Here is a 72089-nt window from a genome sequence, read left to right on the forward strand (position 1 = left end):
AAAATTGATTGAATAGATAGTGTATGATGCTAGATAGGGGAACGAAGCTGCCCCAAGTGTTGAGATGCCTTGAGCAGTCAGGACATTATGTTTAGATTTGAAATCACACTTGAGATATTCGATAAAGATTCAATGATGATATCACGAGTGATGTTATAATCATACTACCACCTATTGGGAGCAAAGTTGAAAGATGACACCTCAACAAGAAGGTGATTTATATTGATTTGGAGGTCATGACTGACCACCATTGACCATAGTTGACTATTTTAAAAAAATTAGGAAAAAGTTGAAGCAATGGTGTTTTGATGATATGTCAAGATTCACATGGTATCAGGAAATTGGATTGCGCAAGCATGCAACTGCATCAATCCCAAAATTTTAAAGTGTGGTTTTGAGAAATTTATGTACATCGGATTTCAATTTTTCTCCCGAAAAGTATGATTAGAGAAAGTTCACCAAGATTAACTAAAGAAGAGTGCTCTTGCAATGTGAAGATGGACTCTACCATATTTGAAGATATTAAGACTCACTTGAGTTGAGAGATAGAAGTGAAGTTGTATTCCATGCTATATCAAAATGCAAAGCTAAAATGAAATGCAACCAAAGAAAAATGCAAGCCCTAGGACTAGTTATTGGATATATAATAATAATTTTTTTATCATCTCAGAGCTTTGAGTCAGACCCATGCATGTCCTTCAACTTACACTGACATTGCAATAATGCAGAGATGTATATGACATGTGTCTAGTTTATCGAGATTAAATATAAGCATTCGAGGCACAAGAAGCTAGAATGACTAGAATCCCTTTTAATGTAGCAAGTCAACATAAGCATCAAAGCATAAACACTAGGATGAATAGAATGTTTCTTGCATGGAAAACATGCCACATAGGAGATCCATCTCATGCTAAGTAATTAGTAGTGTTCTATCCGCAATGACCTTGTTGTTCGTGACCTAAGACAGAGGTATGGTAAGCATGGTCACAGTGACCCATACATTCACTTAATAGGATGAGCATCATGATTTTATCGTAGCACATAGAATTCACTCCAACAAGAAAGGAGAAGAACCAACCTTATCAAAAGAATTCATATAAAGTGAGTTGACATATACATGGCCATCCAAAATGAGATAGAGGCTCTTACAGTAGACACCCATTTCATATTATCCTTTAGATCATTGGGACTAAATCAACAAGAAAAAAACAAGGAAAAATCATGCCCCCAATTCTTGCTACTCTAGTCCAAAAGAGACATTATCGAGTCGCTTAGGGGGGAATGACAAAGCAAAAACCCACACACAGAGAAAAGCTTAGCATTGCTCAAACAATGTTATGTTTTCAGTTCAAGGTTTTAGTAGATTGATATGATATGATGAAATCTCTTCAAGAAAAGGAAAACAATAGGCAGACACAGTTATAGAACAACTGGTGATTGAAGTAAAAAAGACTAGCTGACAGTAGACAGACACAACTAGAACAACTAGTGATTGACATGAAGAGGATCTTCATGGAGAAGAATCTCGACAGTAAACTAAGCAACAGTAGGCAGACACAGTTAGGACAACTAGTGACTGAAGCTTTAGGGATTCTTAATGAATCCCATGTTGTTTCCCCCAAGATAGGGATGAACTCGATTCAAAGAAGTTGCACATAGAGTATTAACTATAATTGAGAGTGTTGCTAATTCATTTTGGTCTAAACAGTGTCTCATGTGGTCATTTGCTAAAGGGACAATGTTAGTTGAGGAGGTCATGATTGCTTAGGAAATTTTAAAGTTTTACAAATGTTTTTGTTTTTTTTGAGAATATACAAATGTTTTTGAGATTTTTAAAGTTTTGTGAATGTTTTTGGAGTTTTCAGAGGACTAGCTTATGTATAGGAAAGAACAACACACCAAAGCAGGAAAGACACAGAACACAAAGCACTAAAATTAGGAAAAGTGACAAAGGAAATATTTTAGGTGCTACCAAGGCATCTAAGGCTAAGCTCTTACTGGGGTAACCAAATTTTTAAGACATATTGCAATTTTTTGGCTTTTTTAGAGATTTTAGAATTTTTAGGATTTTCCCAATTTTTAGATTTTTTAGAGAGTACCAACTCTCAAGAAAGATCACATTGGCTTTTCTACCAATATCTAGCAAGGAGTGTAACTAGATAGATGACTATCAAAGCAGATGGAGGAGAAGTAAATGGGCCATGCCAGTTGGCATAGTGAACGTTATCCTCAAGGAAAGTCTCCATAAGATTGCCCAAGCTAGGGAATATGATATAGCAATATAGGACCAAGAAACAATGTACGATATTGACCTAGTGTCAAGAGGTGAAAGTAAATTCAAGAGAATGGACATATCAGGAGTTTATTAAGAACCAAGTTCTCTTTTTTCATTGATCAAGACCAGAGGGGTAAGTGAGTGAGATAGCAAAGTTTTTATTATGGAGGTTATGCATGAAGTATGTGAGGGCTAAGAAAGATCATGATAGAATGTCATGGATGAAAGAATTATGCATGACACCTATTTACCAGGTTTTCATCATGGTACTTATCCAAGGTGCCACAAGAAGCAGTTTTCACCATGGGATATATTATTTCTCTTTACTTTTGCTACCAAGGTGCCACAAGAAGTGGTTTTCACCAAGGCACTTTTTTTTTGGAATTTCTAGGAATAGCTCAAGCTTTTATTTCAAGTTAAACAATGCTCTTATAAGAAAGATAAGTCATGATAAGTCAATGCTATATCAAGGCATGCTCAAAGATGCTGATAAGGTAATGGAAGGGAGATGTTAGGAAACTGAAAGGTAGATGGTGGATAAGGTTGTTGGTTTTGGGTGGATAGAAGGAGGATGGATAAAAGGGAAGTGTAGGCTCTAAAAAATTGTAGAAGGGTAGGTGCAAAAGTGGGAAAGATCAACAAAGATGCACATCTCGAAGGGTAGTGTAAGGATTGAGTAGATATGGATGAGATAGCTCGAGGTTTAGATATACGAGTTAGTAGAGCTATTTTGGAGGAGGGAGGAGTGGAAGGCTTTGAATATTTTTTAGGAAGATGTTTGGAAGAAGATGGAGTGAAAGCCTTTGGAAGCTTGAATGTCAACTTTAATTTGTTTTCAATAGTCAAGTCCTTCAAAAGAGACTTGGGAATCCATATAGATTTTGATTTTTCATTAGATGCTTTAGAACACATTTCTTCAATAATGGATTTAGGAATCCATACCTTCTTTGGTTGAGTTCTTTGAATAGTAGACTTTTGTGGTCTCTTTTGCATATTTTCCTTCTTAACATTCACATGTCAATTAGAGGAGACATAGTGAACCTTTGAAGATGGATTCAAGCTCTTGTGTTTGAGTTGATCATCCAAATTGTTTCCAAAAGACTTGGTACTTGTGTATGAATAAGGTCTATATGAATGGTTTAGATGGAAAGGTGAATGTGAAGAGTTCAAGGATTTGTACCTTTTTTGATCTTGAGATAGGGTAGGAGGAATACGTAATGAGCTATGAGTGGAAGTAGGAGATAGAGGAACATACGGTCCCAATATGGATGGAAGACTTGAAGGTTTTAGCTTAGATGGATAAGGAACAAGGATATATTTAGAGGATGCAAATGGATAGTGAAAAGGGATATCAACATCTTTAGAATGAGCATTGTGACCAAGGTTAATAGTAAACTCACAAGTAACCTTTATAGGTGCAACACTCTTGATAGGAGTACTCAAAGTTTGAGCATAGTCTTGAAGTGAACGTAGCGAGGTGGAACATGAGAGCGAGTGAACTCTTTCCTCTTCAAAAGGAATTTTAAACAACATAGGAAAAGTATCCTTCTCTTGATCATTAATAATCTCCTTAGGAATGGTGGAAGGAATATCTTGATCTTGCTTAGTAGAGGTGCATGACATGGGAGATGGAGGACTAGGTGTTTCTTGAGATGGAGGCATGAGATTTTGGAAGATTTGAAAGGCGATGAAGGACTCTCAGTCTTGATCAACACTTGTTTCTTCATCAGTTAAGTAGTCCTCTTGAGATGAAACCACTTCAGAGGATGAGGGTGTATATGTGAAATTTGGGGCCTTTGATCCTCACATACACTTCAACATGGTCATTACTTGTGAGATCATCCTGAAATAGACATTGTATAGTTTATTCGAAAAGTCTAATAGAGCGACCTGTTGCCTTCTAACTAGAAGGATTATGCCTTTGCTCTCAGAATGAGAAGCAGGCAACTAGACCTCTAGAATGAAGGATTTATGCAGCTAAATGAAAGTGCAATTAATCTAGATGAGAGATGCAATTATTAATCTAAGAAATGAAGAAACATAGTATGCTAAATGGATGCATATTTAAAATCTAAATGATATTACAATGAAAGAAATAAAGCTATGCAAATGTGAGCAAAGTGAGTAAAAATTTCAGCATAAGTTCGACGCAAATTCTAAAAATCATCCTCTGTAATGAGGAATGGAGAGCTTCTTTTATAGAATCCAAGAGGTGATCGACGATCAAGATTAACTGAAATGGACAGTCAAGATTGAAGAGGAGAGCCAGTCATAAAGGTAACTTCCTCATGAAAAGGGAGTTAACTGGTTGCCTTTGAGTGATAAAAGGAGTTAACTGAGTCCTTTTTGAGTGATAAACGGAGTTAACTGAGTCCTTTTTGAGTGATAAAAGTAGTTAACTGAGTCCTTTTTGAGTGATAAAAGGAGCTGACTAACTGCCTTTTGAGTGATAAAAAGAGTTGAATGGTTCTTTTTTTTGAGTGAATATCTAATTTAATAAAATAGAATATGACCTCATAAATGGATAACTTTAACTAATTGAATAATTAAATTCAATAATTAAAAAAAGGAGATATCTTATTAAATTAAATGTATTTAATTCCTTTGTATATTAGCTAAAGAGGTAATTTTAATTTAATTAAAGTAGAACACTTATAATTAAATTAATTTAAATCGATAGGTTTGTGTAGCTAATTTGAGTCGATATTTAGGAATTGAATAAATAATATGATTAATGCAAATTACAATTTTCTGCATTTGACACCTAGGTCAAGTAGCGATTATTAGAATTAGAATTGCCTAGTTAAATAGGACTTAGGAATATTTGAATAAACCAAAGTTGGTTAATATGGAAATGTGCCAATTTTGGGGAATTACATTTTGCCCCTCTTTGAATGAATGTGTGAGTAGCACTTTCAATTCAAAGAAAATTAGAAAGCATGATGCAAAGATCAAGAAATGAGATTGGTTCCAAAATTGATGATACGAAGACCAATTGATAAAATTTTAAGGATTATCTCTAGAACAAAGATTAATCCCAAGGAATCCAAGTAGAGCACCTAGATACTGAAAATGATAAGCATTCTAAAGGTTTCCATCAGAACAAAGTTTAACCTTTAAGGATCTAGACAAAACATCTAGATACCCGAGATCGATAGTATTTAAAAGATTGTCTCCAAAATGGAGTTTAATCTTTAAGGATCCAGATAGAACACCTAGATACTTGAGGGTTGATAATCATTTAAAAGACTATCTCTAGAATGGAGCTTAATCTTTAAGGATCTAGATAGAACGTCTAGATACTTGGGATTGATAAGCATTTAAAAGACTATCTCCAGAACAAAGCTTAATCTTTAAGGATCCAGATAGAATGTTTAGATACTTGAGATTGATAAGCATTTAAAAGACCATCTCCAAAACAAAGATTAATCTTTAAGGATCTAGACAGAACGTCTAGATACTTGAGATTGATAAGCATTTAAAAGACCATCTCCAGAACGAAGCTTAATCTTTAAGTATCCAGACAAAATGTCTAGATACCTAAAATTTGGAATAATGAGATATATGAAAAAGATGCTAGAAAGAGGGAAACAAGATGCCCCTAGTGGCGAGATTCCCCAATTGATGAGGACATAAGATGGGAACAAGATGCCCCAAGTGATGAAGATTCAAATCTATTTGAAAATTTTATTTAAATAATGTAATCATCCTACCCCCTTGGGAGCAAAATCGAAAGATGACGCACTAGAAATATGATGTAAAGTAGTAGATAAAGATATGCAGAAGAAATCTGAGATTTAGTAGAATGTAGAAGGGATCAGAATGATCAGAAGAAAAATAGAAGAGATTAGAATGATTAGAAGAATTTAGAAGAGATTAGAATGATTAGAAGAATTTAGAAGAGATCAGAATGATTAGAAGAATTTATAAGAGATTAGTACAATCAGAAGAAATATAGAAGCCAATTTGAAGAAATATAGGAAAATTTTGAAGAAAGTGTGATTTGAAAAGATTTCAAGATTCACAAAGTATCAGAAGAAAAAAAATGGACTGCACAAGCATTCAGTCACGACAGTTTCAAAATTTGAAAATGTGATTTTGAGCTATTTAAGTGTGTCAGATTTTGAATTTGATCCTGAAAATGGATTCAAAGAAATCAAAGTAGCCAAGAGAGTGATGAACAAATCATTTGTGTAGTCATGAAGAAACATGATACTTTGAATAAGCCAACAATTCCTCATTACAAATGATGTAAGTGGATCTGCAATCAAACCATGTGCTTATGCAATGCAATCTTATGCTAGATACAATCTTAAACTAGATGCAACCCTAGGTTTGGTTACCAAGCTTCAATAATTATCATCATTGAACATATAGTGAATCCTAGATGTCATACAATCCTTACTGACATTGCAATCATAGGAATATGAATAGGACATCTGTTCTAGTTTTGTCAGGATTAAATGTAAGCATTTGAGGCACAAGAAGCCAGAATGACTAGCACATTTGTCCCTTTTAATATAGCAAGTGAACATAAGCATCAAAGCATAAATGCTAGGATGACCAGAATGTTTCTTGCATACAGACACACTAGACACATGGGAGATCCCTCTTATGCTAAGTAATTAGTAAGTATTCTGTCCGCAATGGTCCTTGTGTCCATAACCTAAGACAAAAGTTTCCATATACACTCGTAGTGACCCATACATTCACTTAGTAGGACGAGTATCAATATTTATTGTAGCATAAATAGTTCACTCCAACAAGCAAGGAGAAGAACCAACCTCATTGATTTATCCATATAAAAGGAGTCGAGGTAGACACGACCATCCAATACAAGATGGAGGCTCTTATAGTAAACACCCCATTTATATGTTCGTCTTAGATCATTGGAACTAAACCATAAATAGAAAGCAAAAAAAGAGGTCATACCCCCAATCCTTGCTTCTCTAGTCAAAAATGACATCATCGAGTTGCTCAAGGAGACATGATGAAGCAAAAACAAAACAAACAAAGAAAATGCTTAGTATATCTAAACAAGTATGTAATTTTGAGTTCATGTTTTTAGGATTGATGTCAAATGTCAATGTCCAAAACATCTCTTCAGTATAGTGATAACAGTAGAAAAACACAACTAGAATGATTGGTGACTGAGGTCAAAGAGGAATCTTCAATATGAAGAACCTAAAGAGGACCGAGTGGTAGTAGAAAAACACAGCTAGAATGGTTGGTGATTGATGCAAGAGAGATCTACCATTAAGGAATCTTGAAAAGTGACACAAGAAATAGTAGGCAGACACAACTAAAACAACTGGTGACTATCACGAAAGAGATTCTATAAGGAGAATTTCGATAAAGCATGACACTAGTGATAGTAGGAAGATGCAGTGAGGACCACTGGTGACTATTGCACAAGAGATTTTGTAAGGAGATTCTCGATAAAGTGTGACACTGGTGATAGTAGGTAGACACAGTTGAAACAACTAATGACTATTGTGAAAGAGATTCTAGGACACTGGAGAGTAGTGCCCCCGAGCTATGACAAGACTCAATCCATGGATACATGAGCAAAAAGTAGTAAACTAAAGCAAGAAAGCAACTATACAGGGAGCTAGAAGATGCTCTGCAAGATGGGGCATTAGGAACAAGAGGTGCCTATTTGCCAGGATTTCACCTTCTTGGCAAGGCTTTCATCATTTTCTTTTGGCTACCATGATGCCTGTTTCTAGGTTTTCACCAATGGCACTTTCTTGTTTTTCAATTTTTTGTATTTTTCTCTTTTTTTGAAACTTTTCAATTTTTTTGGTATTACCAAGGTGCCTATTGCTAGGTTTTCACTAGGGTAATGATTTTTTTCAGGACTTTCTGCAATTTTTAGATTTTTTTTTAAAGACATTTAGATATGTACAAAGAGCTTCTAAGATCAGATCAGCTTTAAAACCGCTTCAGGTGGAGAGTGTTGATAGGCTCCTTGAGCACTTCTCCCTTGACTATTGAAAGTTGGTAAGCACTAGATCCATACACTACAGTGATTATGTAAGGACCAAGCCAGTTTGGTTTGAACTTCCCTTTTTGGACCCATTGTTGCTGATTCCTAGGATTTTTTCTCAGGATGAGACCACCTAGGTGGAAATCATGTGGCTTAACTTTCCTACTGTAGCTTCTTGACATTCATTTCTGATAAGCTCATAGGTGATCACACACCACTTGTTGACATTCATCTAGTAAGACTAGCTCTTGAAGCCAAGCTATTCTATAATCTTCATCAATAATAAGGCATTTCATAGAGATTCTTAAGGTAGGAATCTTGACCTCTATTGGAAGTACAACATCTACTCCATAAACCAAAGTAAAGGGCATCGTACCTGTTAGAGTCCTGATGCTTGTCCTATATGCCCACAAAGCTAGATTAATCTGGAGGTGCCAGTCCCTCCCAAATTTTTTGATTGTGTGATGGAGGATCTTGAGGATTGCCTTGTTGGATGCCTCTACTTGACCATTACCCTGGGGGTAATAGATAGAAGACCAATGTTGTGTGATTTTGAATCTTTTGCATAGTTCCTTGAGGTCTTTGTTTTTGAATTGTCCTCCATTGTCGGTAATGATGGAGGATGGTACACCATACCTACATATGATGTAGTTTAAGATAAAAAGAGCTACAATTTTGCCATTTTCTATTATGAGGGGTACTGCCTCTGCCCATTTCGTAAAGTAGTATGTAGCTGTAATAATGAACTTATGTCCATTAGAAGAAGATGGGTGAATCTGACCCACCAAGTCGAAGGCCCATTGTTGAAATGGCCATATTATGGTAGATGGAATGAGCTCCTTGGCTGGAGCATGAATCAGATTCCCATGGAGCTGGCATTTCTTGTAGGACTTGGCGTACTTGATTGCCTCTTGCTCCATTTTAGGCCAATAGTAACTAGTTCTAATGAGTTTGTGAGCTAGTGTCAAGCCATTTGAGTGGGATTTGCAAATGCCCTCATGAACATCAATTAATGTGCGTTTGGACTCTTCGAGTTCTAAACACCTAAGGAGTGTTCTATTAAGACCTCTCCTAAACAAGTCGTCAGCAATAATGACATACCATGAAGCATTACGGATAAGTTAGCATTTTTCATTGTGGGTTAGACCATCAGGAATGGTTTGGTTACAGAGATAGGAGTAAATGTGATGGTAGCAAGATGAGTCTTGTCCTATAATAGAATAGATCATCCTAGAATCAGGTGTATCATAGGCTAGGTAGTGTAATGCTTCCACCAAGAACTCATGTCAAAGATCATTGTCGGGCATCTGTAGCAAGGAGGCCAAAGTAGTTGTTGCATTAGCAGCTTTGTTATTTGCTCGATGAATTTTTTGGAAGGTGATGTGCAAAAAATAATTCTTTAGGTCATCAACCATGCATTTGTAAGGGATCAATTTCTCATCCTTTGTTTGATACACATCATTAACCTAGTTGATTATGAGCTGGGAGTCCCCAAAAATATCTAATTGATCAACTCTCTATTCAACTAAAATCTTCATGCCATTAATCAAAGCCTCATATTCAACAATGTTGTTTGTGCAAGGAAACAAAATCTTGTATGCTTTGGGTAATGAATATCTCTGTGGCGTTATGAAGAGTAATCCAGCTCCAAATCCCTGTTGTGTGAAGGATCCGTCAAAGAACATCACATACATTGGTGTGTGAGTGTCAGATTTGACTCATCAGGGAAGTCAATGTTCATCGAGAGAAGACTCTGCATAGGTGCATCTGCTAGTTGATCTGTAATCACTTGTCCCTTGATAGCTTTTCATTCAACATACTGAATGTCAAAATTGCTAAGTATCATGACCCACTTAGCCAATTGTCCCATGAGAGCTGCCTTACAGAGCAAGTACTTTAGTGGATCTATTTTAGCTACTAGCCATGTAGTGTGGGCAAGCATATAGTGTCTCAACTTTTAGGAAGCAAAGACAACTACCAAGTAAGCTTTCTCAATGATGTTGTAATTCTTCTCATAAGATATTAGTGTGCGACTCAAATAATAAATAGCTCTCTCCTTGTTATCATTGTCCTCTTGAGCTAATAATATTCCCAAAGATGTTTTAGTTGCTGAAATGTACAAAATCAAAGGCTTCCCATAGATAGGAGGCATCAAGATCGGTGGATTAGCAAGATATTGTTTTATCTGTGTTAAGATTTGCTCACAATCCTGACTCCAGTTGTATTTCACACCCTTATGTAAAGTCTTTGTAAAGGTTGTGATCTATCCTCCAACTGTGAGATGAGCCTACGAATAGATTGGAGTCTTCCTTATAGGCCTCTCATCTAGCTAATGTTACGGGGTGGAGGCATATCCATGATTGCTTGAACCTTCTTCAGATCCACCTTTATTCCTTTTGCAGACACAATGTATCCTAATAGTTTCCTTGATGTGATGCCAAATGCGCATTTCTTACGATTGAACCTGAGACTGAACTTTTCCATGTGATCTAGGATGGGTCCCAAATCTTGTAGATGAGTATTGCATTTAGCACTTTTGATCATGGTATCGTCCACATAGTCCTCCATGGTCTTATGCATCATGTCATGGAAAATTTTAGTTACTTTTCTTTGATAAGGTGTACTAGCATTTTTCAAATTGAATGGCATTATATTCCAAAAAAAGGTTCCCCATGCACATGTGAAAGTAGTTTCTCCTGGTCTCTTGGCACAATTTTTATCTAATTTTAACCAAAAAACTCATCCATTAGTGAGTACATCTCATAGCCCACCATCATGTCCACTATCATATCAATGTTGGGAAGTGGAAAATCATCCTTAGGACATGCCAAGTTGAGATCACATAAATTAGTACAAACTCTAATAGATTTATCATGCTTGGAGACTGGAACAATATTGGATATCCATTTAGCATAATCAATTGCATGGATGAAACTAGCTTTTAGAAGTTTCTCCAATTCTGCTTTGATGAGCAATGCAACATGGGGATGTATTTTCTAAAGTTTCCTGTTTAACTGGTTTGATGCCTGGTGCAATGGACAAGTGATGCATGATAAGATCAGGATCCAATCCTGGCATGTCAGTATATGTCCAAGCAAAAATTATCTTCTTCTCTCGGAAAAAGGTAATGAACTCTTCCTTTTCTTCAAGTGACAATGATTGTGCCAAATGTATCATATGAGGATGTTCTTCTGTGCCCAAGTTGATCGGCTATGTTGGCTCTATCATCATCGATGATCTCTCTTGAAAGTGACTTGGAAGTGCATCAAATATCTCATGTGTAGGTTCCTTAGAGAGGTTTTCACCCTTAGATATGTCTTTTGCTTTTACTTTTTTGGGTTTTGACATTGCCACAATATGGTTTTCACCATCAGACCTTTTGCATTTTTTCTTTTTAATTGTATGACTAAGATATTTGATGTTAGCTTCAGTTATGTTGATGCTTAGTTCATTAGTGGAAGACATTACTGGTTCGATAGCGTTTAGGTAGCAGGCAAGAGCATAGTCACTTTGGAATGTGGGGAATTCACTAGATGCATTAGGGTTCCAGTCTACAAGCTCAGGATGTGTGAGTGAAAGAGTAGTGACGGGTTCGATTACATTCATAGTATAGTCATTAAGTGCTTGGACCAGCAATTCGAGACCTACGACAACTTCATCCATAGGTGTGTTTGAATGCATCTGAGTACTAATGTTAGCAATTGATGAATCTAGGACACTAGTTAGATCAGACCCATCTAACCTAACCCTAGATGTTTCACCCACTTCAATTTGGTTTTCATAGACATGAACTTGGTCAATGTCTTTATCAGTAGTTGCTTCTAAAAGAGAGTCAAACTCATATTCCTTAGAATCAGTGCTACATGGAGAGAGACTGTAGAACTCCCCAACAGTGATAGGGACATACTCTCCTTCATCTTCTAGATTTTCAAATAGTTACTCTATATGTAACACCTGACTAGACTTGCCTTATTCTAAATGGGCATGGTGTGAATTAGTATTTTCCTTAGAAGAATCAGTAGTACCATCCATTGTGCTGACATGTGGCACAAATTCATTTGGCTCAACAAATAATTTAGTAAGGTAATGAGGAATAGAAGAAGGATAGGGATCCTCATTGTTAGATTTTTCCTCTTGAGTATCGAACTCAGCTTGTGACTCATTTCCAAATGAACTCTTAGGTTCTGGTATGAATTTATTAGGTCCCAAATGGAAAGGAACCTTCTTAAATCCTAGACCAGTTGTATCACTGTTTCTTCGAGCTATTGCCTTGATAGGATCAATTAGGCCATTGTTATTGCACCCAATAGGGCCAGTTCCCTTGTAGCCAAAATGCTTCATGAGTCTAAGACTAGGACCATACTTTTCAGGAGTGATCTCATAAGCTTGTTTTGTTAAGTCTACTGGAGTCTCTTCTTTGTAAAGCCATGCAAAAATGGCTCTATTTTCACTTTCATCTTCTAAGGTAACTGTAGCCTTGACAAAAGTGCCATTATACTTGGTTTGAGGTGTCAACACTAATGGCTTCTTTGCCTCAGATGATCTTCCATAATGATGAGGAGACTCTGGAAGAGATGTTAATGACAACACTGGTTCAATATGATACTCCACCATGCCAGTTTCTATCAGTTTGAATGACTGCTCAATTTGTTTAAGCTTATTGTCATGATAATTAGTGGATTCCCAGTTAGTAGGGACGAAATTTTCAGAAACTTTGAGCATGTTGTAGGTATAGCTAGTAGTGGCAGGAATAGTAACTTCAGAGCCATGAAATGGGAATTTGATGCATTGGTGAAATGTGGATGGCACAACGTGCATCTCATGTATCCATGGCCATCTTAACAAAATTTTAAAGCCAAGGGAATGTCGAGCACCTGACAAGTGACATCCCTTTCTACAGGACTGACGTGAATGGGTAAGACCACAAGACCTAGAGACTTTCATTCAACTTCATCATATGATTTGATGGTGATCTTGCATCAAGGATCAATAGAGTCCTTAGAATAATTCAATTGTCTAAGCAAAGTAGTAGAGACAATATTTAAGCCAACGCCATTATCGATGAGTACCTGATGAACATGTGTGTAATGTATCATAACCTCGATGTGTAGAGGTTGATTGTGTAGGTGACTCAGTGAGTTATCCTCCTCCTCAGAGAAAGTCATAAGATAAGGTGAGGTCAAGTGACCTACCATGGATTGAAATTTCTCAAGATCAAGATCTTAAGGAACATTTTCCTCAGTGAGGGATTTGTCCAGAATCTTCCTATGAGCAAGCTAGATTTTAAGTAGCTCGAAGATAGAGATTTGAACATTAGTTTGTTTTAGTTGATCGAGAACACTATAGCTAGTTACTATTGAATTCATTGTAAGGTTTGCACCTTTTTCAGATGGACTATCAAGTGCTTTGTCTTTATCTTGTTCAAGATTAGGAGTAGAAGGTGCATGGCCTTTGAGCACCAACTTCACACGAGAGTGGGTAACAAAATTAGTACAATGTTGCAAAGGTGTGTTATCCATTGTGTTGGAAGTAGGGCCCCTCAAGACAAATGGTGTCTTGGGTTTATCATTATCTTGTTTTCCCTTAATGGTAATGGCATTACAATATTTAGAATCCATAGGTTCAACCATGTCAATCACATTGTCATCATTGGAGTATGTACAGTTGACCTTGTTGTTGGGTTTTGGTTTTGAAGTCTCTCCTTTTTCATAGGCTTGGAAAGGCTCTTTGAATGCCTTGTGATCCGAGTTCTTGTTATGTCATCTAGCACAACTTCACCAACATCAATCATGTCCTGGACTTTATGGCACAAGTTTATGCAGTTGCTAGTTTTGTGTCCCTTATTTTGGTGATACTCATAGAATGAGGTTTCATTCCACCATGGTGGGCATGGTTGCAAATCAAAAGGATGAGGGTTGTCCAATGATGAAATAAGATTGTGTTGGAGCAATGTTTTGTAAAACACATCCAAAGGTTCACCCAAGGGTGTATACTCTCGTTTAGGCCATGTAGCCCATGAGTTTCTTAGTTTTTTCCCAGATGTCTTGTATTCAAAATGAGGTTTTTCAGTATTCTTGGCTGCATTGAGACTATCTGTGAGATTAAAGATTTCCTTAACAAGCTTAGGAGTTACATTGTCAACAACCCCATCATGTACAATTTCTCAGTTCTTGTTGATGTACTTGGGTTTGTCCTTGTTAGAGGTGGAGCCTTGTTTTGTATCTTTCTGAAAAGTAATTTCACCCTTCTTGACCACGAATTCCTCTATGTGAATAACCTGTGTGATCATGTCCTCAAAGGTACATGGACCTTGAAGTTGGACTCTATACCCAAAATCAGGTAGGAGGTTATCCATAAGATGTCAAGTTTCTCTATTTCTGGGATTTTGCATGAGTATTTAGTATTGTCATGACCCCTCCTAAAGAGAATCCTATAATTATGGGATAAAATATAATAATAATTCATATACTATTCCTAAAGAAATAATATTGATAAACTATAAATATTTATGATCTATTTTACTTAATTATTTATATTATTTATATGAATATAATGAAATTATTAATAATAATAATAATATCAATATATATAAGGAATAAACATTATAATTACAATGTAAATCAATCAGACGATAATATATCTAACTATTATCACATTGATAACTAAAGGTAATGAATTGATTAATTAATTTAATATAGCAACGTTCTACATTATGATCTAATAATATAGTTATTATAATCAATTAATATAAGATAAATATCATGTCCCCACATTTATAAGATTTAGTAATTAAATGAATAATAAAATAAATTATAATATAATTTATTATTGTCTATTATAAATATATAATATGAAAAAATGATTATACAATATAAATATACAAATATTATAATAAATAAAGTAAATATATGTGATATATGTATATATATTGATATATCTCAAATATGTATAATAATATATCATTATTTAATATAAATAATACAATATATAATCATTAAAAATAATATGTAATTAATATTGTATGAATGTATATATTATTATTGTGTAATAAATATATCTATTCTAATATTAGATTATAATAATACATGTTATCAATATAAGACATTAATTATATATCATTGCTATCAATCTATATATCAATATATATTTTGACAAACATTCATTCTTACTAATATATTCAATATTTCTCCAACCAACTAATCTTACCCTAATAAATAATAATCATATTTTTCTAAAAGGTGTGACTTTTAGAGGTCTTCATGACCTATTTATACGCAGTCTCCAAATGGTCTCAAAAGGAAAAAAAAGAGGAAAAACATAATGAGGAGGAAGAAAAAGGCAATATTCGAATTGGGGAGGTACTATGAACTAACAACACAACAGTTAGAGGGAAGGAGATCACGGTGAATCATTTAGAGACCACATAATAGTCATGAGATTGGGAAGCATATATGCATGAATACTATTTGGATTGTATAGCTACATATCGTAATGGTTTATCAAGGTTTCAATCACTTGTTTATTGGGAAGTAGATTGTATCATGCATTCCGGGACATGAGTTTGTGCATTGAACAAATGATGGCATGTCTTATTTGTTCAGAGAGCAAAAGAAAGAAGATCGTAAAAAAATGAATAACGTAAAAAAGGGTCATTACAAGTATACAGTTGTCTCCACCTCTGAAGGAATGTGAGGAAAGTTTCCTCAATATTCTGCTTAAGATTACACAAATCTCAGATGTTAATAGGGTGTTGAATGTTATGAGAATATTGCTAGACAAACAAGTTGGCAATTTCATCAAATGTTTTGATACCAACAGGCAAGTGTGAAAACAACTCCACAGCCTGACCACCTTGTAATGACCCTACTCAAATCTAGTCTCAAAATGTTGATAAAAGCTCAAGGAATTTCATCAAAAAATTCACATGCAAGGGACATATGATTGATATAGTATTTTAGCTTGCTTTAAATGACTCTTTCTTCAATTTGCATCAATGAAAATCTTGTGCTAGAAGACTCAAAATGGACTACACAGTGACCTAACATGAATGTGCAACTAACTTTGACAATATTCAATGCATATATATGATCTAAGCATGAGAAATGAACACCTATAGCCAACTGACATTTTAACAAACAATTGGTATGCAAACTAACTAGTTGATAAATAATGAAATTGAATTGCTCAAATGACACCAACAACTATTATCTCCTTTTCAATGAAATTTCTAATACAATGCTCATGAAATATGGCCAAGACTTTTGGAATTTAGATGGATTACAAAATGATAATGCTGGTATAATGCACACTTACAGCTGAAACTTATAACACCTTAAAAGCAATACTAAAAAAGGAACCTGGTTGTAGATGGCTGTAATAATTTTCTCCGATGCTGCCCCTTCTACTTTGTTTTTTTTCCGATTTGTTGTTTCTACTTTTTTTTTTTTTTTTGGATTTTCATTTTCGCTTTGCTTTTTTGAACTTCTTTTTTCGGATTTGCTTTTTTCAAACTACTTTTTAGAAAATCAAACCCTCAATCAAATCTCTATCCAAACTGAATATACTAGTGAAGATCAACATGAAATGGCTGAGCACCACTTCCAATGTGCAACCCTTCACAAGGTCTTTCACTTCCTCAGTTATGCAATCTCTTGAGAGGTATTGTTCTCAAGGATTATGCTGAATATTTGCAGACTATCAAGCTCCACAAATGCTCATAGAAGATATAGTTGAGTTACCAAATCCCCTCCCTCCAAATGAGAGGCCAAGCCCTCTATTTATTTACTTTTCTAAGAAGCTACTAAGGACTTCTAGAAGTATCCCTTTCTAAGAAGTTACTAAGAACTTCTAGAAACATCCATTATAAAATCCCATTATAATGCACTTTTATAATAAATAACTTTATAAAATAAAAAGTGCAATCTCAACTTAAAATTATAACATGTAGGCCATGTATAAAAGTAATGATAAGATTATATCTCCAAGAGCATAATAAGCCATCCAATCCTTAAATAAACACCAAAATGACCCTCTCATCACAACCACCAGTCTACGAGAGTCAGTTATAAACTGATCTAGTATGCAAAATGATGTCAATCCAAAATGGGGACATTACAGTCTGCCCTTCCTGAAATTGCTTGTCCCCAAGCAATGGCCGAACAACAAACCAATCGCTCCACCTAGATCCAAAATGTAGTCATGAACTATACCACTGACAGTCAACGTAGGCTCCTGTAACAATGTCTAAAATATAACCAAGAGGAATCCATGAATGGATTGTGAACCACTGCACAACTGAACTCCAAATCTAATACTGCCACAAGAAAAAACCCATGAGACACAAACTCTCAAAACATCAAACCCCAAGTAGAGTAGATCACCCAAACTATCAACGCCATCCACACAACCCACCATGTTATGTAGAATGCACACTCCAAATTTGCTACAATGGTGACCACTCCTGCATGAAACTGCACAAAATACAGAGAATCTGCACATTGTACATCTATTGCAGTTAACACAACACTGTAGATTACCGAGCACTATCTCATAACCATAACACCCATGCATCGTTGATGGTGAATAGTCATTACACGGTAGATAGAAAAAATGAGAGCCCAGACCAATCCTGTCTGCCATCAACTCCTCAACACATGGATCAAAAGAAAACTGATGAACATATCCTGCAATATAATGCCGATAAAAAGAACCAATCCTAGTCAAAGACTCATCTTGCAGATGTGATTCGACCAACTGTGACTGATCATCAGCTAAGTCAAAGGATGATATAACCAAGGGTGCATAATCAACAACAACATCACTAGTCTCTGTGCCCTCCAAATCAAACATACCACAATGCTCAGCTGCAACACCCAACTTAGCTGAACCTGCCTCCAGTGGAAACAGACCAAATATGCCAATACTAGTGTCATGGATAGATATATCCTCATCTCCACTACCTCTATCAACCTCGATCATCGACATCCTCGAATCACCAGACACCACGATTAGTGACTATACAAAATTTGGTAAAGACTGAAGTCGTTCTAACTCCACGGTCACCTCAGCTAAATGAAACTGTGACTCCTCGAAAGCCAACTGTGTACTCTCAAGAAACTCAAAAGTCACCTCGAGCTGCTAAGTAAGCTCACTCACTTCATCTTCCTTGACCAATAATGTGTCATATGCTGTACAGCCCCACTCCATAAGATAATCTCTGTCGACTACCAACTGCATATAATTTTGTCTCAGAATCTAGATAGTCTCCCATAAAGAGTGGATCTTTGTCAAGGAAAGATAACTGCCTCCCTGCTCATCACTAGTAGGAGAACCCCATCCATAAACTACTAACAATTGATGAGCAACATCAAAATGCTTGCAAGCGATTGTCTCACTCGCCAACTCTAAGCTGACTAGACACATGATTGTGTCGATTAGTCGGACTCCTATACTCTACCCTCGGTACACTATCTAAAGGAGTAACCTCAGAATAGCTTTCATTTGTAATACTGCCATCCAAATTTTGTAGACCAATTGTTGAACTCGTATCATCAAACAGAGTGACTGAAGCATCAACATCAAAAACCTCTGTATCAAAAGAAACTGCTGAGCAGACTAAGTCCTCAAAACTGTCCACAACATCCCCCTAGGTGTCATCAGTAATAAGCAGATCTTGGGACTCTTCTATAAACTCTATCATATCTGAGAGATCATCAACCCATTCCAATAAGAATAGTCGACTGGATACATGAACAATGCTGGGCACATGTGTATAAAAACTAATTCTAGCATCAGACAAGCTACTGGCATGGATGAGAACTACACCTGGTAAACTACTAATCAAGTCCATGATAGTGCAACAAATACTACTACCAAATAATGATAGATATCTCCGGTCAAAATAATCCCAAGTACTAAAATAAAGATCCCAATATCTAATCCATGAACAGAAATCAATTGGCAGCTCAAGTAAACTTCTCACTTGAGTAATGTGAACAATAGCAACTGGCTTCACGCACCTGTCTACAATCTCTGAATTCGAAGTGTGAATGCTAGACATACTCATATCATAATCAACATGTGATCTGACTGTAAAAGAAAATTGAGTCCCTACTATACGTGTTAACTCCTGAACTGAACTCACCTCAAGACAAAGCTCATTCACATGTCTCTCAGAATCTTGGAGAGCCAATTGAGTACACATCAAGGAATTTTGAGTATCCTCCAACTCATGAGAAAGCCGGTCAACCTCCTCCTCCTCCTCCTTTAATGCATCTAAATAGATCCCTACAAGATTAAGGAGATGATCGCGATCTAAAAGTAGGTGTATGTAACTTACCTTCATTGCCTCCATGCCTTCCTTGATCTGTTGTAAGTTGTCACAAGAAGAACTTGTTGTGACTCCTTTATGTCTCTCCTACAGTTGAATCATCCAAATGTGATTCTCAATCAATCCATGTATCTTGTCATGATGAGATAAAGCCGTGACAATATTCTTGTCCCTTATCTTCAGCTGGCTTGCCAAACCAAGTAAAGAGCTACTAGCCTCTATCTCATGTGAAGAAGCATCCAATTGTGCCTGATACTCATTTTCTGCAAAGTCTTGAATGCTCACTTTTTGCTCAATTGTACTATCCTCAAACATGATAGTATCCTCAACTGCTGTAACTTCATCCAGCCCAACTATATTGGAATCACTATCTATGTCAATCACACAATCTGGTGTGCCTATGATATCTCCTTCTGATGCAACTGGCTCAACCTACACAACATCTGTAACCCCTTCTGCTTGTGAAGATGATGTAGATAAACCATTACCTGAAGATGTGCTAATGTCTCCCTGTATCGAAACAACATGTTTGTTAAACTCCTCATACAAGTTTTTGCCTGTCATAGGGAAGGTACAATCCTTAGGCCTATCAAAATGTTCAATTAGTATCTCCGTAAACTCCACATATGAGGTAATGTGTGCATGACCCATAGTGACCATACCATGATGCCACCACTTGTGTGCTAACCCATCCAGGTGAATTGCTACATACTTAATAGCTTCTTCCTCAGGTGTAGGGTTCATTTAAAAGTATGTGTCAAGATTTTGAGCCCAAGCTCTTGCTGTAGACTTCCTCGAGCCATCATAATATGGTAACTGAAGTTTCACTACTTTCTTCCATAGCTCATAGCTCTGGTTCCTGTCATGTCCACGTGGCATGCGCTTCATCCGCACATCCATATACTCCCTAAAGGTAATTATAGCTATAAAATCTAGACCTTCAGCTTCCCAATCTCTCCTCAACTAGTCTTGTATATCAATAATCTGGGGCTCTAGTACAGGTTGCTCTAGAGCTCTAGGCAGAAATGTGGGAATCATGGGTCTCGAACTCATTGTCCTAGTTTGTTGGGGTGCATGACCGAAATTGTTCCTGACTTGTTTGCCTCCATTATGTGTCCTATCTTGATTATTACCATTCTAATTATTATTTCCTCCACCCACATTAGCATTCAACCCCATTTGACGAGCCATCATTTGCATCATAAGCTCCAATCTCTGACTCTATTCCTATGCTCTCTGCTTTGCTAATCACTGTCCTTGTGCTAAGGTGTCTAATAACTATAAGAATATTTCCTCTCACTGATCTGGACTGGCATTCCTGCCTCTACCTAATCCTGTATTCCTATCATCTCGGTCACCCATATTGCTATCTTGATCAAAGAATACCTCCTCTGTGTCTATATGACTAGATTCTTGTCCACTGCACGGATGAACTGGACTATTTACTGTGCAGGTCTAAAATCCTATTTTGTCTTGCTCTGGTATTGTGGAAATTATAAGGCCCCTGTTGCATGCTCAAACATAAATGCTCTAATTTTAGTGTGTTGACATTTCGTCAAACACTTTCCCCTCTATCTAGCTATTCCAAATTCCCTATAAGACCTCCACAGGATGGCAGGACTAATAGCTTTGATACCACTATAATGACTCTACTCAAATCTACTCTCAAAATGCTGATAAAATCTCAAGGAATTTCATCAAACAATTCACATGCAAGGGACATATGATTGATATAGTATTTTAGCTTGCTTTAAATGACTCTTTCTTTAATTTGCATCAATGAGAATCTTGTGCTAGAAGACTCAAAATGGACTACACAATGACCTAACATGAATGTGCAACTAACTTTGACAATATTCAATGCATATATATGATCTAAGCATGAGAAATGAATACCTACAACCAATTGGCATTTTAACAAATAGTTGGTATGCAAACTAACTGGCTGATAAATAATGAAATTGAATTGCTCAAATGACACCAACAACTATTATTTCCTTAATTGCAATGAAATTTCTAATACAATTCTCATGAAATATGGCCAAGACTTTTGGCATTTACATGGATTACAAAATGATAATGCTGGTATAATTCACACTTACAGCTAAAACTTATAACACCTAAAAAGTGATACTAACAAAGGAACCCGATTGTAGATGGCTATAATAATTTTCTTCAATGCTGCCCCTTCTACTTTGTTTTTTTTTCTGATCTTCTGTTTCTACTTTTTTTTTTTTTTTTTAGGATTTGATTTTTTTGCTTTGTTTTTTCGAACTTCTTTTTTCGAATCTACTTTTTCGAACTGCTTTTTTTGGACTGCTTTTTTTGGCTTGCCTTTTTTATTCTTCTTTTTCGAACTGCTTTTTTTGAATTTCTTTTTCGGCCTGCTTTTTTGGTTCTTTTTTCAGACTGCTTTTAAAAAAATCAAACCCTCAATCAAATCTCTATTCAAATTGAATATACCAGTGAAGATCAACATGAAATGGCTGAGTACCACTTCCAATGTGCAACCCTTCAGAAGGTCTTTCACTTCCTCAGTTATGCAATCTCTTGAGAGGTATCATTCTCAAGGATTATGCTAAATATTTGCAGACTATCAAGCTCCACAAATGCTCATAGAAGATGTAGTTGAGTTACCAAATCCCCTCCCTCCAAATGAGAGGCCAAGCCCTCTATTTATTTTCTTTTCTAAGAAGCTACTAAGGACTTCTAGAAGCATCCCTTTCTAAGAAGTTACTAAGAACTTCTAGAAACATCCATTATAAAATCCCATTATAATGCACTTTTATAATAAATAACTATATAAAATAAAAAATGCAATCTCAACTTAAAATTATAACATGTAGGCCACATATAAAAAGTAATGATAAAATAATATCTCCAAGAGCATAATAAGCCATCCAATCCTTAAATAAATGCCAAAATGACCCTCTCATCATAACCACCAGTCTACGAGAGTCCGTGATAGACTGATCTAGTACACAAAATGATATCAATCCAAAACGGGGACATTACACACCTAGAATTCTTGGGAATAAATGCATGAGATACATCTGATTATGCATAAATTCCATAGATAAGGCACCAAATTCCCACAAATGATCTTAAGGATTGGCAGTTCCAAATTATTTATCATACTTAGGTAACTCTACTCCTCTTGGAAAAGGAGGCATGTCTATGCTCTTGTCAAATGGAAATGGACAAAGAGCATCTAAGGTGTATGTTTTTGTGGGTTTGTCTTTCTCATGCATCATTTGAGCCAATTGGTCTTGCATAATTTTTAGTTGCTTTTGGAGTTTGGAGGTCTTAGTTTCCTCTTTAGGCTTGATGATAGTTTCCACATGAAATTATGAGGTAGCTTAGCTCCCTCTTGGGAAAGTTTGAGAAAGTATTTTTCTTTCTCTTTGTTGAGTAGGATTTCTATGACTTTTTAAAAGTTTTTTTCTTTACGAAACTTTTCTATGTGTTCAGGAAGTATTTCCACCTTTTCCTGCTCCCTATCAATGTCATGGTCTTGTTCTTTGTCATTCCTAGTTTGGTCTTGGTTTTTGCTATGTTCACCATGTTTAGGTTCATAATCAACCGTTTTTGGAACATGTTTAGTTTTAGTATGTTGTGATTGGAAAGGTCCTTTGAAAAAGAATTTAGATATGTTGTTTGGAGATGTGGGACCTTTGCTAGTTTCAGGATTCTCTTGATACAAGGGATTCCTAGTTTGTTGGAAGTTTATAGAGAACATTCTATGGACCCAAGATGATCTGACAGGTGAGGGAGATCGTGAAGATTCCTCACTAGATGAACTAGAGATAGATCGTGTATGGATTGAAGAGTAACCTCTACCATGATTAGTACCCCTAGCTCTACCTCATTTAGGTCTTTGGGGATAAAACACTTTGCCACTTCTTGTTGCCACTATCATAGACAAGGACAAAAAGCTAAAGCTTAAACAAGGACCACAATAGAACACAGTCTCAAAAACAAAGCAAGATAAGGGTATTGTATACTAAGGTACAAGTCATCTGAATAATGGCTAGAACAACCAAAGATTATGACTATCATGACATGGAGTATGACAAGCACCAAAGAGCAAAGACAAAGTGAACAAGAGACAAGACTAATTTATGTGTAGGTCACAAGTCATTAGCTAAGTAGGAAGCCACTATTTGATATTGTATCTAGACAAAGAAGAGGTAAAATGTTGCAAGTAATAGACCAAATTCAGAGCGCAAGTAGATACTAAATTTTGAAGTGATTGTTCTGGAAAAATTGTTCGTTATTTTGACAAATTTCAGATAGGTAGTAAGACTATTTTCAAGTTTTTGGACAGAATTTTGGTTGTTTTGAACAAGACAATTGGTTTCTAGATAAACATGGGAAGTAAGTAGTAGTTTCAAACAACCCAACCGAGGACAAAGCAACTCAGAGTGGTGTGGGAGTCTTTAGGTTTAGTTTATTTGACAGGTTTGGACAATGTTTAAAGACTTAATAAAAAACACGCTTTTATCCCTAAAATAGAAAATTGGTAGAGAAGGAAAAACCTTGGTCCCATAACTTATGTGCATACGTGTACCTCACACAGTCGTGTCACCCCCTAGAGGGCACTCATGTTTTTGGTATATTCAAAGGACTCAATAGTATATGCTAAATGAACACCCTTGTGGCAGGGGTCAAGCATTTATACCACCTTCAAACGCCCAGTTGCATGCCTACGGTGAGTTCTACAAGAGATATTCTTCCCCCTCCTTGCACAAAGATTATGCCTCCTTTCAGAGGTGAATCGGGTAGAAACTAACTAAGAGGTTTTTACTTGGCTTTCATTCATACTAATCCCTAGTGGCTTCACAAGCAAAGTTGAGGCCAACAACCCACACCAGCATTTGTAAGTGCACACTCTTGACTAGCAAGATTGGGTCGATGCTGACCAGTGTAGTTTACAGAGCCTCTTCTTGATATGTGATATCAGAATAAAGAAGAGGAAATTAATATGGCTTTTGAGTCTTTCACTTTATAAAGCTTTTTGTAATAGTGAGGTGGACTCTCTGACAAAAGGAGTGTGCTCACTTGGATCATTTCAAGAGGTTGGATCACTCTGGCAGGCCCTCTAAAGGATTGACTTAGACTGGTGGTTTGGATCTAAGGGTCAAAATTTCTAATTTCCCTCAAGGGGAAAGAGAATACTCCTCTACCTCATTTCCTCACCAAAACATGCAAGACATGTTAATCACCAAGTTAGCTTAATCAATCCCAACTTGTCCTATTCCAAGACTTTGATCCCCTAAAAGGAAATCATCATCTCTTCATTAAAGGCTTCATTTGGGAGAACCACTAAGTTGCTTGCCTCCCTTAGATGCCATCTTTTAGAGGCTTCTAGGTTTTTGATTTACCCTTGGTCATGACCTCCAAGTGGTAAAGAGCATACTTCCCTATTCCCCTATCTTGCACCCTACGAAGTTCACAAGCCCTATTTATACTATGTGTGAAAAATAGTAAAAGAAGACACAACATTTATGTGGGTTTGAAACAAATCTTCATCATGCATATCTTTGATAAGTATTCTGCATTCACACAGTCAGTACATCTTCCAAGTATTTGGATAAAAGGTACATTCGTCAAGCATCCTGCAAACCACTGTTATGCTATTGAAAACTAGAAATTAGAAACAAAATGCTTTAGAAAACAACATTAGCCAAATGGAAGCTTAACTATGGGAAAATTAAATTTATTTATTTTTGTTCTTTTTGATACCCATAAAATAGCTTAAAAAAAGCTAAAGCCTATGAAAAAGTCAAAAGTCAAAATTCAAAAAATACTACTTTTAAATTTTTTTTTTTTTTTTTTTAGATTTTTCAAAATGTCTTGCAAACCACTATTAAGCTATAGAAAAAAAGAAAAATAAATTAGAAATAAAAATGCTTCATAAAATAGCTTGATAAACTGGAATTTGAAAAACTATATTCCGCATTACTGTTGCAAAATTCTGTGGAAAATCATGCATAGACCTGCGCAAAAAAATGATGAGCATCGTGCGAGAATCTGTGCAATTATGCACTTTTTTGCTCGAGAAAGTGTAGAGGAAGTTGCAAAATCTTTAGGTCTTTGCAGAAAAAATTAGTTTTCTCACGCAAAAATCTGGAAACCTGTACAGATAGAACAAAAAAAATGCAAAAAATGTAGAAAATGAGGCTAGAAAAATTGATTTTTTGAGCCCCACAGTTGGCGCTAGAAATGTATATGCGAAATTGGGGGCCTTTGATCCTCACATACACTTCAACATGGTCATTACCTATGAGATCATCCTGAAATAAACATTGTATTGTTTATTCGAAAAGTCTAACAGAGCGACCTGTTGCCTTCTAACTAGAAGGATTATGCCTTTGCTCTCAGAACGAGAAGCAGGCAACTAGACCTCTAGAATGAAGGATTTATGCAGCTAAATGAAAGTGTAATTAATCTAGATGAGAGATGCAATTATTAATCTAAGAAATGAAGAAACATAGTATGCTAAATGGATGTATATTTAAAATCTAAATGATATTACAATGAAAGAAATAAAGCTATGTAAATGTGAGCAAAGTGAGTAAAAATTTCAGCATAAGTTCGATGCAAATTCCAAAAATCATCCTCTGTAATGAGGAATAGAGAGCTTCTTTTATAGAATCCAAGGGGTGATTGATCGTCAAGATTAACCAAAATGGACAGTCAAGATTGAAGAGGAGAGCCAGTCATAAAGGTAACTTCCTCATGAAAAGGGAGTTAACTGGTTGCCTTTGAGTAATAAAAGGAGTTAACTGGGTCCTTTTTGAGTGATAAATGGAGTTAACTAATTCTTTTTTGAGTGATAAAATGAGTTAGCTGAGTCCTTTTTGAGTGATAAAAGGAGTTAACTGAGTCCTTTTTGAGTGATAAAAGGAGCTGACTAACTGTCTTTTGAGTGATAAAAGGAGTTGACTGGTTCTTTTTTTTTTTGAGTGAATATCTAATTTAACAAAATAGAATATGACCTCATAAATGGATAACTTTAACTAATTGAATAATTAAATTCAATAATTAAAAAGAGGAGATATCTTATTAAATTAAATGTATTTAATTCCTTTGTATATTAGCTAAAGAGGTAATTTTAATTTAATTAAAGTAGAACACTTATAATTAAATTAATTTAAATCGATAGGTTTGTGTAACTAATTTGAGTCAATATTTAGGAATTAAATAAATAATATGATTAATGCAAATTATGATTTTCTACATTTGACACCTAGGTCAAGTAGCGATTATTAGAATTAGAATTGCCTAGTAAAATAGGACTTAGGAATAGTTGAATAAACCAAAGTTGGTTAATATGGCAATGTGCCAATTTTGGGGTATTAAAAAGGGAATATCCAAATCTGTATTCAAATCTATTTTGGAAATTCGTATAATAGGCTTTTGAAGTTCAATAGGAAAATCACTTGGAGTGGACTTCATAGGCATAGTAGTGCATGAAGATGTATGATCTATGAAGGTAGTGAAAAGACTTGTAGCCCAGTCTTCCTTGGCTTGAGTTTCTTTTAAAGACAACCCTTGAGGATACACATAGTCAAAGAGAGGAATAGTGAGTTCTTTATTGAATAGATATGTGTTGGAAATACTAGAATCTTTAGGGGGTGAAGGCATGTTGGAAGAAGTGGAAGCCACATTCAGGTCCTTATTAGACATGGTTTCATGATGTTGATCCTTCCTTAGAGTAGAATCTTTAGCAAATGAGAGCTTAGATTTTTGAATTATGCCTTTATCAAAGACATCTCAGATCTTGTTTCTCAGCTCTTTACAATGTGAAGTTTTATTAAAATTGTGTCTATGATAAGCACAATAGTTACTCATAAAGGAAACTCTCGCTAAAGTAGCTTTAGGTAAAGCAATGATTTTTTCTTCAAGGAGTTCTTCCAAGGTTAACTCATAAGATGTTCCCAAAGGTGTGAAATCACGCTTTGGTTTAGGTTCCCAAGATCTTTCTTCAAAGATATTTCTATATTTCTTGGGTGTTTGTGTACTATCTTCTAAGGATTTGGTTTCAACATCATAAGAAGTTGATGGCTTGTTGTCATTAGAGGTATTGGAGCAACCTTGCAAGGAGAATGTGCTCGATGATGTTTCTTATTCTTCTTTTTGTTTTTGAAGTTGAGCACCTATTGTTTCGATTTGTCTCTTCATATATGCAATTAGAATTATTTGCTCCTCACTAGAAATGTTAGATTGAGTATATTTGTTGCTAGCTATCATGATGTTCTAAGTAGTGACAACTAAGTTTTAGAAGATAAGCTCCTATTGTAGATAGAGGAATGACATAAGGTAACCAGCTAAAGACCAGATTGATGTTGAATTTGGATGATGGAGCTTAGAATAGCTCATTGTTTTTAACAAAACCTGATAATTTTGTGTGAGGAAATGACATAGAGACAAGAAAATACAGAGAGCCAAGTGAGGAGACACTTCTGATAGACTAGTTTAATAGTGTGAAGGTAGAAGTTTGGATGAGGATTTAGGCAGATGCATGCGAGAATGTGCAGAATAGGGTGTGAGGATTCAGGAGAGGATTTTTTATAGTGTTTTCTTGCACGAGGATTCTACTAGAGCCGTGTGAAGAAGTGCAGAACTGACATACAGGGCCAGTTTCTGACCAATAAGGTACTTTCTTGTGTGAAGATCCTCCCCAAACCTTTTGACTAATATATCAAATTTTGACTTCTTGAAGAGATTTCGATGATTCAAATAGTTTTTCAGACAAATTTATGATAGTTTTTGATAGTTATCTACTAGATTTGAATGTTATTTTCAAGTTTTCAGATAGCACATAAGGTTGTAAGAAAATATTTGATCTTCATACAAGGGACACATAGAGTAGTAAAAAATAGTCCAATTGAGGACAAGGCAACTTAGAAGGATGAGGGGAGTCTTGACCTTTTAGTCTGTATATTTTGGACAAGTTTAAGACTCGATAATAAACACTCTCTATCCTTATAACCGAAAATGGCTTAGTGACCAAAACCCTTGCCCACACTAAGTATCTCACAAAACTAACATGTTGGGGGATGAGTTAACCTCAAGTTCAAAGAAACCCCATTCATGTTTGCATAATTATGGAGTACAAATGGTGAGTGTAATTTCTTTGGGTAATCTAGGTAATCCACTTGGATTGATCCCTACACAAGGATTATGACACTTTCAGAGGTGAATTAGGTAGCAATTGTCTAAAAAGTGTTTAATAGGCTTCCATTCACATTAATCCTTGGTGGCTTCACAAATGAAGTTGAGGCCAGCAACCCACACCAGCATCTGTATGCGCACACACTTGAATAGCAAGATTGGGAGCAACACCGCTTAGTGCAACATACAGAGCCTCTTCTTGGTATCAGATATTAGAATGAAGAAGAGGAAATTAACATGGCTTTGGAGTCTTTTGCTCAACAAAGCTTATTTATTATAGTGAGGTGGAATCACTAGTGAAAGGTGTGTGCTCACTTGGGTCGTTCCCAGAGGTTAGATTGCTTTGACAAGCCCTCTAAAGGATGACTTAGATTGGAGGGTAGATTCAAGGGTCAAATTTTTTGATTTTCTTGAAAGGGAAAAGAAAATACTCCTCTAGCTCGTCTCTTCACTCAAAGCACATAGAACACATTCATCACCGAGCTAGCTTATCAATCCCAACTTATCCATCAAGACTTTTTTAGGAGAACCACTACCTTTCTTGCCTCCCTTATGTATCATCTTTTAGAGGCTTCTAAGTTTTTGATTTACTCTTGGGTACCACTTCCAAGTAGTAAAGAGCATACTCCTCTATTCCCCTGTCTTGCACCCTACGAAGTTCACAAGCCTTATTTAGACTATGTTTTGAAAACATTAAAAGATACAATGTTTTCTTGAATTTTCTTTGGCACACATTCTGCAATCAAACCATTAGCATTTTTCACATCAATGTCTTTTTCAAGCGTCCTACAATCAAAGTGTTAGAGTCATTGTTTCAAGTTCTTCATCAAAACGTCCTGTAAACCACTATTATGTTGCATCACAAGTTAGGAATCATAAACAAATGCTGCAAAATAGAGATTAGATCATAAAAATCATGAAGTTAGAACAATAAATGCAAATTTTAGAAAACTGGTGCTAGAACTCGTGCGAGGATTCTTTGCATCTTTTACGAAGATTCTCTTTGTGTCATGCAAGGAAATGCTATTCTTGCATTAGCATATAAGGTTTCATGCAAGAAAGTACAAGAGGTGCATGAGAAAGTTCTTTAAATAGTGTGAGAACCTATTTCTTCACACGGGTTGGCCTATTTCTTTGTGCAAAGTTGCCAGTTTCTTCATGTGAGAAACTGGTTTTATGTACGAGAATCTGCCACTATGCAGACAACAAGCTAGAAAAACATGAAAATTTCAATGAGAGAGGCCAGAAAAATTGATTTTTTCAAGCCCCACGATGGGCATAAGAAATGCGAGCATGAAATATGACCTCTCGATCCACACACACTTCAATATGATCTTTGTTTGTACACTATCACACTGAAGTGAAAATAAGGTTGACAACATGCATACACAAGGTGATCTATTTCCTTCTAACTAGATAGGGTGACTAGATGCTCTCAAACTTAAGAGTCCAATAACTATAGACCGTACTTAGAACAAAGGATTTGAATATTGTATATTAAAGTGTTTTTGACACTCATGTCAAAGGGTGAGATTTTTGATCTCAAATTGGTTTTGATAAGTGAGTGTCAACACACTTAAACCATTTACTTAGTTCATGCCAAACTAGTAATACATGTCGAGCACAATATGTAAATATTAGACCATGCCGAGTTGTAATGAGTTTCGAGTCACTCAAGTGCCAAGTAGATAAACTATGCTGAGTGAATTCAAGTGCTGAGTAAATAGGGAATGCTGAGTAGTATTGGTACCGATTTAGAAGCAAAAATACAATGTATGCCAAGCATCAGTGATTTCATATGCTAAGTGACATAGTTTTGACATATTTGTTTGTAATGACACAAACAACTATGTAAACTATTTTCAAGCTGACTTAAGGATAGATTTTGATCCTTTGGATATAAGGATGAATATATATGCAAATTCCCTATGCAATTACATGTAGCCAATCAGAAAATGGGACGGCTTAAGCGGCAAAATGGATGAATCTCAGCTATAGATTCATACCTAACCCTAAGCCACCAAAGTCTTCTTAAGGAGGACAAAGCCCTAAACTCTTTAATAGTATACAAGGGGTGAATGATCAAATTAGAAAAGAAAACAGGACAATTTGTAGTGCATTCAAGGTGACTTAATAGTAAGAGTGAAATGCAAAATTAGTTAGTGAAGAATAGAGGATAGAGAAGGATAAAACATTGATCCATCAGATCGTGAAGGATCAATCAGAGATTGTGTAGAGGTGATCTATTATTAGGCAAGTGTAGTGCCTACCCTTAGTTCGCATTTTTTCTATCATTGTTGATGGATAGTAGCATTGTTTTGAGACTATCGGATATTGTGCTATGGATTTAGTTTATTATGTGATGAGATTACTTAGACTCTACATTTCATGTATGTATGATGATTATTTTTAGTGTTTGCAGTTATTAATAATGATTAGTAAGATGATTTATTATAATATGTGTTTTCTTATGGATACTTACCCCATACTTGTATGTGCATGGTGTGTGTGTTTGCTTTTGTATGGCGTGTCTGATGTGGTTAAGGAAGGGAGTCGTAGTCACCTGCTAGTCGGGATCTAGACGATGCACCACTTCTTGCCATTGCCTATTTAGTTTAGTATATGTTGTGCTTGTACATGCATGACTTTTATGTAGGTTGCAGGTACTGGGTATCGACTTTCTTGAATTTGCTAGGATGAGCGTACCCTATCATATTATCTCAATGAGAAGAGAGGGGAGATAAATTCTCAAGTCCAAATTCCAACCCTTTAAGCCATTTGTCCTAATTGAAAAATTACGAGAAGTATCTGAGTTGAGTACCCTCCGAATGCATCAGATGACGTAATTCGTGATATTAACCCTTGGTTTGATTTTATATATATTTTGGCTATGATGGATTTTCATATTTTATTCTTGTGAGTCTTTAGTGTATTTTTTAATTAAGCCTAATTAAAAGATTTAATTAATGGTTTAATTAAATGAAAAATTAATATGATGTTTTAATATTTATTTTATTTAATTAATTGAGAAATTAATTAAATTAAATAATTAAATTAGAAAATAAAAGTTAAAAGTTTAAATTTGGAATGTGACAATATTTATTTTAATAATAATATATTTGGAGTTCATTATTTAGCAATTAAGTTTTGGAAAATGAAATTTAAAAATGGAAAATATATTTAAAATTATTAAAAGATTCTAGATTTCATGTGCTTAAAATATAAATATAATAAGATAAAATAAGTGGAATTATTAAAATTAGCGCATGAGATTTAATAAATAAATAAAATAAATTGGAAAGAGTAAATTAAATATTATATTAATGTTTGCTCACATAGGAGTTGGCAAATTCTCGGGAGTTGTCATGTAGACAACACAGGAGTTTGCACTCTAAGAATGCACTAGTTGTCTACACTTAGAAGTTAGTATTTTATTTGAGCACATGGTGTCTACAACCTTAAGACTCATCTAGAAGGTTGGAGGAGACTCATGCTTGGTTGTCATGCTTATCTTCTAGTTGTTTCTAGAGACACTCTAGATGCATCTTAGAGGCCTTTAAATAGAGGCTCTCCTAGTGTGTTTGGACAAGCTTAAATGAAAGCTTGATGGAAGCTACAAGCTACAAGCTACAAGCTTCAAGCTAAAAATGGAAGCTTCAAGCTTACATGCTCATATTCTTCTTCATGCTCATATGCTCCTTCATGCTCATATGTTTCTACATGCTCATATATTTTTACATGCTCATATGCTTCTATATGCTTCCATGCTTCTTCTAGCACTTCTAGTCACTTGGAAGATTCGGTTGACTTGGATCTTCGAGGAATTGCGAATGTTGGAGAAGGAAGGGATTCTCTATGGACTTCTGAGGCACGACAAATTAGCATCAGTGTCTAGGTGCACTCGTGATATTCTCATATTCCCTTTGCACTCTTTCTCTTCTTGTCTTCCTTGTGTCTGTTATATGTGTCTGAATATTCTCTGTGATTGGATTTGCAATTTTGAAATTGGAATCTAGATATGCTATTTGGTTGAGAAGAAAACAATAGAAAAACCTTAGATCCAATTAAGGAGAAATAATTAGATATGAATCGGGTTTGGGTTTGAATTTATATTAAATTAGAAAGATAAAATTTGGAATTAAAATAGAAATTTTATGGTGAAAATTTGAATGATTAGATGTAATCTTTCTATCAATTATATTTTTAGATGCGTATGAACAAACCCTTTTATGGTTAAATTTAGAGAACAATTATTTTAAGAGGAAATTCTTAATTCATCACAAATTGTCCTGTTGCTGCCCTTGGATAGACCCAAAATCAGTCATTCATAACTTTTTATTGTGATCGAATTTATTCGATCGCTTTAGTCAGAATTGGCGCAAGTTGGCCCTCTCCAACATATTTTAATTTCAGCCCGATCCAATGGTTCATTAGGGAGATATGGCCGTTGTACTGAGACTATTTTATTCAAAGACATATATTTCTCCATTTCCCATAACCAAGAGTTCTTTATGCTTAAACTTCACAAAAATAATATATATCAAAGCATGAAATGAATTAAAGATATTATTGCAATCTTCCCTTAGTAGAATCTTATTTTTATGCATTAGTTTTATATGGTTTATTATCTAATCTAATGAAATCAAATTTAATTAAGATTAGTTAATAGTAGAAGAAGTGTAATTAATTATTAGTCAATCTAAGTAAATGGATTAAAAGAAAAGAGATTTTGATATAGTTTATATAGTGGACTTTTTATATTTATTTAATGTATATTAAATAATTTAGAGATAGTAATTTTATATTACGTTTTTAAAATGAAGAGACTTTAATGATAATGGATTAAGATTTAATTGACATGGAGTCATTATTATAACATTACTATAAGTAGAATTGTTATTATTAATATGTTATGTATTATTAGATAACTTGTCGATATACCTTAATGGTGATTAGAGTTAGCCAATGAAATTTTATGTAAAGGTTCTATAGATCGAGTATTTATAGTTTGATGAGTTCATTATTTATTAATGTTTGTAAGGACTAGAAAACTATTAATAAATAATGGTTTGAATAATTATTAATAAATACGATTAGAGTTAATCTAGAGGAGATTATTTAATGATTAAAAGTTTTGTAAAAGATATTAGTTTTTGGTTTGAAGTATGATTGATTTTTAATAATATTCATTGAGTTGTTAATATAATTATACGATTGAGATTTATCTTGAAATGACTATCATTAGTACAAATTAGTTAAGGAAACATTAGTATTCATAAAGAATAATGAATGTGATCTATTAATAAGATTCTCAATATAGCTTGTCATTAAATATTAACAAGTTATTATTATTGAACTATGAACATGAATATTTGTGTATGGCTGACTTTTAGTTATTAGTCAACTAATATTCATTGGGTTGATGGTTTGGTTGTGAAATTATTAATTAAATCAATTAACTAGAGTTAATTGGATTTAATCAATAATTAAGTTATGTAATGGAGATTTAATTGATATAATTCTTTTAATGAGATTGTAGAAATACTGATATCAAAGTTGATAGGTCTTATTCCGATGACTTTATTTATGACCTTAGATATTATATGATTGTCGACGATGATAACGATTGAATTAAGAGGCTTAAATTTTAATAATATTTAATTAAGTCTTAATTAAGATTATTAGATGTTAATAGGTCATGGATGGTGTACCTATGTTAATGGATTGAGATAAATAAAGTTATCTTTTTCTTATTCGAAGTTTGATAATTGGTTCTTTTATCAATGAATAATGATCCTTGATTTATGTTGAAAGTTGAAATAACATTAAAGGAGAGTTAATCAATTAGTAATATGGTTCTTAGTTAAATAAAGAGAACAAGTTAATTAAAGATCAATGATGATCAATTTAATGAGTAAAGTATTTACCCTTAAGCTATTCTTAGAATATTATTCTTAATAATGGAAGGATAATGCTATCGGGGAACAATTGGGTTGACTTGTAGGTCAAATGATGAAACTTAGGACACTTGAAAGTATACTTGCAAACAGAAAATTGGAAACTCCTACACATTATTCAACTATGTGAATTTAGTAAACCAAAACATGTGTTTACATCGTGTATTCTATATGCTTCTTGTTTTGGGTTTTTGGGTTGACTAGTGTTGACCAGTCTTAGGTTGTTACCAGAGGCTCGGGGGTTATGAAATGTGATGGTATGTTGATCTTATTTGGTCTTGATCTTTATAAGCCCAACCATGGTTATGTGATTGTATGCTCTATGAAATGTTTGTATTTATTGATTTTTATTGTTCATCAGTCTTCATGTGTGCAACTGAAATGTATATGAGACACTTGAGCTAATCATTTTTGAGTCATCGATCAGTTATCCTTGGATTATTTTTTAGTCACCATGATGGGACTGAAATGTGGATTTATTTCTTGATGATGTCATGTTGTGACATGTTTGACTCAACCATTTTGGAGTCTTCGATCAGTATGATTTTGAGATATTCTTGGTTGCTTGTTGAGAACCAATGGATATTGTGATTTATCTTGAGATATATTTTGGTTATTGAGAACCAATGGATACCTATGATTATCAGTGATGCCTTTAGTTGCCAATAGAGAACTGTTGTGGTCATGATTTTCTATGGATGCTTTTTCAGATGCTCATGGAGATTTGATGATTCTTATGCATATTTGATGATTTTATTATGGATTTTTTTTTGTGATTTTGAGATTTATGATTCCATGAGCTTAGGGTAGGTAATCTACTTGTAGTGTCGAAAAGTGGCTTGCAATGGGGGCGGGGCCCTAAGTGGCTGCCAGGGTAACTCATTGTAAGTTTGGTTAATAAGTGATAACATTTACACACTAAATGGGGATTAAATGAACCTAAAAAGATAATTGTTTTGGTTCTTGCCCATGCCTTGAGTGCTTGTATAGGCTAGGATGAGAGTAGTGAGAATGCATGGTTGCGATCGTGCATTCCATAGTATGCCTCATCAGTATGAGAGGATACTAGTGGCCGCATGAGATCAGTATGAACCCGTGGAGTTTAGCTAACTGCCAGGGTAACTTGTACGTGATAAATGCGATGACACTTTCTCGCTTGCAGAGTAGGTTTCCTACATTTCATTGTTGTGCCTCTGGGAATTAGATGTTGATTTTGTGTGTGTTGGAACCTTTGAGTAGTATACTTTTAGGATTCTTGGACTTAGAGAGTATTTATACTTTGTGGTTTTGATAACTTGTTTGGGACTTGAGATTATATCCTCAGCATGGTGGGAGTGGACCACTTAGGTTCCACGTGGTCAAGTGGTAGTGTATTTTTCACTCTTATCATTTGAGATCCGTCCGAGACACCGTGGCTGGAGTATTCTTGGTTGGTATTTATCTTCATTATGTTCTTGGATCATTATAATAGATGATATACCTTATGATGGATGTATTTACTGGTATGTTCTTATATTGATGATTTGCATATGATGATGTTATCTTATGTTTTACTTTGTATGTTAGTAGGATGTTTTAGGAGTGACATTCCTACTATGATAATACCGATGATCTCTTCGGTGCTTTGGAATGTTATGCACAGAGGGATGGCTAGGATCCACGATGGTCTAATGATGCTATTTATGGTTGGGAGGAACCGTGCACTTAGTTATTTATGTTTGTGATAAATGGTTATCTTTTATGATGGGTGTTTATATCTTCTATGATGATGCATCATGTATGATATGTGATTTTATTTACTTTGTTGCATCATGGATTAGAGTTAGTATGATGATGTAGATTATATATACAGATGTTTATTCTTTTAAGCTTATCATACCTTGTAACATGTACAGTGGATGATTGAGCAATCTAAAATGTAATTACAAAAAAAAGGACACTTGTAAATTGTTTAGGAATGTTGGATGTATCATTGTTATTTCATAAGGATGTGATGTTAGATGAATAGTTAATTTAGATGTGATACAATGTTAAGGGATCTTTAAAGAATGTAATCTGTTATGTTATGTTTACTTTTAGTTGAATTGATGTTAATGCTTCCGTTACTATGTATAAGTTGTGAATGGTTTATATTTATTGTTTTTAAAAAAAAAATTGTTTGGCAAACTTAGTAAGAATTTAGGTTAATTCTTTTGGGTTCCTTGGCGGGGCATTACAGCAAGCAAGTGCCAACTACAGGATCTATGCTAAGACATTTTAACAGGTGATTTCAGTTAAATCTCTTAAAAAAGTAGTCTTAATAGGCTATATGAAATCCTTTAATAGGGTGCTTACTTAATTTTAAGTTGAATTCCTCTAACTAGGCACACTTCTAATAGGGTGTTGAAATCCTCTAACAAGGTGGGATTTAACAGTCTTTGTAAGCCTTTAATAGGAAAAACCATGATTCATGGTCAAACCATTGTAACCTTCATTAGATACACTTTATTGCTATAGTAGTGAAGATTTTTGGGTGTCATCCCCACCCCAGTTTTACCTTCTCACTTAGAGGGTTTCTGGGTAATCATATCTAGTGTTATGTGTGTGTTTGATTACATGTTTACATGATTGATGCATATATTTTACATGTTATTTCAGTATATTAATGCATGTGATGTATGAATGGTGAATGTTTTAAGGGTCCAAGTTTAAACTCCTAATTCACCCCCCCTCTTATAAGTTTACTCTCTTCCCACTTGTAATTCCAACAATTGGTATCATAGCCTAGGTTCTCTAAAAAAGAAGCTTTGCAGCTTAGAGGAAAGATCTTAAAATGGAAGTCTACAAGCTTAGAAAGACTAATGAGAACCAAGAGATTGAAATACATCTCATGCTACATCAATTGAATGAGGCAAGAGATGAACTAAAGAAATCCTTGAAGAGAAGGAAAGAGATTACTATTGTAGAGAATATCACACTATACAAAGAGATAGACAACATAAAGCTATTTGCAGATGGTAACTCCAATGAATTTGATGCAGTAGTTGCTGATCTAATGGAAAAGAATAGAATCCAAGCTGAGGAAATTAGAAATCTCAAGCTAGAGCAAGAATCCCAAGCTATACTACTATGTGAGGTGACTAAACAAAATAAGAAAGCCATGGAAGAGAAAGCCATGATTGAAGAAGACAAAAGAACTCTAGCAAATAGATTGGAATAGAAGTCAATAGAACTAACCAAGATCTCCAACATGCAATTGGATACTCTAAGTCAAATAATGAATGCCAACTATCAATTGAATGTCAAAGAAATTGAGATAACTACATTGAAGTTGTAGAATGAACAATTGTAGAGTGACCTGAAAAGAGAAAAATAATTTTCTAAAAATCTCAACAAGCCAAATGAATCTATCAAATACTTTGGGCAATTACTGAGATCCCCTAGACCCAACAAAGATACATCAAGATTGGGCTACACAAGCACTAAAGAAGAAGAATCATCCAAAGTTTCTTAAGAAAGGAACATCAAAGGTAAGCTCTAAACCTACTTGTCATAATTGTGGTAAGAAAGGACATATTGCTAATGTGTGTAGGAGCAAGAATGCAAATTAGAATGTCAAGTCTAAGAACATGACTCATTGTCATAAGTGCAACAATAAAGGTCATTAGGCATATGAATGCAAAACTAGGACAATCCAAAAAAATATATTTGAAGGATATTGCTAAAATTGTCAAAAGTATGGACATAGAACCTTTGAATGTAGATCCAAATCCATGTGGTCATCAAACAAGACAACCAAGGTAAGAAGCTATGGAAATGTTTATAATTGAGATTACAATACAAGATATATCTATCACTATTGTCAAGAATATGGACATATTCCTAAGAATTGCATTAGAACACACTACAATGGTAACTAAAAAAGGTGGTTGAGTCAAACTACATGTTTTAGCTATTTGAAGACTAGTCATATCAACAAACATTGTCCAACTAGGTCAAAGGCACCAAGTTGTGAATTTGATAAAGGTAAAGGCGAGGCATATGTTGAACACATCAGAGATGAGATGAAAAGGACATGGAAAAAGAAGAATGATTGCAACACATCAAATGGAGAAGGGATCACTTCACCCAATGGGTCAAGTGATCACAACTCATCAAACTAAAGAATGAAGAGGTACGTGGGACTGATATTCAAGTGTAATATCATACATTAGTTCCAAAAGAGATAGTACTGAAAAGACCACATTAGCATGAATAAAGATGCAAGATGTTTTTGTAAGTTCCAGCTAAATCTTTAATTTTTTCAAGTTGTTTCCGAGCATGAAATGTTTTTTGTGTATGCCAAATGGAATACTAGTTGATATCGAGTTGTAGGACTTTCTAGTTGATGTCGAGCTTGTAGTAGCCATTGAGTGATCGTAATATCAAAAGATGTTGAGTGAATCTAAAATTAGGTTGATGTCAAGCTTACAACTATATAAGCACTAAGCATTAAATGCAAGGTTTTTGAAGGGTATATGATCATTTTCTACTCATTATTCATCATTTCAAATTTGAGCAAGAGTGAGCAGAGTGAAAGATGATTCATAATCCTATTCAAAGAATTTGCAGAGGATTTGATAGTGATCTCACACCAGTTCTTCAAATTTCACAAGGTATTTATCACAAGCCGAGCTATGTAGTTTTACTTTGTATAAACCCTAGTTTGAAAAATAACATCTAGCTCGAAAAATGTAGAAGGGAAAGAGGTCTTGATTTTTAGCTTGTCAATTTTGAAGTCAAACAACCTATATTTAAGGCTATTCCTGACATAGCTTACAAACAAGATCCTTTTGACACTTTATCCATGATCCTGCCTAATATAATAATGGTGCAAGATGTAAAGAGATGTTATGATTGTAAAATTGGTAGCATTGAGGACTTAGAAATTAGAGAAGCATATGATAGGTTATGTGAAAATGGTGTTCTAAAGGAAGAGTATAAAATCATTAAGAAGAAGGGTTTAATGCATGCCCTAGATTTTCCTAGTGTATTTAAAACTGAATGGATTAGAATTGTGTTGAGTTAGATATATGATGGATCGTTATGGATGGAAGGTGGATTGATTAAGATTACCAAAAGCATAATTCATAGGGTTACTAGCTACCTAACCCTAGATCAACCCAAGACTCTAAGGAGTGATTCCAAGGAAGTAATAGAGAAAAAAATGGAGCAAAATGGAATAAGAGAGGCATGACAATAGATACTATTACTAATCCATTGTTGAACTTTGCTATTAGGGTAATTTCTAATAAATTCTATCAGTCTAGTAGATTGAATAGTGTACCGTGTATTGCTATGGATGTTGGGTAAAAAATTGTAAAGAAAGATCATACTTATGATCTGGCTGAGCTTCAAATACAATAATTGATGGAAAATCTTGGAGCAATTAGGAAGACCAAGAGTGCTCAATGAAAATTTGGTTCAATTTTATTTTGTATATTCTTTTGTGTATAGAATTCATTTCCCTCTTTTGGTACTATACGATGGAAGAACAATAGGTCAATAGTAGTGCATATCAATGAATTCATTTAATAGATGGGAGAAAATTTTGAATCATTGATGAAAAGTTATTTTGAAGATTTCAAGAAATCAATGAAGCAAAGAATGAGGATACCAATTTCTTTGGTTGAGCAACATTATAATGATATATGTTTCTAGTTGATGCTAATTACACCTTTGTGCAAGCTACCACACCAAGGGTTAGATGGTTAAGACCGCTTGGGTATGAGATTAATGTTGATGAAGCTTCAATAGCCAACACAACACTCCTAGTAGATGAAATTGATAAAAGTGAAAAGATATTGAGTAACTATGAAATGGTAAAATCAAAGACTACCATGGAGTTGAAAGCTACCTCCACACTCAAGAAGAAAGATAAGCTAGTCAAGAATCTAAAAGCCAAATTTGGTGAAGGTGCAGATGAGGAAGAAGAAGATGAAGAGGAAGAACAAGCACAAGCACAAGAACCTCTTGCATTGACTAAAGGCATGGGAGATGATAAAGAAGAAGAGGAAATAAAAGGTACTGAGGGAGAAGAAGTCGAGGAAGCACCTAACCATGTTGAGTCAAAGAAGAGAAAGACTAAGACACAACTAGTGGCTAAGGCAAAGAAAACTGTCAAACCTAGCCAAGCCAAGCCAACAACACCTACCACTAGAGCAAGCACATGAGAAACAACATAGAAGGCCAAGAAAAAGTCCAAGAAAACATAGCAAGGTGGTCAAGCGCAAAAGAAACAAAGAAGAAAATATGTTGCATAGCCAAATTCAAATGAAGAAAGGATTGAATCAAATGATATAAGCCAATTCAAAGTGGTAAATCACAAACCACTCTTTGATCTTAAAAATTTGTGTGAAAATGTCATGAATAATGCAGATTTATTTGGTTTTAGACATGTAAATTTTGATGATTTGGGAAAAGAGGAGAAAAAGCAAGTGGAAAAAGCCCTATATGCAATGATGTCAAAATTTAAGACAACACCATTAGAATTTTCCAATTGAGTACCCAAGAAACTATATGACTTAGTTGAGAAAAAATGGCATTATTGTTTAAATTTGGAAAAACAAATAAAGGAAACCACTTTAGCCCAAGTAATCTAGAACTAACAAAAGGGCAGATTGCTAAGGCAAATAAGAAATATGGAGTTAGATTTACACCTAAATATAGAGCCTTCAACATTCTTCAAAACAATATTGAAGATATGGTTAGGAAATCAACCCAAATATGGAAACTTTTCTATGGGTTGACCACTATTAAACAAGGAGAAGCTAATCCCTTTGAAGGAAAACTTGATGATAAAGATGATGACAATGATGATGATGATGCCAAAGAAAAAGATGATAAGGAGGATGATACAATTGGGGAGGAAACTGAAAAGCAAATTGATGACAAGGCAATAAGTGAATAGGAGCAAGATGAATAGAGTGTGCATGACACACAAGTGCTAAGCATTAGTCCCCCACATGACACAGTCAAGTCTACTAAGACTCTTATTGTTAAGGATATCTTTAATCTTTCAGCTCAAAACATCAATCCCTTGACTCTAGAAGACTTGTAGAAGATATTGGACCAATCTACTTAGCAAGCCAAGCTATGTGAAAATCTAGTTTTGGTCAGTATAGATGAACTCCAAAAGGCAGTAACTAATGTCACAAGGGACAAGGTGAATCCATAAGAACCACCTTATATCATCCCTTTAGTTACTCAAGTACAACCTTTGACCCAAACAATAGTAGATACATCTAGTAAGGTTGATACATATGCTAAAATTGACACAGTTGAGCAAAAGCAGACTGCAGAAGAAGAAAAAGACACTACTACTAGACAAAAAGAAGTAGGACATATAGATTCATCTATACCTGAAGCATAAGGACAAGGTGCTAGTCATGTCATTGTAATGAACAAGAGAAAATTTGAAGAGAGTGAGAAAACACCTAAGGTAAAGAAGTAAGAAGCCATCCAAGCATTGGTAACTCTACCAAAATTTGGCACTCCACCTACAAAAACTCTTTAGAAGATGACCATAGAAGCTATACCATTGTAAATCTTAGTTCTAGGCTCTAGCTATTGAAAAGTTGAAAAGGTAATTCACTATGGAGATATCACTCTTGATGAAAAGATTGTTATACCTAAGTTTGATTATGATACAATGACATTAGATTAAATAGGCATTTTGCAAATGTAGCTCTCAAAATCATAATGGAAGTCCCTAAATCCTTTTTGGACAAACACACTATACGTGTATAGCCCATTTGACATAAGTGTCAAAAAGGGGGAGAGATAAAGAAGGGGGGAGAAATATAGAAAGGGATATAAAGCAAAGAAAAAAATATACCATGGGGGAGTATGAAGAAAGGGGGAACAAAGAATGAAAGAAAGGAAGAAATAACAAAGGGGGAGCCTAGTAATAAAGTTATATCATTGGGGTGATATATACACACACACACACACACACACACACATTTTTGGCGATATATTTTTGAGAAAAGCAGTAAATAGATACAGATATCAGCTATGACAGAGCATATCAAATGAAAGAGAATCAGATATAGAACATTGAAGTTAGAGAGGAGCATAGATTTTGGAGACAAAATAGACACATTAAATCAGGGGGAGTTATCAATTTTGAGGAATATAGGTTATTGCAGAATTTTGAAATTTTGAAGTTTTGTATATGTTAGTGAACAAATTGTCTTCCAAGAAAATAATACAAATTAACTCTAAATGCCCAAATAAGAAGACTAAATCAGCACCAATAGTTGGATAGGCTATCATTGGATCGATAACTTTCCTTTAAATTTTATCGAGTATAGTTCCCCGTATTGGATATACAATGAATTCACAAAAATGTAAATACTAATGCTTTAAACCTGAAAGCACAAAAGGTGTACAAACATCGATCTGTAAAGACAACATAGATGTGGAAAGACAAGTAACTGAAAGGAAATGAACAGAAAATAACACAAAGTTATAAAGAGAATGAAAACAAAGAATGTATCTTCCATTCTCCTAAGAAAATGAAGAATAAGAGCTTCAAAGATATCTTGAAATCAAAATGTATTTAGGGAACCACAATATTTAAATGCATTTAGAGAAAACTGAAAGTCATACAAAGATCATAATCAATTGGAAGAAATCTGTCCAAACCCCAAGTTTTGATGTACAGTTATCTTCCAAATCTACCTTCTCTAAAGCGTAAAAGGTAACAAAGATCTTATTACACATTGCATCAAAAATCACAATCTAAAGGAAACATAAATCCCTCTCTTGCATTACATTTAAAATAAAAAATTTCCCTCTTTTCTAACACATAGTTCAAAAGAATGAATGAAGACTCTATTCTTCAATAGCCCCAAAGTCTTCCCTCTCAGAAAAGAAGAATAACTAAAAAACTCCCTCTATTGTAGCACCAAGTCTATCCTTTTAGAAAGAAAAGTGGGACCCACATTTTCTAGATGCTTTTACAATAAATAAGTATGAATGAATGATATTCAATTTTTATAATTGAATCTTGAAATAGAAACCTCTGCATGCCCATCAACAATCTTTATACCTCTTATGTTTACCTCTTTGAATTTTATCATATGAGGGAATAGAAAAAATTGACTTTATCTTATGCCAATAGGTAGAAGCTTCCTCTATCCACATGTCCCTTGAGATTATCACCATTACTTAAGAATGTAACTTGTACAACTATGGGAATTGGCTCAGGTTCTTTCATATTGTCGAGAATTTTCTCATTCTTCCCCCATCAGTTTACCTTTATTCATTTCTTTATTATAACATAAATAGTTTATAAAAATTATAACTAATAGTTTATAAATATATTTTTATAATGTTTATAAGAAAATTTGGACAAGTGGCATTTGCTAGTGACAGAGTGTTGATCCGATAGTGGTGCAAATAGTCACATGTATCTCATGAGCCTGGAAACATTTTAAAGATTGCTCTAGTGGGAATTTGGAAAATTAGGTTATGTACAACATATCCAAAATTATGCTCGATCCAATAGTGGATTTGTGAGATACGACCCCCAAAACATGACTATTTTATTGTACTCTATATTTTGTGAGTGTTCTGGATAATTTTGATAGACTTGCACACAGTTACCTATATCTCACAATTCAGACTAAATTTTGAAGATACTCTCTAGTGAGAATTTAGATAGCAAGGTTATGTCCAACATATTTCAATTTCACAAAGATCCAAGAGTTGGGAGTTACGGTCCCAGCACTAAGACCGATTTTATCATTCCAAATTTTTTGTAATTGTTATATATTTTGATTCTTTTCATTTGCATAGTCACTCTATAATCTCTTCCATATAATTCTAATATCTCATTATCTAAACCATTCAAAACCTAGTCCTTTATGATTTCCATTTGATCACAATTAGATGAGGACTGCCAACTCTTTAGTACTCAACAACTTTCACAGGAAGAAGAATGGACTTTGATGGAGAACTTTGGTGTCGACAAGATGAATGTATTAGAAACCCAAGGCTTTGAAACTAGAAAGCTCAAATTACTTAATATGTTGACAACTTGAATATATAATATTGGTTGTTCTAAATGAACCTGATGTCTCATGATCCAAATGATTTGTACAAACACATATGGTCCTTCATTCAACTATGCTTGGGGAATGATTTGTGTGCCTTATGAGGACATACTATAAAATATGGAAAATTTCCCCTCTGAATGATCCTAGATACTAAATCTACAACCCAAAATGAATTCTAAATCTTCTAAAATTGCATTTGAACTATGAGTTTGAATTAAAAAAAATTGAATCTACACTCGGTTCTGAACTTGGGCCACTGATCTTCTAAATTTGCATTCCAAAACCTGACAAGCTAGAACTCCAAACTTGAAATTTGGACTTGCACCTTCTAATGAAAATCTAAACCAATTTGAACCATCTCAAACTATTTTGAACTTTAGTTCAAAGTGGTTGAAAACCATAAATTGTAAATTTTAAATATTGGGTCCATGTAGGTACTAACAGGGGCTCTAATTATGGGACTAATTTTGATACAAAAGCAGAGAACTCCAGAAATCTCTGGCAAAAGACAAGCACCTTATTCATTGGGTAAATAGAGTCACCAAGAAGAGAAAACTAGAAGCTGCTTGCAGAGAGGGTGGAGGGGAACAGGGCAAAGCCAACTAACCAAAACACCTAAACAACCAACAAGCATGAAGCTTGCACATTATTCAAACAAACAATATGCACACTAAAAGCATATATACAATATTTACAAAGGTTTATCTGGATACTCATGCAAAACCATCAATTGGTTGCAAGAAATACATACCACTATGGAAAAGGGGGTGACATGTAACATGCATCATTCAAAACTAGCCTTCTGTGATTGTTACAAGAATAAATCCAACCATGGTATGCTACAAAGACTTTAAGGACATATCAAACCCATAAAGGCATTTTATATGATAAAATTTAGGTTGCAATCCTTGGGTCTCACCAAATTCATCTTTAAAGTAAAAGACCTTCAAAAATTTAGGTTGAGAATATTCTTCCTGAGTTGATGAGAAGGCAAACAAGAAGATTTGATATTTTATCTTATCATCACATGCATAAAATTTGTTTTCTAAGTCCTCACCCAACACACTATGATCAAATTTAGTATCAACTAAATAGTTATCCCAACCATTAGTTTTAGAAATCAAAGGTATCAAACTTAAACCTTGTTTTACTTCAGCCATACCTATATGAATTTTATTATGTAGCTTTGTATCCCTTAGAAAATCACCAACCATTTCTCCTTCAATTCCCTAGAACAACCCATAACCATTAATTGGGGAAAGCTTTAATTTATTGTCACACTCTGGGAGTACTTCTTTATTGAAATCTTCCATGACTTATACATGTGAGCATAATGCATTTCTGCTGCCCCACATAATCCCATCATTATAAACCTCTAACATAAAAGGAAAATCAGACTTATTACTCTTTTCTTGTGTATCAAAAGATGAGTTATCCTCATGGTATGTAGTTATAGGCAAAGATTTTGCACAAGTCTCTATATTCATAGGAACAAACTGAAAAGAGATGTCTTCCTCTTTTTGAATGCATTTAGAATTTTCACCAGATGAAAATGGAGATGGGCAATCCAAACTATTTACCTCTTTTTTAAAACTTACTAGAGATGGTGTGGAGACGGGAATCATATGTGGCTAAAAGGTGTCTAGATATTCATCATTCTCTTGACTTTCAACTAACTCTTCTTTTTCACACGTGTTTCTTTCTTCTTCTAGATCTTGCACTTGGGGTCTCTTCTTGATGAGGATGGCACCATAAAATGACTTCAACCAACCCACTTGTTTTGCAACTTCTTTAGTAACTTCTCTGATAGGGTTGTCTTTGAATGATGGAATAAAGATAAAGATCGTTGAGATATCTTCATCTCTTGTTGGAACCCATTCTTTTAAGATTTCTTTATATATAGAAGGCTATTGGGTATCCTTCTTCAATAGAGTCGCCAACCTCCATTCTAGGGGAGGTACTTCAAATTCTAAAAATGAAAACACTGGACTCTTTAACCAAAATTATGATAGTTTGTAACAGAGTTGCCAATCTCTACTAAGAGAGATAACAATTTTAACCGAGGAAAGAAGAATACTAATCTATCACTTCCATGTCCCTAGTAGAGTCTCCAAAAAATCTATTAGTGAATAGATTGTCTTTCAAGAAAAATATATACAAATTAACTCTAAATGCCCAGATAAGAAGACTAAATCAGCACTAATAGTTAGATAGGTTATCATTGGATTGATAACCTTCCTCTAAATTTTATCAGGTACAACTCCCTATGTAGGATATACAATGATTTCATAGAAATGTAAATAGAAATGCTTTTAACTTGAAAGTAAAAAAGGTATACAAACATCTATCTATAAAAACAACATAGATGTGAAAAGACTAAGTAACTGAAAGGAAATGAACAACAAATGACACAAAGTTCATTTGCTCGAATGCAAAATTTTGAAGAGAATGAAAACAAAGAATGTATCTTCCATTCTCCTAAGAAAATGAAGAATTAGAGATTCAATGATATCTTGAATTCAAAATGTATTGAGGGAATGACAACATTTAAATGCATTTAGAGAAAACTGAAAGTCATACAAAGATCACAATCAATGGGAAGAAAATTGAAAATCATACAAAAATCACAATCAATGGGAAGAAAACTGTCCAAACCCCAAGTTTTGATGTACAATTATCTTCCAAATCTCCCTTCTCTAAAGTGTGAAAGGTAACAAAGATCTTATTACACATTGCATCAAAAATCAAAATCTAAAGGAAACATAAATCCCTCCCCTACATTACATCTAAAATCAATATTTTCCCTCTTTTCTAACACATAGTTTAGAAGAATGAATGAAGAATCTGTTCTTCAATAGCCCCAAAGTTTTCTCTCTCAGAAAAGAAGAAGAATTAAAAACTCCCTTTGCTGTAGCACCAAGTCTATCCTTTCAGAAAGAAAAGTGGAACCCTTTTTTGCTAGATGCTTTTACAATAAATAAGTATGAATGAATGATATTTAGTTTTCATAATTGAATCTTGAAATAGAGATCTCTGCATGCCCATCAGCATTCTTTATTACCTGTTATGTTTACCTCTTTGAATTTTATCATATGAGGGAATAGAAAAAATTGACTTTATCTTATGGAAATAGGTAGAAGCTTCCTCTATCCACATGTCCCTTGAGATTAGTCACCATTACTTAAGAATGCCACTTGTACAACTATGAAAATTAGCTTAGCTTCTCACATATTGCTGAGAAGTTTCTCCATCAGTTTATCTTTATTCATTTCTTTATTATAACATAAATAGTTTATAAACATTATAACTAATAGTTTATAAATATTTTTTTATAATGTTTATCAGAAGATTTGGACAAGTGGCAATTGCTAGTGATAGAGTGCTGATCTAATAGTGGTGCAAACTGTCACATGTATCTCATGAACCCATAAACATTTTGAAGATCGCTCTAGTGAGAATTTAGAAAATTAGGTTATGTCCAACATATTAAAAATTGAGCTCGATCCTATAGTTGAATTGTGAGATATGACCCCCGAAACATGACTATTTTATTGTGCTCTACATGTTGTGACTATTTTGGATAATTTTGATAGACCTGCACATAGTTACCTATAACTCACAAAAAAAATTGAATTTTGAAGATCACTCTTGTGATAATTTAGATAGCTAGGTTATGCCCAACATATTTAAATTTCACAAAGATCCAATGGTGGATTTGGGAGTTACGGTCCTTGCACTGAGACCAATTTTATCATTCCATAAATTTTGTGATTTTTATATATTCTGATTATTTTCATTTGCATAGTCACTCTATAATCTCTTCCATTTAATTCTAATATCTCATTATCTAAACCATTCAAAAACTAGTCCTTTATGATTTCCATTTGATCATAATTAGATGAGGACTGCCAATTCTTTAGTACTCAACAACTTTCAGAGGAAGAAGAATGGACTTTGATGGAGAACCTTGGTGTCGACAAGATGAATGTATTAGAAACCCAAGGCTTTGAAATTAGAAAGCTCAAATTACTTAATATGATGACAACTTGAATATATAATATTGGTTGTGCCAAACAAACCTGATGCCTCATGATCCACATGATTTGTACAAACACATATGGTCCTTTATTCAACTATGCCTGGAGAAAGATTTGTGTGCCTTCTGAGGACATTATAAAATATGGAATTTTTACCCTTTGAATGATCCTAGAAATTGAATCTATAACTTGAATTGAATTCTAAATCTTCTAAAATTGCATTTGAACTATAAGTTTGAATTTTAGAAAAAATTGAATCTTGAAATCGAATATGAACTCGGTTCTAAACTTGGGCCATTGATCTTTTAAATCTGCATTCCAAAACCTGACAAGTTGGAACTCCAATCTTGAACTTTGGACTTGAACCATCTTATGAAAATCTGAACCACTTTGAACCATCTTAAACTACTTTGAACTTTAGTTCAAAGGGGTTCAAAACCATATATTGAAAATTTTAAATACTGAGTCCATGTACATGCTAACATTATATAAGCTAAGTCATGGATATGTTATGCTTGAGAAGTAAAGTAGAATATTGTATATTAAAGTGTTTTTGACACTCATGTCAAAGGGTGAGATTGTTGATCTCAAATTGGTTTTGATAAGTGAGTGTCAAAACACTTAAACCATTTACTTAGTTCATGCCAAACTAGTAATACATGTCGAGCACAATATGTAAATATTAGACCATGCCGAGTTGCAATGAGTTTCGAGTCACTCAAGTGCTAAGTAGATAAACTATGCTGAGTAAACAGGAGATGCCGAGTAGTATTAGTGCTGATTTAGAAGGAAAAATACAATGTATGCCAAGCATCAATGATTTCATATGCTAAGTGACATAGTTTTGACATATTTGTTTGTAATGACACAAACAACTATGTAAACTATTTTCAAGCTGACTTAAGGATAGATTTGATCCTTTGGATATAAGGATGAATATATATGCAGATTCCCTATGCAATTACATGCAGCCAATCAAAAAATGGGAAGGCTTAAGTGGCAAAATGGATGAATCTTAGCTATAGATTCATACCTAACCCTAAGCTACCAAAGTCTTCTTAAGGAGGACGAAGCCCTAAACTCTTTAATAGTATACAAGGGGTGAATGATTGAATTAGAAAGGAAAACAAGATAGTTTGCAGTGCATTCAAGGTGACTTAGAGGTAAGAGTGAATTGCAAAATTAGTTAGTGAAGAATAGAGGATAGAGAAGGATACAACATTAATACATTAGATCGTGAAGGATCAATCAGAGATTGTGTAGAGGTGATATGTTATCAAGCAAGCAAGTGCCAACTATAGGATCTATGCTGAGACATTTTAACAAGTAATTTTAGTTAAATCTCTTAACAGAGTAGTCCTAATAGGCTATATGAAATCCTTTAATAGGGTGCTTACTTAATTATAAGTTGAAGTCCTCTAACCAGACACACTTCTAACAGGGTGTTGAAATCCTCTAACAAGATGGGACTTAACATAGTCTTTGTAAGCTTTTAATAGGGCAGGTTTTTCACAAGGCAAACCATGATTCATGGTCAAACCATTGTAACCTTCATTGGATACACTCTATTGCTGCAGTAATGATGATTTGTGGGTGTCATCCCCACCTAATTTTTACCTTCTCACTTGGAGGGTTTCTGGGTAATCATATATGGTGTTATATGTGTGTTTGATTACACATTTACATGATTGATTCATATTATTTTAGTATATTAATGCATGTGATGTATGAATGGTGGAAGTTTTATGGGTCCAAGTTTAAACTCCTGATTCACCCCCCATCTTAGAAGTTTACTCTTTTCCCACTTGTAATTCCAACACAATCATCAAACTCATAACTATGTGTGTTGACATTAATCATCTGCTAAGAAATATTAGACTATATGCATTCCTTATTCCACGAATGTATTGTCAAATTCTCCAAGATATATCTTTTATTATGTTTCTACTTGTGCATATCAAGATTTGGAGGCCCTTAGTTAAAATATGTATTCCTCACATACTTGTTGATTTGAGACTATTGATAATGGATTAAGCATAATCATAAGGGGTTATATGCATAAATGGCCAAGTAAATAATGTTGCAAATGGATGATCTTTAATATCAAAAGGATCAAGGTATTAATATCTATTCCTCACTCTTGATATATTACAATAATATGACTATTCATTGTTAAAACATATTATTCTATTTATTGATTCCTTGAATATCTGAATGTGGTATCTTTGATCAAGGAATAGGGCATTCTTAATACATTAACACTCTTTTTCTTATCATCTTAATGTTCTCATGTCCTTGTAGTATGGAGTTGAGTTGGGGGGGGATGCCTTGAATTTTATAATGTTTGATTGACTCCTAATAAATTCTCCTTGAATTTTTCATTGGTGCCTTTGATATCCATAAATTGTGTGAGAACTGGATCACATCAAGGTATGTATTCTTGTGTTAATATTTATCTTTTGTCTATACAATAATTCATTATCAAGTATTTATTCATATAAATAACTCTACCATTAATTTTCTACTAAATACATCACATATCATGGTGAAGTTATTAAATAAAAGATTTCTATACTTGATCTACTTGGTCTTGAGAATGTGGTTACAAGTCTCTTCTAGTGGGTTATCCAATAATATCACACACATGTCAATTGATGATTGCTTCCTTACTTAGCATCCAATGATAAATTTGGTTCCTCTTATTGGGAGGAGAAAAGAATGCTTTCTTTATATTTCCCTCATGGAAATCACAAGTAGATTATTGGGATATATGTTCAAAATTCATGGATACTAGTGTTGAAAGAGGGAGATTACTGGAAGAAGGAGATTGTTGAAAACAAATTGATACAAGTATGATGAATGTGTTTCAATCATTGTTTTGTCACTGATGTCAACTCTGCTATTTGCTAGTAAGACAACTAGTTATATAATTTAAGTACTATCACTTGTTTGATTGATGAAGAAGATTTGATCAAAAAGGTGTAACAAAAGCACATAGAGGAAAGGTTGAGCTATGATATACAAAGGAGTGCAAGAATCAACTAAGATAGTGATATCATAGTGCATTGATAATCTACTTAAGGTTGCAAAGGTTGGTTACACTAAGAAAGTTCAGAAGAACAAGTTAAACAATGTTTGTCTGCAAAGCTTGACTGAATGGATAGAAGGTGTCGAGAAAAGTCAGTGCAAGCCAAGCAGAAAATCAATTGGAGCCGAGTAAAAGTTCATCTTAGTGAATGCCAAGAAAAATAGTGGATGCCAAGTAAAGTTTAGTTGATGTCAAGCACCAAAAAAATTTAGTTTGTGCCGAGTGATTTTTTAGTGGATGCCAATTGTTAGTGAACAGTGTTTCCCAAGATTTAAAAATTTTGAATAAGAGAAAAGTTATTAGTTTCTGGTGATTGATCGGGGAAGTACTGTACATACTTCATAAATTCTTTGGGAATAAAAATACTTTTATAAAAGGGCTTAGGGTTAGGGATTGTTTCATTGTGGTGATGTAAAATTTGTTCTTGCAACGGTATTGGGATGTAAGGGATTATAGATTGTAATCAGGTTGTAATCACTGGATTGTAATAATATCAGACTTGCTATTTGCTGGACATACCACAGGGATTGGGTGAACCACATTAAATCTTGGTGCCCTGTGTTCTTTTCTATGCGATCTATTATTTTCTATTATTGGTTATATTTGCATGTAATTGTTATTTTTGTCCATGGTTTAATCCTAACAAGTGGTATCTAAGCGAGGTTAATTTTTTTCAGTTATCCTCTGCAAGAAAGTCTCATAGTTGAGAGGGAGTCTCATGGTTGAGTGGGATAAATGGAAGATGAGGGTAAGCTAAGGGTTGATAGGTTTAATGGGAAGAAATTTCAATTATGGAAGATGCAAATGGAAGACCATCTTTATTAGAACGATTTATGGAAGCTATTGGAAGGCAAAACCAAGAATCAGGGATCTATGTCAAATGATGATTGGGATCTTTTAGACAGAAAGGCACTTGGAAGCATTTGATTATGCCTGGCACCATCAGTGGCATTTAATATTACAAAAGTGAAGACAATATAAGAGTTGATGAAAACACTAGAGACACTATATGACAAGCCCTCCGCTTCAAACAAGGTATTCCTCATGAAGCGTTTATTTAATATGAAAATGGTAGAAGGTGGATCTATTGTAGATCATTTAAATGAGTTTAATACTATTACTAGTTAGTTATCTTCTGTGGGTATCAATTTTAATGAAGAAATTAGAGCTCTCTTGATTTTGTGTTCTTTGTTTGAAAGCTGGAATGGGTTGGTAATGGCTATGAGTAATTCTGTTCCTAGCTTTAGTACCCTAAAATATGATGATGTGATCGGTGTTATTTTGAGTGAGGAAACTCATAGGAAATTCTTAGGTGGATATACATAAAAAAGTGCTTTGAATGCACAAAGTTGAGGTAGAATGACTGAGAGAGGAAATAATTCTATAAATCATATGAAATCAAGAGGAAAGTCAAAGGGGAGGAGGTCTCAATCGAGAGGACCAAACAACTATTGGTATTGTGGGAAACTAGGGTATAAAAAGAAAGATTGTTGGAATCAAAAGAAAAATGAAGGAGATAAACTAGATGGAAACAAGGAGGCAAATGTGGTAAGTAACAAATTTGAAGAGGATGCTTTGCTTTTGTCTTTATAAAGTGTTGATGATTCATGGGTTTTAGATTCTGATGCTTCATTTCATGCTACACCTCATAGAGGTTATTTCATTGATTATGTCCAAGGGGATTTTGGGGATAATGAACCTTGTCAAATGTTTGGAAAGGGAAAAGTTAAGATTAAGTTGCAAAATGGGAATCATTGGCTACTACATGAGGTAAGACATGTTCTATTGCTAAGTATGAATTTAATTTCAATAGGAAAATTCAGTGATGAGGGTTGTGTAGTCACTTTTAATGATAAAAATTGGAAGGTTTCAAAAGGTTCCGTTGTAGTAGAAAAAGGTGTGAAAGTAGGCACCTTATATCTTTGTACAGGTCATATTGTTCCTTCTAATTTAATTATTTCAGATAAAAATAAATGTTTAGGAATAGTTGTTGCAGTTGAGCAGGGAGAACAAATAACTACTGTAAATTTTGATATAGTGCCATGGCAAAATAGACTTGTGCACATGAGTGAGAAAGGTATGAAACTACTTCATTCAGAGAATGTTTTACTAGGTCTAAAATGTGTTAATATGGATTTTCATGAAAGTTGTGTGTATGGAAAATAAAAGCAAGTGAGTTTTGTGAAGACTGGGAATGAAAAAAGAAAGGAGAAATTAGAGCTTGTGCATACCGATGTATGGGGACTGGCTTAGGTATCTTCCCTTGGAGGCTCTCATTATTATGTTACATTTATTGATGATGCAACTAGAAATGTATGGATTTATTTCCTTAGACAGAAATATGATGTATTTAAAAATTTTAAGAAATGGAAACGTTTGGTTGAAAATGAAACTGGTAAGAAATTAAAATGTGTCAGATTTGATAATGGTGGTGAGTATTGTAGTCATGAATTTGAAGATTATTGCTCCACTAATGGTATTTGTAGACAAAATATTGTTCCAAGGACTCCACAAGAAAATGGAGTGGCTGAACACATGAACAGGACTATAATGGAGCGTGCAAGGAGCATGAGGTTGCATGCTGGGTTGCCCTTACACATGTGGGAAAAGGCTATTAATGATACTATATATTTGATTAATAGAGGTCCCTCTACTCCTTTGGGTTGTGGTATTCCATAGGAAGCATGGATTGGTAAGAAGGTGAGTTATTCTTTTCTCAAAACCTTCGGTTGTGAAGCATTTGCTCACATAGATTCTGAAAATAGAACCAAGCTAGAAGCTAAGTTAAAGAAATGTGTATTTGTTGGATATGACATTAATGAATTTGGTTATAGGCTTTGGAATTTTGAAAATCATAGAATTGTAAGAAGCAGGGATGTCATATTCAATGAGAAAGTGTTGTACAAAGATTTGTTGTAGCAACATGAGAAGAAAAAAGATGATTATGTAGTGCTAGATGATGCTCTAAAAGATGATGTTCTAGCCATTCCTCATGATGTGCAACAACTACAACAACAAATACCACACACACCAGTGAATTTTAGATAGTCAACAAGGAAAATTAGACCTCTAGAAATATTTTCTCCCTCTTTGTATTCTATTTTATTAACAGATGCTGGTGAACTTGAATGTTATGATGAAGCTGTGCAGGTGGATACTAAGATTCAGTGGGAGTCTGTAATGAAGGATGAAATGGACTTCTTGTTGAAGAATAGGACATGAGATTTATGCAAGTTACCTGCATGTAAAAGGGATTTACAGAATAAGTGGGTTTATAGGTTGAAAGAAGAGGAAGGAGGTAAGAAAAGATTTAAAGCTAGGTTAGTTGTAAAAGGATTTTCACAAAAAAAGGGCATTGATTTTGATAAGATATTTTCTCCTATTGTTAAGATGACTTCTATCCGTATTGTTTTAAGTATTGTGGCTACTGAAGATTTGCATTTAGAGTAGCTTGATGTTAAAATAGCCTTCCTTCATGGTGATTTGGATGAAGAGATATATGTGGCTTAGCCACAAGGATTTAAGGTCAAAGATAAGGAGAACTTAGTGTGCTAATTGAAGAAAAGTTTATATGGCTTGAAGCAAGCACCTCGACAATGGTATCTAAAATTTGATAGTTTTATGCATGAGCATAAATATAGTAGGTGTCATTCAGATCATTGTGTTTATTTTAAGAGGTTGGATGATGATAGCTACATAATTTTATGTTTATATGTTGATGATATGCTTGTAGCTGGGTCTAACATGGATCAGATTAAGGGGCTGAAATGCCAGTTAGCACATGCATTTCCTATGAAGGATTTGGGGGCAAGAAAAAAAATCCTTGGTATGAATATTTGCAGAGATAGGAAGAATAAAAAATTGATGCTATCTCAAGCTAATTATGTTGAGAAGGTGTTGCAACATTTCTCTATGGAGCATGCTAAAGTTGTCAGCCTTTACCTTTCATTTGAAGTTATCTAAGGATATGTGTCCCAAGACACAAGAAAAGGAGGATAAGATGTCTAAGGTACCCTATGATTCAGCTATAGGAAGCTTGGTGTATGCTATGGTATGTATTATATGTGTCCCAAGACATAAGAAAAGGAGGATAAGATGTCTAAGGTACCCTATGATTTAGCTGTAGGAAGCTTGGTGTATGCTATGGTATGTATTAGGCCAGATATTACACATGTAGTGGGAGTTGTTAGTAGGTATATGAGTCATCCAAGAATTAAGCATTGTAATGTAGTCAAATGGATTCTCAGATATTTGAGAGGAACATCCAATAAGTGTTTACACTTCGGGGGCTCTACTACTGATTTATAGGGCTATGTTGATTCAAATTTGGTAGGGGATATTAATACTAGGTGGAGTACTATTGGTTATGTCTTTACTATTGGTGGGGCAACCATGAGTTGGGTTTCTAGGATACAGAAGCTTAATGCTTTATCTACTACAGAGGTAGAGTATGTTGCTTCTACAGAGGCAGCCAAGGAGATGATATGGCTTCAATTCTTCTTGAAAGAATTAGGACATCCGTAGAAGGATAATTATTTGTTTACAAATAGTTAGAGTGTCATTCATTTTGCAAAGAATTTAGCTCTTCATTCTAATACAAAACACATATAGTTGCGATACCATTTCATTCGATTAGTTTTGGAGGATGTATAGTTAAAGCTGGAAAAGACACATATAGATGTCAATCCAACAGATATGTTTACAAAGGTTGGGTCTTCTAGACTAAATAACAATCAATGAACAACATAATCCTGGGTGGTTTGATCCAGTGGGAGCCCCATGTGGTAGTGGTATTGCTATAAGATCACTCTCCAAGTGGGAGATTGTTGTCTAGTGTGGAGTTTGATCAGTCCCCAAGTGGGAGATTGTTAGTTTGTGGTTGACATATGGCTGACATGTTGTAACCCTAAAGTAGCATAAAAATACTTGCATAAAAGGCCTTAGGGTTACAGATTGTTTCATTGTGGTGATGCAAAATTGGTTTTTGTGGCGGTATTGAGCTATAAAGGATTATAGATTGTAATCAGGTTGTAATCATTGGATTGTAATAATATCAGACTTGCTGTTTGGTGGACATAGCCTAGGGATTGGGTGAACCATGTTAAATCTTGTTGCCTTGTGTTCTTTTCTATGTGATCTATTATTTTCTATTATTGGTTATATTTGCATGTAATTGTTATTTCTGTTCGTGGTTTAATCCTAACAAAGTCTATAGACTAACATATTGAATTCCTAATTACAGATAAGGAATTCTTTGCTTGAAATTTTGCTATGTGTTATGTAAGGTGGAATGAACCTTTTGTGAAAAGATAATCATTGAGTCCTTTGTTGAGGATAAGTCTTCCCAATGAGTATTTTGCTAAAAATACTAAAAAGCTCAAGTCATCTCATGAATACAAGATAAATGTGAATACTAAAAAAATACTTAATTTTAACAATCAATATCATCCACATGATTGAATGTTAAAAAATGGATAAACAGAGGAATAATATGAATTTCACCTCCCACAACCTTAAAGATTCAAAGCAAATAATTCTAGAATATACAACAAATATAACTTAACTTTCACACATAGTAAGAATTCTTAAGAATATCTACTTAAGAAAGCTTCAGCACATAAAATTATAAAATTTTATTTAAATTTATTTCTAATTCAAGAAATATTGTATTCAAAATTCAAAGTGTAGAACCTTAAAACACAAGTATTTGTCTTAGTGTCTATGCAGAGATGAACCCTTTCTTGTTACAAATTTGAAAACCTAAAATTGTCTTCCCTATCCTTTAGAAGCGCAGACTTATGAAATGGGAGAAGAATCCATTTCTAATAGAATTTCTCATTTTTAAAGAAATCCTATCTGAGTAGTTTCCCAACTACCATAACTCCCTTTCACAAATCTTTTATCTTTTAAGACACATTACAATAACAATTAATTCTATTTAAGAATTAATTATTCCTTTTCCAATCTAGCCCATTCCCCAAGAATTTCTCTTCGTACAAGTTTTCTACAAATGCCTCATGTTACAATGATAATTAATTCTTTTAAAGAATTAATTATTTTAGATTCTTTCACATTTATCTTACCCCCTTCAACTTACCAATTCACACTTGTTTTTTCTTTTTTTAATATTGATAATTAACTCTTAATAGAATTAATTATATGAGAAATTAGAGTGGTCTACCAATCTTTTAATATTTAATTACTTTGCATTTAACTTGAATGATATTTAATTCATTAAATAATTAAATTATATAAATGCAAAATGATTTTTAAGTTTTAAAGGTTTATAATCTCTCACATTGTTGAGTTAAGAGGGGAAATATTTAGGGTTTCAAAACCCTAGGTAAGAGTGGCTCTCTCTGGGGGCTACATTCTATGCTAGGATGTAGAGAACTCTAGAATCTTTGGCTTTTGCTTCAGTGCTTCATCCATTGGGTTGTAGAGTCACTAATCAATGTGAACTTGAACCTATACCTTTTCAATGAATATTGCAGTAAAATTCTTATCAATATCTCTGGCTTCCTGGACTGCTAAAAATCCATCAAATGATAATCATCCACAACACGAACCAAAATTTGGGTCTCCCATAATTACAATAATGCTCACAACATTGTCTCACTTGGTTCCTCCATGTTGTTAGCATTTGAAAGTGCATACAATGTATTCAATGATGCCATGTCGTCTTGCTGCAAAATTTCTCATAGAATGGATTCTAGATTGAGTTCATCACCCTAAATCTATTGAAGCATGAGCACCGATTGAAAAAAATTATCTCCCACCTGATTCCATCTAAAAACAATTTAATTCTTTTACCATGTTTTCTTCTTTCCAACTCTAAGACTTCTTCATCACCTTTCTTGCTAAATCATATCTTTGATTATGGCAGTTTTGACAAGTCTTCCACTTGTGGAGCCACATCAATTTCTCCCAACTGAGCGACTAAAGGCTTCTAGAGCTAGCAAAAGATTGATTCTACAATTGAAATTCAATTTGAGATACTCCTTTCTAGTGTAAACATCACAATTTGAAGGCGGGCAACATCACAATATCCCATGTCTCTCAAGTATTGATGAAATGGTCAATGTATTCCTCTCCATTGCAACCTCTAAAAGCACAACATTTTAAACCACTATCATAGTCCCAATTTGTAAGGGTACAAAGTTGTGTCACCTTTCAAGCTGACTAATCAGAATGATTGAATTTGAGTATTTCTATCTAAAAATCAATTTTGTTCAAAGAGATGATCTAGATAAATCCATTCTAGCTAAGTTATATATGGTATCACACTTTTCCAATTGGAAATTTCTATTAAATTAATGTTTTATACTAGTTTTAATCCAATTACGAAAGAAATATAATGATTTCAAAAAAATGATGTTTCAATAACTCTTATAATTTTTTATGATATATTTTTAATAACTTAGAAGCACCATTTTATAGAGCCAAAAGTCAAGACTATTCTCATATAGAGTTTATAGTGTTTTAATTAGATATCATATATTATATTTAAACAATTCTACAAGCTCGTATTCTAACACTCGAATAGATGTCAATTTTGAGAAAGAAAAAAATAGTAAATCAAATCATAAAAGTTGAAAATTTATATGACATTCTAGAAGAGAGAGTCCTCTTCTATAATGTATAATTTTTATTCTGGTTAGAATAGATTTATTTTGAAAAATGTGATGGGAGATAAACTATCGATTTCAGGTGAGTTGAAATTTGAATGATTATAAAAGTGAAAATATAAGTCTAAAGAATTTTTTTATTTTGGAATGTTCTAGATATATATGCTATCTATAACATAGTCTAAGATCAAAGGGAAATACGTTTATTTCCATATAGTTTTGTGGTGGGAACTAGACCCCAAATTTTTAGGATATTTTAGCAACTAAAAAATTATCAATAAAAATTATGAAAATATATCAATTCATAATCCAAATAATTGTTAAAAACTATAATCCTAAACTTGATCAATTTCTACACATTTCATTAGTTTACTTCATTTTCAAATTCTAAATAATAATACCAGTTTTATATCATTAAAGGTGAATAGTTGTACTTTTGTTAGCCTTTTCCTTCACAAAAGGGTGACACAGGTTTGTGCTTTGACCCGTAAAGGAGAGATCATGACAGGGACAATAGCACCATCCTGAAGTTCTTAATGCATTGTTATTTCACTATGTCCTTATCCAGATCCAACAACCCTTTTTGGACATTGCACTTTAGAAATACAACCTACTGGTCTGGTCTTAATTCAATTGCCAAAAAATATATGATGGGAATATTAATAAAATCTAGAGCAATGTCCAATATTATTACAATATGCTGATCGCAAGATTGATTCCTTGATTTGGTGGCATACAGATGCATTTTACATCTTTGTGCTTAGTGGTAATAATCACATTATTGATTATACCATTTCAACCATGTGCACCATGCTGTGCACTTCAACAACAAGGCATGCTTTGATTTGTTTGCTAATGGGAAAAATTGATGAACATGAGGTGACTATAATAGCAAATATCATTTCCCACCGACTTGTCTTATCTTCTAGCCATCACATCTCAACCCTAATTAGGGCTAACACATTTTATTATGAGACTTCATTATTAATTAATGGCATTAGGGAAAGATGATCTTTGAAAATAAGATATGGGTCTGAGATCTTCCTCTTGTGAGTGGCTTGAACCATCACTGCCAACCTCACCTATGCTTTGGTCGAGGTTCTTCAATAATCAAATGAGTAGGTTTGGTTTTATAATTTTATGACTGATGAGAATATGCATATGCCAATGCCTTCTAGTTGTCTGAATTGATTGAGTTCTCAAAAGATGTTACCATTTTTTTAAATTTCAAGCTCCATTTTGTGACATTTCATTTCAAAATTCCAGATATGTTTCAAAATTAGCCATCTATAACTACATAGCATCCACATATATTTGAGAATAATTTATAATTCTTTCAAAAGGAGCCTCCTTAACTCGTGACTTTAGTCCACAACATTATTAGTTTTAGAATTGCATCTTCCCAACTTGCGAGCTTGCTGAGGTCTCTTTGCATTTGGAGTGATCACTAGTTCCTGAAGCTCCTATGCAACACCATCTATTGATGTAGAGAGGCACATCCCCTTCACTATAAATATTTGTTTATTCTTGTAGCATCTTCATTCAAAATTGAAGAAATGTCTTCATTGAAAGCATGAGCTATTGCAATTTCCCTTATCTGGTAAACCAAGAGTTATGTCATTGCATTTTGCTTATTATTTTGGCTGCTATTTCTTTTAGAAGCAAACTTCTTGTTGGATTCACTTGCAAAGAGATAAATCTCTTTACATGTTCATACTATTTCTCTAATGGAAAAAAGATCTCACAGAAACACTCTTCAAGATTTTCAACCCCAATCACCTTTGTTATCTATGCAAACTGAGCTAGTAGCTTGTCTTTCAAAGCTTTAGAAAATTGATATATTTTAAGTATCAAAGTGCCTTCAATAGAAATTCTTGCTTCAAAAATACTGCTTGTGCATTTGAAATGACTAGATTAATAGTCTCCACATTGCACTTTAATGACATCTTATTACCACAATTTCCAAGTGTCTTTAACTCTGTATAGGCTACAGTCCCAAATACCTGATAAAGAAGGCATGCTGCTCTATATTTTTTGCTTTAACCTACTATCATATAACCTCATATGAAAATGCATGATAGTTACCAACTGCAGGTGAAATATGATTCATGATTTTATATAGAATGCTTCCAAGTCTCCAACCAATAGAAATACTCCTATTTCCAGACAATTGATTTTTGACCATAGTCTAGCACCAAATATTTGTCCACACATTTAGCCTTGTAGGAGAGTCAAACTATTATGTGTTCAATATAATGAAAAACACCCTTGAATATTAATATTAATAAAGGCTCCACATATTCACCGACTTCAAAAAGGTAAATGTAACTCCATAATATAGGTTGCCCACCTTGAATCCTTTTTTTTTGAAAACCTTAACTTTTTTAAATGCAATCGAAAATAGCTAGAATTCGAGGGCATCAATGTTTGAAAAGTTCTTTTGAAAAGAAAAGAAAAATATTTGTGCTCTTTAATGAAAATATCCATTGGGTGTTGGCAACTTTAGATAATGAAGATAGATGAGTGCATGATGTTGCCAATCAATAAAAAGGGTCTTTATTTCTTGAAACTCCTTAGAAAATTGATTACCTCAAGGAAAGGGGGAGGGCTCAAAGCTAACAAATCTTTTATCAAAACAACAAACCAAATAAAACAGAAACAACCAAGCCAAAAATGCAAAAAAGGGGCAGTTATTTACAATGGAGAGGGGAAAACCCTAAAATTTAAATATGACCATTCATAGGTTGGAAAAAGTATGAGCCTTTTCAAACCAACTTTTGGCAAAATGAAGGAAGGTTTTTAACATAAGTGAGCAACATGGCCAATGTGATCTTTAACTCATGTATGGAAAATGAATGCAAAGGAGGGAAAATAAATATAGATTGAAAATTTTCTTCAACATTTTTCAAATCAGAATTATCTTCTGAAAAGATAGATGAAATGTCGACTACTTTTTCCATACCTTGAGTCCTTTGATTTTTGGATTTCTCATGTGATGTTTCCACTATAAATTGTTGCATTGATTCCTCCAAAGGAAGATAGTGGAAAATATTTGTAGGAGGCCAGAAAATATGTGAATCTTTTTCTACTTCTTGGCAATCATTTTGTGCCTTAGGCTGTAGTGATGCTTCATTAGTCTCTAAGAGATCAAACATGAATAATTCATAATCAACTTCAAGCTCATAGGAAGAGCCATCCAAGCATGCTGATAGACATTGCATTGTGTGATCAACCATACTTTTAGAAGAGTATTCATCATCAATCTTTTCTTGCATATGTTGATCCTTCATACCTTCCCAAACAATATCATTTGGTGAAATATCATTAGAAGTCCCAAATATAAAAGAATCAAATTCTGCAATTGGAAAACCTCCTAATAAGTTTTTAATTGATCTTTCACCCTCTAGGCTTTTTTCAATGGGAGGTATATCAAGGCCAATCATTAAGTTAGTTGATTGTGAGGCATATTCATCATCATAATCAACATGTAGATGGTAGGCTCTAGCTACACTATAGGGAGTACATTCAATCATAGGAGGGATTAGGAGATCTTCATCATTGAAAATTGTTAGACTTTGACAAAAAGAGATAAGGGGGGCTGATTTTACTGATTTAAGAATGAGCCTTTTCTATTTAGGTCTTACCGTCGGATAATTTTTCTATTCATAAAGACAAATTCTTGCCTGTAAAATTTCTTTACAGTTCATTCCACTTAAAATCATCTCATCATTTAAACTAATAGCCTCCTTTTGTGCATCTTGCAATGTTTGCACTTTTTGATGCTTTAATAAAAACTTGATTTTAGTTTGTAAAGCATAAATGAAAACACATAGTTGATTAATTTCATTTGGTTGGCTATTTTGGGGAATTTTACTAGCACACCTATTGAGCCTATCTACAGAATCCCTCATAGGTTCAATCTCCTTCTTTTTAATTTGAAAGAAATTTAATAATAACTCAGCAACATCAACTGTGGGCTTAAATCTTTGGAGAAATTTTACCTCAAGATCACTCCAGCAAGTGATACAACCATTATGCAAATTCTGAAACCAATCAACAATGCTCCCAATGAGACTCCCTGCAAACAGTCTGACAAATATGTTCTCTTCCTGTACACCAAGAATACCATAGGCGATTGTAGTTGCTTTAATGTGATCATTAGGGTCTTGATTTTCTTCTTCAAAAAACTTTGGGAGATATTCTATTAAACTTTTAGGTAAGGCTAAGTACTAAGATAAAGCAAATGACCCAATCTGAGCCCCCCATGGTTGGGCTACAACCAAAGCCATAACACCAAAATTATTTCACCACAATGAATTAGAGTTACCAACCTCTATCCTAAAGGAAATACCTTCAAATATCTAAGGAAAGGAAAGCACTGAAACTTCACTTTCTTCCCTAGTAGAGTCGCCAAAAACTGTTAGTAGTTTTTCCCAAGATTTAAAACTTTTGAATAAGAGAAAAGTTTGTAGACTAACAGATTGAATTCCTAATTATAGATAAGGAATTCGCTACTTGAAATTTTGCTATGTGTTATGTAAGGTGCAATGAACCTTTTATAAAAAGGTTATCATTGAGTTTTCCATTGAGGGGAAATCTTCCCAATGAGTATTTTGCTGAAAATATTGAAAAGCTTAAGTCATCTCATGAATACAAGATAAATGTGAATATTAAAAAACCACTTAATTTTAACAATCAGTATCATCCACATGACTGAATGTTAAAAAATGGACAAACAGAGGAATAATATGAATTCCACCTCCCACAACCTTCAAGATTCAAAGCAAATAAGTCCAGAATACACAAAAAATATAACTTAACTTTCACACATAATAACATTCTTAAGAATGCAAATTACTGTAAAGTAGATAATAGTATCTACTTTAGAAAGCTTTATCACATAAAACTATAGGATTTTATTTATATTTATTGCTAATTTAGGAAATACTATATTCAAAATTCAAAGTGGAGAACCTTAAAACAAAAGTATTTCTATCTTAGTGTCTATGGATAGATGAATTCTTTCTCGTTACAAATTTGAAAACCTAAAACTGTCTTCCCTATCCTTTAGAAGTGCAGACCTATGAAATGGGAGAAGAATCCCTTTCCAATAGAATTTCTCATTTTTAAAGAAATCCTATCCGAGTAGTTTCCCAACTACCATAACTCCCTTTCACAAATCTTTTATCTTTTAAGACACATTACAATAACAACTAATTCTATTTAAGAATTAATTATTCCTTTTCCAATCTAGCCCATTCCCCAAGAATTTCTCTTTGTACAAGTTTTCTACAAATGCCTCATGTTACAATGATAATTAATTCTTTTAAAGAATTAATTATTTTAAATTCTTTCACATTTATCTAACACCCTTCAACTTACCAATTCACTTATTTTTTTTTCAATATTGATAATTAACTCTTGATAGAATTAATTATATGAGAAATTAGAGTGATCTACCAATGGTTTAATATTTAATTACTTTACATTTAACTTGAATGATATTTAATTCATTAAAGAATTAAATAATATAAATGCAAAATAATTTGTAACTTTTAAAGGTTTCTAATCTCTCATGTTGTTGAGTTAAGAGGGGAAATATTTAAGGTTCCAAAACCATAGGTAACACTAAGCAACATAGTATGTGCTGAGCATTAGAAGCAAGTTAATGTTGAGTACCAAAATTATTAGAAAGATCATGAATTCTATGGATTTGAGCCAACAAGTTTGTTTTCTTGGATTATGTAAACTATGTGGAAGATAAGATTGATGAGCTAGTCGCATAGAATTAAGGGTAAACCATTTTGAGGCAAATTCAAAGAGGATTAAAGGAGAAGTTTCTAGAAGTGATATGGAATTAGGGGTAGATTCATTGCATCCTACCTAATCTATCCTAACCCTAAATTAGATGATGGAGAATGAAAAAAAAAAATCTTAATGTTGGAATGTTCAAAATGGGAAGAGTACTTCTGAGAGGCGGCGGCGGGGGGGTGTGAATCAGAAGTATCACACTTTTAATCTTTTTCAAATCCTTTAAATCAAATGATTGAAAAGTAAACTGCATGCATGTAAACATATGAATGAACATAAAGTAAACACATGCAATAACACACAACACCAGATTTGGTAACCCAGAAACCCTCCAAGAATAAGAAGGTAAAACTGGGTTGGTGATGATACCCACAAAAATTACTATAGCAATAAATGTTTGACCACTTTTGATGGTCTGCCCTGTGAAAGGCATGCCCTGTTAAAGGCTTTACACTGTGTCAGTAGTGACCTAGTTAGAGGATTTACAAACACTTTACATGAAGTGTCACCCTATTAAAGGATTTACAATAGGCTATTAAACCCATCTAATAGAATAGGATTTTCAATCACCTTCTCCAAAGGTCCTCCTACCTAGCTGTTAAGGTAGCCTATCAATATAGGATTTCATACTTCTAATACAATGGCAAGAAAGTATTAGAACAATGAACCTGATAGTATGCAATCTTTAATTGCTAGATTTAGGAAATTGATCTACTCTCTCTTTGATGTGACCCTTGCTTGATTTGATCTCTGTTCTTATCCCTTGTGCTATTATGATCAACTAGATGTATAATTGCTACTTTGTTCCTCTAAGTCTTACTCACTTCCTCACTGAATTTTGCTATAGTCTCCCCATACATTGTTCTCTTCCACATATGCAATGGAGTTTTTGACCTCCTTTTAAAGATTGTGAAGACTTAGGGTTAGGTATGGATCTACGATCCATATTGAATCTTTAAGTTCCCGCTCATTCCTTGCATTTTTCTCATTGGTTGCATGCCTTCTCCATTTTTCTAATTGGCTGCATGTTGATTGCATAGGGAATGTAAAAGATTTGATCTTATCCTTTTTCTCCTTCAAAATCCTTCTATGTTGGCTCCAAAAATGGTTTATATCTGAGTTTGTGAGGGCACAAACTCATATGTTGATTCTATGTTGCTTGGAACATACTGGACTACTAGTGCTCGACACATATACTATCTTGGATTGCTCAACACCTATTATACTTTGTCTTTCTCAGCACATATATGATTGTGAATCACTTAGCATATGAAGCATTTTGACATGCTTGGCATCAATTGTGACTCAACACCCATATATCACTCGGCACTTATATACTGCTCGGCACCTGAAGTCACTCAGTACCTATTGAAAATCTGACTCAGCACACACTATGGCTCAACATTCATAGTGTACTCAACTTCAATGTAGAAAGTATCAACATTCATAGTGTACTCGGCTTCAATGTAGAAAGTAGTTAAGTGTGTTGACACTCAAATGTCAAAACCATCTAAGACCAGCAATCTCCCCCTTTGACATGAGTGTCAAAAACACTTAACTAGACATTTATTCATTTGTCTTTATGAGTACCTTATCCATAAAATTTCAAAATTTGTTAAAAATTTATTCAAAATACCTTGTTACTCCCCCCGAGCTATTGTGCCTTGACATTCTTTGCAACCAAAAATTCTATCCTGATGTGCCTTATACTCTTTGTCTTTTTGTCCTGTTCTAGCATTCTGTACCCGTGTTTTGCATTCTGATCTTCCATATGCTTGTCAAAATTTTGTATCTCCCCCTCACCACTTTTTCTTATTACTTATCTCCCCTAAAACATATATCTCCCCCTTTTTGACACTAATGTAAAAGGGTTCTAAGGAGTAATACCATACTTAGCCAAAATGGTACTATTTACCTCCATTATTGTTTTTAGAGCTGCATCCCAATTGTACAAAGCAATGTCAAGTGACTTCTGCTGGATGGTAGTTTTTGTAGCAAGGTGTACAAGTCCATCAAGTGTAGAAAGATTTGGATCTTTCTTTAAAACTATTTTAGCATACACTTGCTTCTTGTGGAGGACTTCTAAATATGGGGTTATGGAGGATTGGATTTGCATCAATTTAGCTTTAATACTGGCTTCCTCTGTTGTAAGTACAGCTAACTCCCTTTGTGTGTAAAGTGATTGTGCAAAATGCTTCTCACTTTGAGCTGGATCCTTTGGCAATTGCATGCTAGAAATTTTCAAATTTCTTTCCAAGCTCATTATTCTCTGATTTGTTTCTTGTGTGAAATTGGAAAAATCACACAGCTTCTTATATAATGGAAAAATGTTCTCAAGTACAACTTTGACCTTGTCTATTTTCTTGGCCAACTCAACTTGTTCAAGTGCTATGCCACTTGATATCTTCTCATTCACTTTTCCTTGAAATTTTCTCTTTGACCATTCTATGAGTTTAACATTAGTATCCTGGTCTTCATTAGTCACTTGGTCAATTATATCTAATAGTTGTTCTATTATTGGCTTTACTTCATCTGGTGACTGCAAGCTGAAAGAATCCATGAAGATGTCCTTAATATCATGAAGTGCTTGCTTATGTTTGAACTCTTTCCTAAGTATTTCCTGCCTCATCCTTCTATCTAATGTAGTTTACATTTCATTAATTTGTGCCATTGTGATGGTCTTGGAATAATAGGAAGGTATCACAACATCTTCATCTAATTTAGGGTCTCCATAGTGAAGTACCCTTGCCACTCTAGTTGAGCTTGAGCCTAGAGTTGAGAATTGCAAAGGAATGGCTTCAATGCTCAACCTCTAAATGGTCTTTGTAGGAGTGCTAGTCTTTGGTAGTTCTACCAATGTCTAAATGGTGGCCTTCTCTTTTTCTTTTAAGGTATCCTCTTTTTCATTTGATTTCCCTTCCTCTACACTCGACATCTGAACAATATCATTTGTTGCTCTTGGTGGAGTTGGTGGTGGAAGCATCAAAATCTTAGTGCAAGTAGCTATATATGTGAAAGGTGGTTCCTTTGGTTTCACCTTTTCTCTTTTTGATGCTATTACTACCTTTTGTAACTCATCAACACTCACTAATATAGGGCTTGTGCATAACTGTGCCTATAGAGTTGATTGGTGAAGGGTCTTGGAGAGATCCTCTGCAGTAAGGGGATTGATGTTCTAAGCTAACTTGTCAAGAACATCCTTAATGATTATTGTTTCTGTAGGTGTGATGATTGTATGAGGTGGACTAGGAGGTGGCATTTGTGTGTCTTTCACACTTTTTTCCTCTTGCTACTCTTGCTATTTAGTTTTTGCCATGTCTTCTCCATTAGTTGATTCCGCCTCTTCTTTCTCCTTATTCTCGTCCTCTCCTTTTTCTTCCTCTTTATTTTCTTCTTCTTGCTTCTCTATTTCCTTTGCCTCTACCTTCTCCTTGGCACTAGTTTCTACCTTATTTGTTTCCTCTACCTTATCATTAGTTATTTTATAAATTGTTTTCCATGATTGTGTGGATTTATTTACTACATCCTCAATCTTGTTTTGAAGGATGCAAAAGGCTCTGCACTTAGGTGCAAACTTGCCACTATGTTTCTTATTTGCCTTTGTTATTTGAGCCTTTGTCATGTTAGGCTTTACTTGAGCTAGGGTAGATTCTCTGATCTCCCTTTCTATCTTTAGACAACAATGCCATTTATTCTCAATTATCTCATACAGTTCCTTGGGCATATTATCATCAAGTTCTAGAGGTGTGTTTTTAATTTCTGCCATCATGGCATACACAGATTCCTCTAATTTATTCTACTCTTCCCTATTGAGCTTATTGAAATTAAGAGAGTTCAAATCATTCAAATCTACATTTTTTATCTTATCACAAAGTTTATCAATTACAATCTTAGGAGGATGGCTTACCACTTTAAATTGGCTAATGTCCTTTGATTCTATTCTTTCTTTGTCATCTGTATCTGGCTGTGCCACATACCTTCTTCTCTTCTTTGTCTCTTTAAAAGGCTATTTAGTGGCTTTCTTCTTCTCTTTTGATGCCTCTTTAGCCTTTTGAGTGGATGCTCTTGTAGTAGCCCTGTGTGCTAGAGTTGGCTTAGTGACCTTCTTAGGCTTGGGTTGAGTTGTAGGCTAAGTTTTTGCCTTTCTCTTCTTTTTCTAGGTAGGTGTAGGTGCTTCCTCAGCTTCTTCTCCCTCAAGACCTTCCTCCTTGTCTTCTCCTAAACCTTGTGTCAGCTCTACTGGGCCTTGCCCTTGTTCATCTTCTTCTTCACTATCTCCTTCTCCTTATTCTTCTTCACCTATTTTACCTTCAATGCTTGCTCCAAATTGCTTCTTTATATTTTTCACTATTTTGTCTTTCTTCTTGATAATAGACACTATCTTCAATTTAGTTTCTACTTTGGACTTGACAACATCATATGTTCCAAAGTGAGGAGCATTCTTGTCTATCTCTTCTGCTAGCAATGCTATGATTGCTACTGAGGCCTTAGCCATAACCGAATGGCCTTAGCCATCTTACTCTTGGTATTGTTTCCTAGATATAGGTGTGGTCAATGTCAACCAAGAAGCATATGTCATTGACATGTTGATCTACCAATGAAGCTGATATTCTAATTCTCTGCTTCATGGACTTCTTAAAGTCTTCAAAATAACTTGTCATTTGTGCCTCAAAATTGTCACCCATCTGATCAATGAATTCATTAATTTGTGTGATTTTAGTTTTGTTGGGATTCCAATTCACCTTTCCTATAGAAGGAAATTCTTCCATAACATAAAAGAATATACACATGAGAACTGAACCAAATTTTCATTGAGCACCTTTTGATCTTCTTATAGCTCCCAAATTTTCATTTATTTGTTGAAGCATTAGCTCTGACAAATCATAGGTATGATCTTTCTTTACCAACTTATAAGCTACATCAACAGCTATGTAGGGTATGCTGTTTAGTCTACTTGATTGGTAGAATTTGTGTGAAATTATTCTCACATAAAATTCAAGTAGGGGTTTAGTTACAATGTCTATGGTCATTCCCCTATTGTTCCATTTGGCTCTTGTATTCTTCTCAATTACCTCCTTTCTATCGCTTCTCAAGGTCTTTGGCCGATCTAGGGTTGGGAGTCCTATAACCCTATGCACTATCCTTTTTGTAATCTTTATAGGTCCTATCTCTAGCCATAGAAATCCATCATGAATTTGACTCAAAACAATGCGAATCCATTCAGTCTTAAACACTGTAGGAAAAACTAGGGTTTTTGTTAGACCCTTCTTCTTAACAATCTGGAGTTCATCTTTCAATATCCTGTTGTCACATATCTTATCATAGGCATGGAAGATTTCAAGATCACCTATGGCACCAATTTTGTAGTTGTAACATTTTCTCACATCTTGAACCATGACAAGTTTAGGTGGGATAATGGATAATGCACTAGCTGGGTCATTTCTATAGGCAACTTCAGGTATTGGCCTAAATTTGAGTTGCTTTACCTCATTGTTGATTAATTGAATCTCATTATCTTCCTTTGCTTTGGGGTTTCTTGAACTAGAGGCCATTTTACCGAACTAGGGCTTAAATGTATTAAAACTTTAACTTTTGCATAGCTCAACACTTGATAAATACCTTTGATTCGATGAATTTGTGTTGAACTATTGTTGAAATCTATGCAAATAGCTATTAGGTTGCTACTTGATCACTTCTTCACTCTTCTCAACTTTTCTCTATGTTTGAATGGCATAAAAATGAACAAAAATTGACCTTATACTTGTTAAAGACCTAGCATTAAATGCTTCATGTATACAATTATAAACATGGCACTTGAAGGTTTTATCATGACTTGGCTCCCATTGTATTTCATTTACTTGACTTCCACTAGTTCACCACTTCACTCGACTTCCATTGATATATCTCAACTCAACATCAACCATCAAATTGATTGCTATTAGCAACTTGGCATCCAAGCGTAACTCGGTAGCTTCTTCAAAATTTTAATTGGCATCTTTGCTCATGCAGATTTCTTCTTTTTAGTACTCCTTTCTTCTTTGGGACTGATGTATGATATAACTTTGTATATCAATCCCATACACTCTTCTTTTTCTTAGTTGGATAAAGTGTGATCACTTGACCTCTTGGGTGAAGTGATCTCTCCATTTTATGTGTTGCACTCACCTTTCTTCTTCCAAGTCTTATTTATTTTCCCTCTTATTTGTTCAACATCAACATTCTCTTTTCCTTTGTTGACTTTTGTCTTGGGTGCTTTTGACTTTGTTGGGCAATTACTACTGATATGACTAGTTTTCAAGAAATTGAAACATGTAGTTGACTTAACCATCTTTTTTAATTCCCTCTAAAATGTGTCCTTATGCAATTTTTAGGAATATGTCCATACTCCTGACAATAGTGACAACTATACCTAGTATTGTAATCCCAATTGTAGTGATGACCATGATTTTTCCTCTTGCAGGCTGATTAGGTGTCCACATAGGCTTTGATCTGCACTCAAATGCTCTATGTCCATACTTTTTGTATTTGTAGTAGTGACCTTCAAATCTTGGTGTTCTCATGGTCTTGATTCTACATTCATGTGCTTGATGTCCTTGCCTTTTTCACTTGTGGCAAAAACTTGCTTTCTTAGGCTTATCATGCTGATGACTATTCTTGCTCTTGCATACATTAGAGGTATGTCCCTTTTTACCGTAGAAATTAAAAGTAGGTTT

This window comes from Cupressus sempervirens, chromosome 2 (genome assembly GCF_028749045.1).
Source record: "Cupressus sempervirens isolate cs-2001-9-10 chromosome 2, ASM2874904v1, whole genome shotgun sequence".
Taxonomy (NCBI): domain Eukaryota; kingdom Viridiplantae; phylum Streptophyta; class Pinopsida; order Cupressales; family Cupressaceae; genus Cupressus; species Cupressus sempervirens.